The sequence below is a fragment of the Lactuca sativa genome, chromosome 5 (assembly GCF_002870075.4).
Source record: "Lactuca sativa cultivar Salinas chromosome 5, Lsat_Salinas_v11, whole genome shotgun sequence".
NCBI lineage: Eukaryota > Viridiplantae > Streptophyta > Magnoliopsida > Asterales > Asteraceae > Lactuca > Lactuca sativa.
The window spans coordinates 192,135,871-192,207,959 of record NC_056627.2 but is presented as its reverse complement, the minus strand read 5'-3'; the positions used below and the strand labels follow the sequence as shown (position 1 = coordinate 192,207,959).

Here is a 72,089-nt window from a genome sequence, read left to right as displayed (position 1 = left end):
TTAAGCAATTAAGAAATTACACATAACTAAGCGAAAAGATGAGGGTATTTCAGTTTCATCTGATCCTCTCGTTCCTAAGTGAATTCAGGTCCTCGCTTTGCGTTCCAGCGCACCTTCACTATCGGGATACGACTCTGCTTTGTTTACTTGACCTCTCGGTCCATGATCTCTACTGGTTCCTCCACGAAGTTGAGGCTCTCGTTGATCTTGATCTCGTCGAGTGGAATAACAAGAGTCTCGTCGGACAGACACTTTTTCAAGTTCGAGACGTGGAAAGTAGGATGTACGTTACTGAGTTCGTGCGGTAGATTGAGTTTGTAAGCTATAGGGCCGATTCTCGCGAGAATCTCGAAAGGCCCTATGTATCTTGGATTGAGCTTCCCACACTTTCCAAAGCATATCAAGCCCTTCCAGGGTGAGACCTTCAGTAGGACTCGGTCGCCCACCTGGAATTCCAACAGTTTCCTTCGCTTGTCAGTGTAGCTTTTCTGTCGATCTCTAGAGGCTTTCAATCGTTCACGAATTTGAATGATCTTCTCTGTCGTTTCCCAATGATCTCCGGACCCGTAAGAGTGCTTTTGGGAACTCATCCCTTAGCTAACTGGGTATCACCTACCTCAGCCCAGCACAGAGGGGATCTACACTTTCGGCCATAGAGGGCCTCGAATGGAGCTGCCTTTATGCTCGTGTGATAACTGTTGTTGTAGGAAAATTCGACAAGGGGTAAATGGGTATCCCAAGCTTTTCCAAAGTCAATCACACAGGCACGCAACATATCTTCTAAGGTTTGGATAGTTCTCTCGCTTTGCCCGTTGGTCTGTGGGTGGTAGGCTGTACTCATGTCCAGCCTAGTTCCTAGGGAACTTTGTAATGACTGCCAAAACCTCGAAGTGAATCTACTATCTCGGTCAGAGATGATAGATAAAGGAACACCATTTAGCCTTAAAATCTCCCTAATGTAAGTTCTGGTAAGTTTCTCCATCTTGTCTGTTTCTTTGATTGGTAAGAAGTGTGCACACTTGGTCAGTCTATCGATGATGACCCATATGGAATCAAGTCCACCCGTCGTCTTGGACAACTTGGTTATGAAGTCCATAGTGATCCGCTCCCACTTCCATTCTGGTATCTCTGGTTGTTGTAGAAGACCAGAGGGTTTCTGGTATTCGACGTTGACCTTTGCGCAAGTAAGGCATTTACTCACGAAGGTAGCAATATCTGCTTTCATGTTAGGCCACCAATATAACTTTTTAAGATCCAGATACATCTTATGTGAACCCGGGTGGATGGAATAACGTGTGTTTTGAGCTTCCGTCATGACCAAGTCTCTGAAGCCACCGTATTTCGGTGTCCAGATCCGATCCATGAGGTACAAGGCTCCACCACCCTTGACTTCCAAGTTCTTATCCATTCCTCTAAGGGAATCACCAGCCACGTTTTCAGGTTACAAAGCGTCGAGCTGAGCCTCCTTTATTTACGTGGACAAGTGTGAATGGATAGTTAGAGTCAAAGATTTGACCCTTCGACCAAAATATTCTTTCCGACTTCGGGCGTCGGCTACTACATTGGCTTTACCCGGATGATAATGAATATCGCACTCGTAATTACTGAGTAGCTCGACCCACCGTCGTTGTCTCATGTTAAGCTCTTTCTGGTCGAAAATGTGTTGTAGACTCTTATGATTTGTAAAGATCGTGCTTTTTGTACCATATAGGTAATGTCTCCAGATCTTCAGAGCAAACACAACTACTCCTAGTTCAAGATCGTGGGTGGTGTAGTTAACCTCATGTGTCTTTAGCTGTCTCGAGGCATAGGCTATGACATTACCTCACTGCATCAGAACACATCTGAGCCCTTGATTTGATGCATCGCAATAGACAACGAAATCCTCTATCCCTTCAGGGAGGGATAGTATTGGTGCAGTGCACGAGGCTCGTTTGAGCGTTTGGAATGCTCTTTCTTGTTTCTCTTCCCGGTCAAAGGCTACGCCCTTCTGGGTGAGGGTTGTAAGAGGTTTTGCTATGCGGGAGAAGTTCTGAATGAACCTGCGATAGTAGCCAGCTAGACCTAGAAATTGGCGAATTTTTGTAGGTGTCTTCGGTGCCGACCAGTTCTTGTTGGCCTTAATTTTGGAAGGGTCCACGTGTATTCCCTCTTCGCTAACAGCATGGCCCAAAAATTCGACTCACCGAATCCAAAATTCGCACTTGGAGAACTTCGCGTAGAGCTTCTCCGACCGCAATGTTTCTAAGACTCTACGGAGGTGTTGACTATGTTCCTCCTTACTTCGAGAGTAGATGAGTATGTCATCGATGAAGACGATGACGAACTGATCCAAGTAAGGACGACACACCCTATTCATCAGATCCATGAATATTGCGGGCGCGTTGGTCAATCCGAACGGCATCACCACAAACTCGTAGTGTCCATAACGAGTTCGGAAGGCTGTCTTGGGAACATCTTCCTCTAACACTCGTAGTTGGTGATATCCGGATCATAGATCTATCTTCGAGAAGTAGTTGGCTCCTTGAAGTTGATCAAATAAATTGTCAATGCGGGGCAAAGGATAATGATTTTTAATGGTAAGCTTGTTGAGTTCTCTATAGTCGATGCACATGCGAAACGATCCATCTTTCTTCTTGACAAACAAGACCGGTGCTCCCCATGGTGAGAAGCTTGGTCGAATGAATCCCTTCTTGAGAAGTTCGTTAAGTTGACTGGAAAGTTCCTGCATCTCGGCCGGTGCCAAACGATAATGAGATTCGGCTACTGGGGTAGCTCCTGGCACTAAGTCGATTCTGAACTCGAGTTGGCGTTGTGGTGGTAAACCGAGGAGTTCTTCTGGGAAGATGTCGGGAAATTCGCATACATCTGGGATGTCTTGAATGTTTTTCGTTTCTTGACTTGTATCAACGACATGTGCGAGAAATGCATGATACTCCTTTTGCAAGCACTTCTGAGCTTGAATGCACGAAATGATGCGAAGGTTCGTACTAGGTTTGTCGTCGTAGATAATTAAGGTTTCGTTGTTAGGAAGGTTAAGACGAACTGCTTTTTCAAAGCACATGATGTCGGCGTGAAGAAGAATCAACCAATCCATGCCGATCATAATGTCAAAACATTTAATTGGGACTGGCATGAGATCTATCTTGAAAGTATGGCCATCTAAAGTTAAAGTATAATCTATGTATATGTAGTTAGTACTCTTTGTTTTCTGGTTAGCCATTTCTACCGTGAATGAACTATCTAACGCACATGGTTTTTGTTTAAGCAGGTGTGCAAATTTGTGACTTACGAAACTTTTCTCTGCTCCACTATCGAATAGTATGCAAGCATATGAGTTATCGAGGAGAAACATACCAGTAACTATCGTAGGATCAGCTACCGCTTCCTCGTGGCCTAGGGCCATAACTCTTCCTACTCCTCCAACCATCCCCGCCTTAGGGCAGTTCCTCTTGTAGTGGCCCACTTCGCCACAACCGTAGCAAGTTTGGCCCATACCAGCGTTAGGAACCTGGGCGGCCTGAGCTGTTGGAGTCTTGCAGAAACGGACTGTGTGCCCATTTCTGTTGCGGTTAGAGCACTGCATCTCCCTGCAAGGTCCGTGGTGGTGGAAGCTGCATTTGTTGCACTTCGGAAGAGTTCCAGCATAAGTTTTTGCTGGTAAGGGGTTCGCAGGGACAATGGGAGTCACTGTGGCAGCATTAATCGCCACAAGTTGTTGTTTCTTGGAGGATCCTTGCGAAGCCCATCTTTTCCTCTTATTCCACCCCTTCCTGCTGTGGTCGAAGTCGGACTTTTGTGGTACGGGTGTAGGGATTGTTGGGTTTTGAGGTTTCTGGTGATCGATGAGAGATTGTGCCAGTTCCTTGGCGCTGTCGAAGGTAATAGGCCTAGAGGCTATCACACTTGACTGGATCTGGGGCGACAGTCCCCAGATATATCTCTCTATCTTTTTGCTCTCGAGAGCAACCATATCAGGGCATAGGTTTGCCAGATCACAAGAACCTATTTGTGTAGGTTGTGATGTCAGATCCAACCATTTGTAGACCCTAGAATTCCTGTTCGATTTTCTGTACTTCACCTCAAGGACAATACTCTTTCATCAGCATGTCCTTTAACTTTTCCCAGCTGATGGAATACGCCACCACCAAAGTTAGATAGTTAACATGGCCGTTCCACCATGTTAGTGCTCTGTCAGAGAAGGTACAAGATGCAAACTTGACCTTGTTGCCCTCCTGGCAAGCACAAATTTCAAAGACGGATTCCATCTTTTCAATCCGTTGTCTCAACACCATAACACCCCCAGTTCCATTGAAGCTGTGGGGTTTGGCGTTCGTGATGTCCTTGTAGGTGCATCCCCGAGGATGTCCATGGTTTTCTCCGTGGTTCGAGGGAGGTGCACCTGTTTCTGATCCACTAGGGGCAGGAGCGTTGATTGCTGACACAGCAGCTGCAACTGCTGCTGTGAAAGCTGCCTGGAACATATTGGCATCGAAAGGATTAGGCGGTTGAAGAGGTTCAGGTGGTGGTGGAGGTGGTGGTATCGGTGTTTCGTTGTTTGATTTACGCCTTGTATTTCTGCGTGGCGGCATCTTTAACTATACGTTTTAAAAGATGACGACATGGATAAGAATAAATGATTGATGAATGTGTCTCATGGACTAACTCACCATAGTCCAACAACAGAATGAATAGAATGACTAAATGAAGATGACAACATTTGGATAATAATTTCCATAAGATTAGATATCTTTCAATAATACTGGAATTACAGATGTAACAAGTTCTGGAAAAATGGCCTAGAAGTAGGCCTTACATCAACCAAGATGGAAAATTTTGACAGAATTATGACTAGATCAAGACCTAACTGGTATAAGATTTATAAAGACAAGAAATTAGACCAAAGTTTTACATAAACTAGGTTATATCCAAAAGATGAGTCATCGAGATTCTATCGGTGACGAGAACTGCTAGCATGAGTTCTTGATCCCAACAGTAGACGTTCCATGTCCATCATACGCCTATCATCTCTCACTTGCTGAGCTCGAAGTTCCCTAACTTCAGCTTGAGTTTCAGCAAGTTCCCTCTGCAGATTTGCATTACGGACCAGAGTCCTTTCATGAGCAGACTCCAGTTTGCGAATGTGGACAGTGTTAACGCCAGAGTTGGCTTCAATCTCCACGACCCGGTCAATAGTTACTTGACTCAGTATCGCGTTTCTGGAAATTCTACGAACTATGATGGGTAGGACCCTATCAGCAGAACCTCCTTCAGTGAGGTTGTAGAAACTTCGGTCTCCATTGTAGGGAATGGGCTGACCTTGTTCCTGACTCCATCTAGTCAAGTTAGTGGCCCACAAAGGTGTGGGTCCGTGAAATGTGGGACGGGGGTTCAGGTTTGGGTTTTGAGCAGATGGGGGTAGGTTGTTGACTTCAGGCTCCGAGCCAGAACTATCGGAAAGACCCTCATCATGGTGATCATCCAAAGGGATTGGGTGATCATCTTCTGGTTCTGCCTCTAGCCAACCAGCATTGCCTTGGTTCGGGAAGTACGGATCGCTATGGTGAAATCCAGCCATTTCAATCTACGCGAGAAGAGGGATATAAGAAATAGCTAAATAGACGAACTAACTAAGATAATTACAGTAAGACCAAATACCCCTATGGTATTTCTTTATGGTTGTGTTGGTAAGTTTTTAGACTTGTTGCCATATCACAACCATTCTTGGGCATATGCTAATCACTCCTCGGACCAACATAGTTGATCAGGCTATGCCATTCCCAAGACTGACCATATATCCCCAGGCTTACTTGTGATATTCAAGAATCGTAATACTTTTGTTCTTGTCATTATGACACTGATTTTAGTATGAATGCCGACACGTATACTTTGTTAAATATTTTATTATTTAAAAGTATAACTCTTTGACAGAGTGTTTTAATCCCATGTATTTATAGTTAGTATATCTTTTATGGGTTGATATACTATATTCACTATAAACAATGCTCTGATACCAATCTGTCACACCCCAAAACCACGAACGGTGAAAACATTCAGGAGTGGAGGACGTCATGTATAGTATCACAACAGTGTAAAATAGTAAACAAGCAACAACATCATCCATTGCATTATAAGTAAAGTTTAAATACATGTGTGTTCTTTCATTGTAATAAGACAAAAAAAATATACAATCAAAATAAAAGACGAGACTTGTCTGCTCTGTCTTCTAAAAACCTGGCCACCGTAGCTGTCTACTGATGACCTGAGAATACAAGTTATTTTGAAAGAGAGTATCAGCTTTAAAGCTGGTGAATTCATAAGTATTTAAGTGTCATTGTCTTGCTTACTAAAAGCTGTTTTAGAAGTCATGTAAGCCTTTAAATGAAAATGTTGTTATAAGTATGAAAAGCCCTAGAAAATCCCTTATTTTCTATTAGTTTGAGATGTAGTCTTCTACCAAGACCCGAATGTTTTGTTATGACAATGTAGTCTTCTACCAAGACCCGAAAGTTTTGTTATGATAATGTAGTCTTCTACCAAGACCCGAATGTTTTGTTATGATAATGTAGTCTTCTACCAAGACCCAAATGTTTTGTTAGTAAAATGATAGTTTTTCCTTCCTATTGACTAGTACTGAAGTACTTATTCTAACTCATCTTTTATGTGAACACTTCACAAAATAAAGTAAACAGGAAAAAGCATAATCATGTAAGTGTTATCCCTGGGTGACCAGGATTAACACGACATCGCCGAAGCGAAAGGTATACCCTAATCAACATCCGAAGATTGTCCACTCATCCTCTGTAGCGGCAGCAGGGTGGAGGTAGGGGTAGTCCCGTAGCCGACTCCTAATATAAGTGGTAACCTAATGATCATCCGAAGATTTTCATCTCATCCTATGTTGCAACAGCAGCATGGAGGAATGGTTAGTTCTGATATCAATCTATCTATGATAAGTGATAACCTTAGACATCCGTTGATGTTCATCACCTAGTGTTGCTAACAGCTGGGTTCCAGAATGGTTAGTCCCGTCTAGACATCCCGTCGAACAGGGATAGGCAGGAAAATTTACACAGAAGGTACGAATAAATCTTCCTCATAACTCTAGGTACAAGTATCCAAGTAAGTGAATACATGATCATGTATCTATGTAACAGTACTCATGTATGGTATTCATGTAAGCGTATTCAGATAAATGTACTCATGTATCATGTAATGTACTGGTATAGACTCATGAATGAACTGACTCTTGTGTGATTCCTTGTAATAGGAATAATGTTTGATATCTTCAAATTATCCCTATGATAATTTACTAAAAGGTAATTGGTTGTTCAAGTAGGTTTATACACTCTTACTACTCAAGGGTGTGAGAAACTAAATGAAAGATGTAAACTATAACATCAATACATATATAAGAATATAAGTATATTTGCATAGTTTAGTTCAAGAATGTAAAATGGTTTTTTAAGACATCTAAGCATTTTGAGAAAATATAAAAGTGACTTGATGTCATTTTGTTAAACAGTTCAAAAGTAATACAATTGATAACATAGTATTTTAAAGATAGAAAACCATTTCATGCATCACATTTTGTAGTATGTGAAATCTGTTGAATGAAAACACACTTATAAAATACATATAGATGATTTAATAACATGCTTTTTTCTACTTGTATTCCCCCCCCCATTAAAGCATTTAAAATCATTTAAAACATTGATTCGGGGTATGAACTCACCTGTAGATGGTGGTTTGGATGAACTAGACGGTGTAGGATTGTTAGGTGTCAAGTGAGGACTTATACACACACTACGATCCTAATGAACATATAATCACACATATATGCACTCAATTAGTCTTAAATTACTAATTGATAATGTTAAGACATCCTAGACATAATAAACAATTTATATAAGTGATTTAAGCCCAAAGGACCCCATATATGAGTTTACTCTCCATATATCCTCACACATGGAGTTTACGGTTGTAAACTCTTGAGTTTACGGCCGTAAACTCCCAAACTTGGCGGTATTTTGTGTTTTGAAGTTCTAAATGATTCCTAGAATTATTCCAACTTGGTGGTTAAATCCTTGGAAGGGTTTAAGGCATAGAAACACTCCTTTAAGGAGTTTACGGCCCTAAGGCCATTTCCTTTAGAGTTTGCGGCCGTAAACTCTTAAGGATGGGTGTTTTTGATGCTTTCAAGTCTCATACACATGTAGTATAGGTCTTAGACTTTTATCCCAAGCATATGAAGGCCTTAGGCACACTTTGGTGCCCTTCTTTGATGTTCACGGCCCAAGAACCTTATTAGGGCCGTGAAATCACTTTGAGAGGTGTTCTTGATGTGTTTAAGGCCCTTGTTTTAATGGGAACAAGTCTATGTAAATGTCCAAGGTTTTAGGTGTCTTAAAAACACCATTTGGTCCATGATTTTGGAGTTCACGGTCCAAGATCTTCTTGGGCTGTGAACACCCAAAACTTGGTGATTCTTAGTTGTTTTCTTGTCCTAAATACACTTCTATATAAGTCCAAGGTAGTAGCATATCATAAGGGAAGGTATAGGCATTGTTTCGGGAGTTTACCGCCCAAGAACACCTTGGGGAGTAAACTCCTAAATCTAGTGATTTAGCTATGTAATCTATGTTATGAGCACATTTTAATCTATATAACACTACTAGAGAGAGGTACTCATGATTTGGGATAAAAACCCGAAGATCCGTGAGAGAGAAAATGGCTTTTCTCTAGCTGGAAATGCCAATAATGAATGAATTTGGTTCAGAATTCTATTTAAAGTCTTGATATATTTTTGGCAGAAAATATTTTTATTCCCGAAGTGATTTCTCATATAATAGAGTGTTAGAATAACAGTGTTGCATTAAACCCTAGTGCATCCACTCTCCTGATATTTCCTGAAGTGTAAACCCTAAATTACTCAAACTTACACGAAAAAGTCTGAAAATTGACTGAGACTGCTATAACTTCTATTGAAGTGATATTGTTTATACAGGATGGAAATTTCGGGTTGTCATAGTTTACTAGTAATCTAACTGGTACGTATGGACATGGATGTATACCCTTGCTACCCAAGGGAATGGGATGAACTGGAAAGGCCTTTATGATTATATATGTACATATGTTATATAACTAATATTTAAACGACCTTCAGACGAGTACCCGATATCCCACCAGACCACATCTCAAGCGCGAAAAGGAAATAGGGTGGATAGACTTCCTAAGTCTTTTAAACATTTCCTATATAACTATACATATATAGGCATGCAATTTATAATATAAAAGCATAAAATAATATTTGTAAAACCTTTGAACATACATATTTTCTAAGAAAAGATCGACTTGATGTCGATCTATAAAATGGTTTTGAAGGAATGGGTTTGATAAAGCAGTTTAGTATAAAGAACATTTGTTTGAAACACAATTGTAAATAAGTTTGAAATGTAATATACAGAGTAAAATGTACAGTGTCATAAGGAGTTTTTAAACACATAAAGTGTTTATGAAAAACATTTGAAGGAAACTGTTTGGTAAAACGGCTAATGAGTAGCCAATCATTTGAATGCTGCTTATTAATCACATGTGATTGATATAATAATTAGCATAATTCTACTTTTATCCCCCCATAAAACATTTAAAAACAGTTTAAAACATTGATTAAGGGGTATGAACTCACCTGTTGTGGGTGATACGGATGAATTGAAGAGGTAGGACTGCTAGGTGTCAAGTGAAGTCTTGAACACACTTATGATCCTAGTTAACATATAATTTCACATATGTGTAACAAATTAGTCTATAAACAACTAATAAACAAGTCAAGACACCCTAGGACATGGTAAACACCTTTATCAAGTGTTATTAGCCTCTAGGATTACATCTAAGTGTTTATAGGGGAAGCTATTGTGTGTAGATCTCAAGGAAAACTCCACCATGAAGTTCACGGCTCTAATAACACTACCAAATGAGTTTACGGTCGTAAACTCATGAGTTTAGGGCCGTGAACTCATACCTATGTGTCCATTTGATGTTTAATGCTCTATAAGGCCCTAATAAGCATTTCTACTTAATGGCTTGGTCTATGGAAGAGTTTAGGGCATAATATAACTCCTTTTAGGAGTTTACGGCCCTGGGACCATATTCCCTTGGAGATTACGGCCGTAATATCCCTTGGGAGGATGTTTAAGGTGTTTTCAAGTCCCTAAATTAACTAGGAACTAAACTAGGTTTTTGTACTTGGCTTTAGAGGAGTTTATGGCACCAATTGGCACCATTTTATGGAGTTCACGGCCCTGGAACATCTTGGGCCGTGAACACCCTTTTCTTGGTGTTTTAATGGTGTTTTCTTGCCCCAAACACACTAGGGTACTTGTCCTAATTTGTCTCTTGGCTAAAGGAGGGTTTTTAAGGCATTTTGGAACATAAAAATGCAGTTCACGCCCCAAGAACCTCCTTGGCCGTGAACTCTCTTTTACCCTTTAATCTTATTTTTTTTGGTGGTCTAAACATGTAATGGTAGTCCCTATGTTGAGTTCTAAGGCTTTGAGGGGCATTGGGACTCTTTTGGCCCTTAAAATGGAGATTACTCCCCAAGTGTTCTTGGGCGGTAAACTCCCAAATCTTGGGGTTTTGGCATGATTTTGATGTTTCTAAACACAATCTAAGCTATATAATATAACTAGATCGAAGTAGTCATAATTTGGGATAAAAACCCGAAGATCTGTGAGAGAGAATTTTGACTTTTCTCTAAATGGAATGTAACTAATGAACCAATTTGGTTCACAATTCTATTTATAGTCCTGAGATATTTTTGGCAGAAAATATTATTATTCTCGGAATGAACTTTAATATCCTAGAGTATTGGAATAACAGTGTTGCACAAAACCCTAGTGCATCCACTCTCCTGATATCTCCTTAAGTGTAAATCCTGAAAAACTGCCAAACTTATACTCGAAGTCTGAATTTTCACTGTAACTGTTCTACTTCTATTGGCTTGATATGCTTTGTTCAGAATGGAAATTTCGGGTTGTCACAAAAAATCACCCTTTTAAGCTGCTATATCATAAGTATTACTTCCCTATACTCGATATCTAGTTGAATCACATGCTAAACACTTTGAAATCGTCCATTCCCAATAACAAGAGGTGTTTACGGCCAAGAGCGTCTGCCTTGGCCGTAAACCCTAGTTAGAGGTGCATATGAGTCTTATTCTCTTCCTAAGGCTTGGACTTGAGGCTAGAAACCTTCCTTGTGGTTTGGAATACCTTAAGACACCCCTATTGACACTTTTCATCATGAGTTTACGGCTATAAACTCATTGGCCGTAAACACTTGTGGCCGTGAACTCCAAGTGTGGCTGTAAACTCACCTTATGAACAATCCTTTACGATTTTTACCTTTCCATTCAAGGGTACCCTAGTTCCTAAGGTGTTTTCATTACTTGATTAGTTGTATAAGCACTAATTTTGTACATATATGTGTCATTATATACTAAATAGGATCCTTGTGGGTGCTCAAGACTTCTCCTGACACTTAGCATCCTATACCACTCTTTCATCCGAACCACTCACTACATGTGAGTTCATACCCCTTAATCTACCTTTTAAATGATTGTAAATGATTTTATGGGGGGGGGGGGGGGGGAATACAAGTTGAAACATTGTAGTTATTATATCAATCACAGGTGATTAATAACTAGAACAATCAGATAGATTTCTTATACTTTCAAACTGTGTTATCAAAAATCTATTTCAAAACATCTTTATCAAATTCTTTTCATACTAAAACTGTTTATTCAAACTCCTTTTAAACTTATAAATAGATATATTTATATAAGTAAGGTTGAAAGGACTTAGGACTGATAACTCGCTTTATTTCATGTTCCTTGTTTGGTTGTGGGCTTAGAGTATTCGGTTGTTTGTTCGAGTGTCGTTTGAACCTTAGTTATATATTATGTATATGTATATGTATATAGATATAAAAGCTTTTATTTCATTTCAATACACACTCAGTCATTCAAACAACATTACTAGTAAACTATAATAGGTATAGTTTAAAAGATTACTACTCACTATTTCTAGTACAATGAAACATACAAGAGTTAGTTCATTTATGAGTCAATACAAACATACTATAATCAGAAACTAAGAGAACATACACTATACTACACAAGAGAACATACTATACTCTAGTACAGAGATTACATTCAATACACTATAACATACTATACAAACCCTAGAATACGATAACTACAATGTGAAATACTACTTCATGATACAACAATACATAGTTGTATCACTTTTTAACCAAAGTCTCCTGGAGGGAGCGCGGGCATCATGTGTATAGATCTATATAGGACAGACACTCCCACACCCCGACTGCTAGCTATAGTCCCATCCGGTAAGGCCAAGGGGTGACAAAATGTCACCTCACTATTTTATGACGCCAGAAGGTCGTCAGGTATTCAACCATAAATCAGCATGGTTACAAACTAATTCACATCTAAAACTTTAATTAACCAAATAGGAATTAAATGCAATAAGACTCACCAAGGAGTATGGTACATTTAATACGACCTTGAGTCTTCATTTTTATCATTTCGTAGTCAGTAGTGTCACTGCTGAGATAGAACATTCTATTTTCCTAATAGATGATAGCGATAAATAGGAGAAAACATACTTTTACACAGTAACGAAGTACTACCATATTTTCCCTACTATTACGAGTACACATGTAAACATTACATTTTTATAAAAAAACAAACATGTAAAACAGTCGAGCCTCGGGTAGAAGGCTACATTAATTATAAGTAGGAAATATAGGATGTTCTGGGTAAACTTTACAAACTTTTCAAGGTTTCAAATACAAACATTTTGAGTTTTTTTTTTTAACTACTAATTGACGCTAAATACTTATGAACTCACCAACATTTTATGCTGACAAAGTCTTTCAAAATAACTTGTATTCTCAGGGAACCAGTAAGACAGGTACACCCATGGAACTTTTGAAGGACGGAGGGGATCCAGGACTCATCTTTATTTTGATTGTACATTTTTGGCGTCATTTAAACCTTACAAAAGAACACATATGTATTTAACTATTCTATTAATTCAATGGATGTTGTTGCTTGTTTTTACTATTATGCATTGTTATGATACTGTACATGACGTCCTCCGCCCCAGAACGTTTCCACCGTTCAGGTTTTGGGGTGTGACACAAGACATTAGGATTTAGCATCAGACGTGGCTCACGACGTGACACAGGGATTGTCACGAAGAGAAAGCGGTTTTTATGTGATTTTGTTGACTGACTGAGCTCATGATGTGACCAAGGAAGGTTCACATCGTGAGGTCTGCTGAGTGGGTCATCAAGGACCGAGTAGACTGAGTTGAAGCGAGATTAGTTGGAATCAGGCCAAGCGCCTTCACACGAAATAACCAAGGACTGGTCATGATGTGAGCGACAACTGATGGAAATGTTGACTGTTTACTTTGAATTTGACTGTTGACTTTGAGTGATGACTTTTAGTGGGGTTGCATTTTGGTCAGATTGCTAGATTAAGAAGGTGGACTAAGGGTTAAACTTGTATGGTTTGTTAGGAGGTGTATGGCATCCATTTACCGGGCGAGGCCCGATGCCGGATGGGGCCTAACGATGCCGGAAGGGGCCTGATGCCAACCAGGGCCTGATGACTGACATATCTGTTCTGAGCGGGGCTTGATGTCAAGCGGGGCCTACTATATGTTTGATATGTATTATATGTGGTATTTTGGGGAACTCACTAAGATTTATGCTTACGTTTTTCAGTTTATGTTTCAGATACTTCTTGTTCGAATGGGAGGAGCCCAGGATGATTACAGTGCACACACCACACCATTCCGCGTTTTAAATTACTCTGATGTATTTGGATGTAATGATACACTTTGATTTTTATGGTTTTGATGATGCTGTTTTGGATAATGGTTTTATTAATTAAAAAATCAAAATTTTTAATCTTAAATTTTGGGACTTTATAGTAACACAATAAGCTTCTAGACCCTACATCTACTAAGTACATATTTGTAGGATATCGTAAAGATTGTTTAGGCTATTACTTCTATAATCCCACCAATATAAGATCTTTCTTTCTCTAAGAGCCCATTTCTTATAAAACAAGATTCTAATGGACAAATTGAGTGGGAGGCATATGCACCTTCAAGTAGATAAAGACCCATAACCTAATGTAGCAAAACTTTGCACTAGTTTTGAACAAGAAATTGTTGAACCTAAATAATAGTCATCACAATTTGTTTGCAATCTAGTAGATTTTTACAAACCCGTAAGAATGTTATGTTATATTCTGAATCCGAAAAATTATTTCAAGCCATGAACAATGAGATGTAATTCATGTATGATAATTAAGTATGTGCTTGATTATCTTCCTCTTTATAGTAAGACTATTAGGATTAAGTAAGTTTTCAAGGTGAAAATAGACATGGATAGAAACCTATGCACATTTAAAGCAAGACTTATTGCTAAAGTTTCCACTCATGGTATTGACCATGGAGAATTACTTTTTTCTCAAGTTTCTATGATTATATCAAATACGTTTCTTTTTCCCATACCCCCACTTTATGACTATGAGATACGTTAGATGGATGTCAAAACCCATTTCCTTAAGTGAACACTTACTTGAAAATGCCTATATGTTTAGGAAGAAAAGTTTTGTCAATCCATGACATATTAATAAAATGTGTAATATTTAGAGATCTGTTTATTGATTTAAGGAAAACACCTAGAAATAGGAATCTTTGTGTTTCATAAGATAATCACAAAAATTGATTTAATTAAAAATAAAGATGACTCTAGTTTATAAGAAAACCAGTGGGAGCATTGTGGTATTCCTAATCTTGTATTTATCTAACATACTTAATTATGAGATATTATTGTGCGGATATTGTGACAACCCGAAAATTTCTAGCTTGCATTCTTCATTTCTTATCAATAATAGACTCGTTTTGCTATCTTGTAGTACCATTTAGGGTCTATTGGAGCGTTGTAAATGTGTTATAATCAAGTTTGGAGTGTGGAAATGGGTTAACTCAAAGTGTAGGAATCAAAAAGGGGCCAAACACTCCAACACAAGGAGTGTGTGGCCACACACTTGAGTGTGCGGCCACACACATGTGTTTGCGGCCTCACACCCTTCTCAACTGCACACTCCTCCTATATATACCACACTTAGTCATTTTTGAACACTTCTTTCACTTCTTCAAGCATAGAACTCGAAAATCCTCTCAAGTATCATCCATTCTCCTTGAAGATCTTCATAAAAGGTACCAAGAACACCAAGAGCACCAAGAACACCATCTGGCCGCACACATGGCAGCACACACCATCTGGCAGCACACATGGCCGCACACAGGGCCGCACACATGTGCTGGCAGCACACTAGGCCGCACACCTGGCCGCACACACACATATAGTGTGTATTTTGGCCATACACTCCTTTGTAAAGCCTTATACCCCCTTCATACAATCATATATGGTTGTAACACTTCAATATAAGTGTTTACTAGTCCCTAAGGTGGTCCCAATTCATTAATTAGTTGTTCATAACACTAATTATATTCATATATGTGTCCATATATGCTATATAGGATTCGCGTGTGTACTCAAGTCACCACTTGATACTTAGCAACTGATTCAACATTTTCATCAGAACCACTCACTACAGGTGAGTTCATACCCCTTAAATAATGTTTTAAACTACTTTTAAATGTTTTATGGGGGGGGGATACAAGTAGAATAATGCTAGTTATTATATCAATCACATGTGATTAATAAGCATAATTCAAATGTTTGGCTACTCATTAGCCGTTTTACTAAACAGTTTCCTTCAAATGTCTTTCATAAACACTTTATGTGTTTAAAATTCCTTATTTCTCTGTACATTTTACTCCGTATATTACTTTTCAAACTTGTTTACAATTGTGTTTCAAACAAATGTTTCTTTATACTAAACCGTTTTATCAAACCCATGCCATCAAACCGTTTTATAGATTGACATCAAGTCGGTCTTTTCTTAGAAAATATTTATGTTCAAAGGTTTTACAAATCTTATTTTATGCTTTTAAATTATAAATTGCATGCCTCTATATGTATAGTTATATAAGAAATGTTTAAAAGACTTAGGAAGGCTATCCACCCTATTTCCCTTTCGTGCTTGAGATGTGGTATGGTGGGATATCGGGTATTCGTCCGAAGGTCGTTTAAACATTAGTTATATATCACATGTACATATATAGTCATAAAGGTCCTTCTAGTTCATCCCATGCCCTTGGGTAGCAAGGGTATACATCCATGTCCATACGTACCGGTAAGATTACTAGTAAACTACCATGTGGGTAGTTTAGGAAGATACTAGAACTATTACTAGAACACAATATCATACTATGAGTCAGTTCATTCATAAGTCAATACTTACTACTATGTGAACATATACAACTATACTAGAGAATAACATATACAACTATACTAGAGAAGAACAAATACAACTATACTAGAAAGAGAACATATACAACGATACTAGAACGAATACATTACTATACTTGCTAGATAGAGAGCACGTACAATACTAGCTAGAACATTACAGTACATTACCATACAACTACATAGATATGGTCACATGATCATATTTACATGAGTACACTTACAAGAATTACTAGTACATTTTATTTGTGTAGATTCTGTTATATAATCCTCATTCTCATTTTTACCTTGTGATTCTATCACATAATCGACGAGATAGAATGGAATTAATATCCTAGTACCGAAGGATACATTGCGGGACTGACCATTCCTAAAATCTCTGCTAGCTACAGAGGTAAAAGCACATCCATGGATGTCAACGGTTGATACCATTACAGGTATACTTTTGGGGACTGCCTATTCCTATACCCAGCTGTTAGCAACAGAGGTAAATGTACATCTACGGATGTCTTCCGTTAACATTATTAGTTGCGCTTGTTCCAAAGGGTAATACTAATACAGTTAGGTCTTGGAAGAAGACTACTTTCAGAACAATTAGGTCTTGGTAGAAGACTACATGTAGAGCAGTTAGGTCTTGGTAGAAGACTTCATTGAGAACAGTTAAGTCTTGGTAGAAGAATCCTTTTGTTACTAATAGGAATCATAGGGATTTCTAGGGCTTTTCAAACGTTTACAGTTGTTTTACAAACATTTTCATACCTACAGTTCATTTACATTTTCAATACTTACAATTCGTATACATACAAATACTTACATTTCAAATTCATACAAGTATTTTCATACAAATTAAGACACTAAAATACTTATGATCTCACCAGCTTCAAAGCTGATACTCGCTTTCAAAATTACTTGTATCCTCAGGTCATCATAGACAGGTACAGATGCAAGGATTTGGGAAGATGGAGCTCGTTGAAGACTCATCTTTCATTTTGATTTATGCTTTAATGTTTATCAAAATTTTACACAACACATTTGTATAATAATTATATTATTAATGCAATGGATGATGTTGTTGCTTGTTGACTACTTTACATTGTTGTGATACTGTACATGACGTCCTCCGCCGCAAAACTTTTCCGCCGTTCTTGGTTTTGGGGTGTGACAGATTGGTATCAGAGCATCGTTTATAGTGAATTAAGTATATCAACCCATAAAAGATATACTAACTATAAATACATAAGCGATTAAAAATACTCCGACCAAGAGTTTATACTTTAAATACTAAAATATTTAATTAAGTATACTAGGCTGCATTCATACTAAAATCAGTGTCACTAGGACAGTACAAAAGAATTACGATTGTTGGGCAACACAAGTGGACTTAGAGACATATGGTCGAAACTGGGAAGATATAGCCTGATCACCTATATTATCCGAGGATTGACTAGCATGTGCCTAAGTTTAATTGTGTGGTTGCAACAATTCTAAAATCTTACCAACCCTACCACAATGAGAACAATAGAACATAACATTAAAATTTAAAATACTATAGGAGTATTTGGTGTTACTATAAGTACTTTATACTTGAGAACTAAAATGGGATCTTCATTACTAAGTTGATAGTTGCTAAGTGGATACACTAAGGCTATATGTAATTAGGATGTTATAGACCTAGAATCTGTGAAGTCTTACTTCACCCCAATTCTGTGTGAATTTGGAGTTAAGATCACTTATTCGAAGGCCTATCCTGTTTCGATTACATATAACTGGTATGCACTTCACAAATAGCGATGTAACTAATGAAGATTTTCTAAAATAATTATCTAGATAGTTCGTCTAATAATTATTTCTTACCCCAATTCTCGCATAGATAACATGGTTGGACTCCATCCCCACGACAACCAGTATCTTCCGAACGAAGTCATTCCTGGTTGGTTTGGAGAAGATCCAAAGATTGATCATCATATCCCTTTGAATGATCACCATGATGAAGACCTTTCGGACGATGCTAATTCCAAACCCGAGGTTGAGAACCTACCCTAAGCAGCTCCCTTTCCAATTCCTAACCCTCGTCCGACTTTTCATGGCCCGACGCCTGAGTGGGTGGAATGTTTAGAAACATGGAGCTAAGGACAAGATCAGCCCATGCCATTTAATGGCGACCGAAGCTATTACGACCTGAGCAATGAGGGCTCAGCAGATAGAAGCTTGCCAATCTTGGTAAGCAGAGTGGCCTGAAATGAGATTCAAGGCAGGACAGCCCTACATCAGATCACTAAGGTTGACGCTAATGCGAGAATGCATACCCTCCACACCATTCGTCTAGAAGATGCTTGCGAGAGATCTGAGAGAAATCATGAAACCCTGCTGCAAACACTGGCTGAATCACGAGCCGAAGTCATATAGCTCCGAGTATGCCAGAGGGTGTACGAAAGACACCTACTTGATGTGGAACGTCAACTGGTTGAACTGAGAGTTCACCAGAGGGATGACTGTCGCTGGTAGTAGACACTTTACTTTATTTTTCCTTGTTAACAGGAATCGTTTTCTGTCTATGCCCGATGTGGCATTTTCTATGAAATTATCTTGTACTGTAAGTACTTTTGGTTAAGTCGTTATGCTCTCAAGAACTATCTTCTACAGATATGATGTAAGACCTTTACAAGGTCATTTTCCCGAATCTTTACGTCATGAATATCAAAGATATTGACAGTCGGCTAACTTTTGTGTCATTCTTCATTCAAGTACTTTTATCATACTTTCATTGGAGTCTATCTGAAACATGTTTTAGTCAATTCATTGAACTACAGTAATTTGGCTCCGGAGACATTCCAAGTCTCTTTTAGTGGTTGGATCTTGTTATTCACCAACCCACGATACCTCGACTTGAACGACAAACGTCTTGAGACCATTATACAAACTCATTTCCATTCCGTACTAGGACTGTATCATAGGGATGTAGGTCAAACCTCCGTGAACATACTTCAATTCCGTACTAGGACTGCATTATAGGGATATAGGTCAAACTTTCGAGAACATAGTCTTACTCTTTACTTGAACAATCGAAGTACCCCTAGGGTCAACCAGAATCGCTCACAAAATCCTTATCTTTCGTGTTACAGAATCATGTCGTCATCCGGAAGCAATCAGTCGAACAGCGAAACCTCCGCTTTTACTATGGACGCCGCTACCTTTCAAACAGCAGTTACAGCTGCCGTGGTGGCTGCCGTAACCGCGGTCCTTGCGAACCGTAGCGCTATCAGCACAGTCCAAGCTGCTGATGGGAATGGAGTTTCAAATCGTGGTATCCATCCAGGAAGTCGCCAAACAGTAACGGTTACAGGCTCGCAAAGCCGAAAAGCAAAGAACAAGAAACGAAAGCGTCAAGCCCAGAAAGAACGCAAGAGATCCCAACGGCTGGCTATACAACATCAGCAAGTGGAAACCCCTACCGTTCCCGTACCGAGCAGGCCATACGAGGGAAAACTCCCGAAGTGTGATAAGTGTAGATTCCATCATCATGAGGCTTGCCATGAGATGCAATGTTGCAATTGCCTAAACATAGGGCACCATGCTCATAACCGTGGAGCAACGGCACGACCCATCACTCAAGTCCCTTTCATCGGGACTAACCCTACACACAAGAGTAGTTATAACGCCGAACGCTTTAAGAAGCAATTTTCAAAGTGGAGTAACGAGGAAGGCACTCGTGTCCACATAACACTGGCTAAACACCGCAATCTTGTCACCAAAGCTAGTACTAGCCAGTCATGCCACCAATGCGGGGAGATAGGGCACTTCAAGAAGGATTGCCCTATAGAAAAGAACTCTAGCGCAGATGGGAGGATTCTCAGGATCACAGCTGTGGGAGAACCTACTCTGGAACCTTCGTTAATGTAATTTAGGCGTTTCGTAGTATCAGACTTATAAACTATCCAGAACTAGTGCAACTAGGGTCTTACCTTTTGCGAGATTCTGTCTTTATAGGGATGCTTGTGCTGCGTATACTTGTCTTTTGTAGTATATCTTATTCACAACAATGGCCTTGTTGTAAATCTAAAGTACTGTAACTCTGTTCATGGTTGCACGGTTGTGTTTTGTCTGTAAACATATTATGTTCAAATCTAATGTCTTTAAGTTTCAGTATGATTTCGACATTATCATACGACTCGATTCAATTTGATCCTCACAAAAACAGCTTCATACGTACATCTTTTTCTTCTAGATCACTTTTCCAGCAAAGCCGTCATATCAGAACACCGAAGTACTCATGCCAGGAGTAACTCTTAGATATTTTCTTTCCGAAGAAATCCCCGAAGTACCACTCGTGCAGTACGTCAAGTTCAATCCAAGGATTCATACGATTGATCTATCACTGAGGAATGTATACATAAGAGTGATATATAATCAAGGTTCTACAAGTTTAGAATTGATGATTCCACTTTAACTTCTTTTTCCCCGATAGGATGTGAGCTTAAAGAAGAATCAGTTATTCGACTACCTTTTCAATCTTAATTATATACGACTCGTATACACGAGATTGTGATTGTGAAAACATGTATGAGTTCTAATATGAACTTCAGGACAGAGAACTGCCTAAGCCTATGAGTAACCGCATCGTCATGTGAACAAACTTAGAACCCAGTACGAATCTTGCAAACAGGTCGGCCTATAGTCTAAACACCTACAGAAATACCAGAACAGTACAGACAACTTAACGAACTGCACAGCGATAGAATAAGAAGACTAGGCTTCTCACCCTGGAGAACCCCTAGTCTTATTCTCCCAGAGATCGACGGATTGCATCGTATGTGCCTCGGATATCGAGGACTCCGTCAAGATTTTTCATTAGAAATCGTTATCTCTGCCTCGCATAGATGAAATGGTTGAGCAAACGTAAGGAAAGAATTACTTTCAGAAATGGATCAGAGATCCGAATATCACTAGTTCGATGTGTTAGGGAAGGATGTCCGGAAGACTATCTTCCGAACTCGATGCGGACACTTCAAGTCCGTAGTGATACCCTTTAAATAGGACCAACACACCCATAGCTTTCACGAGCTAAATGAGTAGGGCACGTCTTTCTTACTTGGATCAGTTCGTCATTTCTCCATGTAATGACTTACTTATCGGCCCTCGTGGTAAGAATGAACCTCTAGAAACATTACCTTCAGAGATACTTTTCGCAAAGTTCTTTGAACTCGAGTTTTAGAGTTGAAGAGTCAAAATTTCCTAAAGACACACTATTAGTGATGTGGAAATTCTTGAGTACTCTAGCAATTATCCAAAATCATTGAGAGTTTGTCGACACCGGAGACACTGACAGACATTCGCTAAATTCTAGATCTAACAGACCTACTGTCATAGTTCATCCAGAACTCCTCGTAAATCACAGAAACCCTTTCGACTCTGACCCATCAAGGAGTGGCCCTTGACTGGGAAGTTAAAAAAGAAAAAGAAATCTTGGAGATTCCAAGTGAATTACCAAGTCCTTTAGGAGAACTCACTCTGGGAATGGCTAAATACGCTTCGTATCGCGTGGAAAGATAAATCCAATATAGTTAGGACCTCCGAGATTCTTATTAGAATCGGTCCTGTGCCTCGCATAAACCAGACCTACTCCGTGAACTCAGTAGCGTACATTCTACTCTTCGCGTCTCGATCGTGAAACCGTATCTTTCCGTTAGGACTCTTGTAAATCCACTCGTCGAGATCCACGCCTTTGTATTTGAACCGTGATGACCCTCAACCGAGAGGTCAAGCGGACGAAGCATCGCCACCGCCCATTAGTGCAGGTTCGTTGGGATACCAACCGAGAACCCGATTTCACTTAGGAGCGCTAGAACCAATCAATTAGAAAGTTTCCTCCTCATGACTCGATCATTCGTACCTACTTCCTTGTCTAAATTCTAATTTCGGGACGAAATTCCCTTTAACGGGGGGATGATGTGACGACTCGAAATTTTTTAGCTTGCATTCTTCATTTCTTATCAATAATAGACTCGTTTTGCTATCTTTTAGTAGCATTTAGGGTCTATTGGAGCGTTCTAAATGTTTTATAATCAAGGTTGGAGTGTGGAAATGGGTTAACTCAAAGTGTAGGAATCAAAAAGGGGCCAAACACTCCAACACATGGAGTGTGCGGCCACACACTTGAGTGTGCGGCCACACACATGTGTTTGCGGCCTCACACCCTTCCCAACCGCACACTCCACCTATATATACCACACTTAGTCATTTTTGAACACTTCTTTGTCTTCTTCAAGCATAGAACTCGAAAATCCTCTCAAGTATCATCCATTCTCCATGAAGATCTTCATAAAAGGTACAAAGAACACCAAGAGCACCAAGAACACCATCTGGCCGCACACATGGCAGCACACACCATCTGGCAGCAAACATGGCCGCACACAAGGCCGCACACATGTGCTGGCAGCACACTAGGCCGCACACCTGGCCGCACACACACATATAGTGTGTATTTTGGCCATACACTCCTTTGTAAAGCCTTATACCCCCTTCATACAATCATATATGGTTGTAACACTTCAATATAAGTGTTTACTAGTCCCTAAGGTGGTCCCAATTCATTATATAGTTGTTCATAACACTAATTATATTCATATATGTGTCCATATATGCTATATAGGATTCGCGTGTGTACTCAAGTCACCACTTGATACTTAGCAACTGATTCAACATTTTCATCAGAACCACTCACTACAGGTGAGTTCATACCCCTTAAATAATGTTTTAAACTACATTTAAATGTTTTATGGGGGGGGGGGGGATACAAGTAGAATAATGCTAGTTATTATATCAATCACATGTGATTAATAAGCATAATTCAAATGTTTGGCTACTCATTAGCCGTTTTACTAAACAGTTTCCTTCAAATGTCTTTCATAAACACTTTATGTGTTTAAAATTCCTTATTTCTCTGTACATTTTACTCCGTATATTACTTTTCAAACTTGTTTACAATTGTGTTTCAAACAAATGTTTCTTTATACTAAACCGTTTTATCAAACCCATGCCTTCAAACCGTTTTATAGATTGACATCAAGTCGGTCTTTTCTTAGAAAATATTTATGTTCAAAGGTTTTACAAATCTTATTTTATGCTTTTAAATTATAAATTGCATGCCTCTATATGTATAGTTATATAAGAAATGTTTAAAAGACTTAGGAAGGCTATCCACCCTATTTCCTTTTCGCGCTTGAGATGTGGTATGGTGGGATATCGGGTATTCGTCCGAAGGTCGTTTAAACATTAGTTATATATCACATGTACATATATAGTCATAAAGGTCCTTCTAGTTCATCCCATGCCCTTGGGTAGCAAGGGTATACATCCATGTCCATACGTACCGGTTAGATTACTAGTAAACTACCATGTGGGTAGTTTAGGAAGATACTAGAACTATTACTAGAACACAATATCATACTATGAGTCAGTTCATTCATAAGTCAATACTTACTACTATGTGAACATATACAACTATACTAGAGAATAACATATACAACTATACTAGAGAAGAACAAATACAACTATACTAGAAAGAGAACATATACAACGATACTAGAACGAATACATTACTATACTTGCTAGATAGAGAGCACGTACAATACTAGCTAGAACATTACAGTACATTACCATACTACTACATAGATATGGTCACATGAACATATTTACATGAGTACACTTACAAGAATTACTAGTACATTTTATTTGTATAGATTCTGTTATGTAATCCTCATTCTTATTTTTACCTGGTGATTCAATCACATAATCGACGAGATAGAATGGACTTAATATCCTAGTACCCAAGGATACATTGTGGGGACTGACCATTCCTAAAATCTCTGCTAGCTACAGAGGTAAAAGCACATCCACGGATGTCAACGGTTGATACCATTACAGGTATACTTTTGGGGACTGACTATTTCTATACCCAGCTGTTAGCAACAGAGGTAAATGTACATCTACGGATGTCTTCAGTTAACATTGTTAGTTGCCCTTGTTCCAAAGGGTAATACTAATACAGTTAGGTCTTGGTAGAAGACTACATTTAGAACAGTTAGGTCTTGGTAGAAGACTACATGCAGAGCAGTTAGGTCTTGGTAGAAGACTTCATTGAGAACAGTTAAGTCTTGGTAGAAGACTCCTTTTGTTACTAATAGGAATCATAGGGATTTCTAGGGCTTTTCAAACGTTTACAGTTGTTTTACAAACATTTTCATACCTACAGTTCATTTACATTTTCAATACTTACAATTCGTATACATACAAATACTTACATTTCAAATTTGTACAAGTATTTTCATACAAATTAAGACACTAAAATACTTATGATCTCACCAGCTTCAAAGCTGATACTCGATTTCAAAATTACTTGTATCCTCAGGTCATCATAGACAGGTACAGATGCAAGGATTTGGGAAGATGGAGCTCGTTGAAGACTCATCTATCGTTTTGATTTATGCTTTAATGTTTATCAAAATTTGAAAAAACACATTCGTATAGTAATTATATTATTAATGCAATGGATGATGTTGTTGCTTGTTTACTACTTTACATTGTTGTGATACTGTACATGACGTCCTCCGCCCCAGAACGTTTCTGCCGTTCTTGGTTTTGGGATGTGACAGATATGTAATATGTTTTCACTATGACTCGGGAAGTATTTCTAAGTGAAAGATTTAGGAAAGGCAAGCTACATTATTGGAATAAGTATCTATGGATATAGGTCATGCCGAATGTTAAGTTTAAGTCTTAATTTATAAGACGGCAAGATTTTGAAAGAGATTAGGATGCATGACTCCTAGTGAGGATTATTGTAAATGTTACATGGTACTATTTTGAACTCATCTCAAAAGGCCTAGCACAATGGTTGAGCTAGATAAGATGAATGGTATTCCATTTGCTTCGACAAAAGAATCCATCATACATATACCATGTTATGCACAAGACTAGATGCATGATAATGCTTTAAGTATAAGAATAAGATTCCAACTAGATACATGGGAATGTGATTGGATGACTATGAATGACATTCTAAAGTGATTATGAAGAACTAAAGAATGTTCAAGAGCTAATAAGTTTAGAAGGTGATATTAATGTAAATTGTTACACTAGATGTTGACTTGAAAAGAGTGTTGGATTAATGTCTAAGTCCATAACTATATTTGGTAAGACTTGACCCGACCCGGCATGGTCCATTTGGGTTGCATACCATCATGCACTTGGATGAGAGAAATAAGACACTTATGGTTATTAATATATTATAAGTTCTAGTATATTAATAATAAGAATAATAAGATTATTTAATTAGTATTGATCAAGAATTAATCTAGGATTAATTAAGTGATCAAAAGAAGACTAATTAAATATATGGGTTGATTGTGTAAATCATCCATACTTGTATAGTGGGCTAATGCTCCATGGATAATCAAGTTGGGCTAAAACCCATAGGATGGTCCATGGATGCTCCATGGTGTATTTGTACCCATGGATCCAAGGAAATGGAAAGTCATGACAATTAGGGTTTACCCTAATTGTAACGCTATATAAAGATCTTATTCTTGACAAAATTGGCCACTAGTATTATTCTAGAGAGGGCTAGCCGATTTCATGAGTTGTAAGAATTCTCTCAAGTTATTCTAAGTGTTTTGATGATTGTGATTCCATTTGAGGTGTCACACTTGGGGCACTAGGCACTCAAGCTTCATGAAGACATTCTACACCAAAGAGGTATGTATTCTATCTTGCTATAGTCATTGTTTTGTATGCTAGATTAGGATAATACCTTGGAAGTTCTTATTTGCATGTATAATAGAGAAAACATAGATCCAAGGTATTTAGGGTTGCATGTACACCTAGGAGTGTTAGAATGCTCAAAACCCTACAGTGGTATCAGAGCCTAGGCTTGTTTTCTTGTTATACCTGCAATAGGAGCTGAAAAAAACGAATCTGGTGCTGTCTGGCCATCAGACTCGGCGAGTCCATCAGGAGACTCGACGAGTCCATGCCTAAAAAGTGGTGAATTCGATCCAACTCGCCGAGTTGGTTCATGCACTCGACGAGTTGGACCCCCAGACAACATATTTTCGAGTTTTTTGGCTAGAAATGGACTAGGAACATTACCATAAGTTGTTTTTGAACTTATAAACTTATTTTTGATGTGGTAATGTTCATGGTAATCCATTATCAAAGATAATTGTCAATAGATTCATGTTTTGTATTAGTTTAAGTTTTAGACTAATTACATGAAAAAGTTTGATTTGAATTATCTTGTTCTTATGAGTTGCTTAGATTAATAGAAATGTTGAGTGAAATAGTTGTTTTCAATCCATTTTAATCTAAGAGTTGAGTATAAAATGTGTTTGTGTAACTTGTCCTCAAGTTACATGAAGAGTCACATTAAAGACTCATAAAACTCATAATAGTTGGCAATGGTTACAAAATGAAGAGTCTTGTGTCATTGAATGTTTTTTTATGACTCCATAACTTGTCCTCAAGTTATGGAAGTTCAAGAGTCACTTCATTAAAGAAAAATATGTAACCATAATTAAATCCATAAGTTATAAAATAAAGAAAAAGTTAGTTCTTTTATTAGTTTAAAGTCTTCCATAACTTGTCCTCAAGTTATGGAACTTAAAGAGTTTTTGGATTAAAACTACTTTAAACACATAAGTTATGGAATTAATTAGTTTTGAATAGTTTCAAAACTTGCCCTCAAGTTTTGGAATTTGAAAAGTTTTCAAGTATGAATACTTTAATTCCAAGTTAGCCCTTAGAATTTTAAAAGTTAAAATTCAACCCTTATACTTTATAATATTATAAGTTAATAATATATATTTGTATAAGAGTAAAGTCAGTCTTACCGCTAGTACGCCTCATTCACGAAGCCGGTCTATAAGGTGGGTATAAGGTTGTTGCCTATAAAATGGCAACTTAATGGGTGTCCACTCTCACCCACCGCTTGCTTGACTGGTGGAGGGTCGTTAGCCGAACGGGTTTGACAGGACTAGAATTCTCCCTTCATTAAAAGTATTAATGATAATACTAAGTAACTAAACTCTTAATAATACCCAATCTTAGTTACTTAGGAAAAATGTGAATAAGGTGCTAACCCATGAAATTACACTTTACACTTTGTCTAAGTCGTTAGTGGAGCGTGTGTGGTTAACCGGCACACTAACTTGGACTTAACAAGGTAGGTAAAGGGTGACTTAATATTTATCATAGTATCGATGGAGCGTGTGTGGTTAACCGGCACATCGATTGAGGGGTAATTTATTAAGGGTACCAAGTGATTTGCATGGTTACTTCACACCTTGTTTTGTGATCCTCGGAATCCCAGTCACAAAACCTGAAGGGCACACTCGAGATTGAAACATGCCTTTGAAAAGTTCAATGAATCTCAAAGATCTAGGAGTTTCAAAACCAATTAAAACCTAATAATTCATTTCGTTTATCTTGGTGGAAATTGGTGAATCGTCATTCACCTACCTTCAAATATTTTATAGCTTGGATTACGGCATACCTCTTCTAAGTTATAAAATAGTTTGTTGGGTCCTAGCCTTAATATTTCATATTGGGTGTCATATTAAGGACTTTAAATCAACTATCTTGAATATCTCCCAAAAGATGTCTATAATAGACACCTATGATCTTCCCAAATCTAGTGAAACAAGGTTTCCTAAATGAGGATGATGTCCTTTGGAAATCATACTTCTTTCACATCCTCCAATTATTCTCCCCAACCCACAAGTTCAAGAAAAGTTTAAGGTCACTCAAGCCCTATTGGCAAAGCAAGGTCTAGGTGTGGTCACATATTGGAGATGTACTCACATATTGACAAGCCGGGAGAGTTGGGTGTCAAAGTCTTGAGAAAGTTGGTGGTTCAATCACTTTCTAAGTCACATAGTGAGTTCCTTTGGGACACCTATGCAACAGACTATGACAAGACCCTTAATGATCTTATCTATTTGTTAAGATCAACTTCCTTAAAACTTGATGGACATTGACAATAGTGTCACAGGAAATCCAGAAAAGCTCTCTCTTCCCAATGGAAAGGGATCGGCCATAGTCAACTCGGTTGACCAAATGGTAAAGAGAAAAGCTAAGTCTGTGATAGTCCCTTGTACCATTATCAAAGGGTCCATATGTTTATATTGCCAAAGGAAGGGGCATTGGTTGCGAAGCTGCCAAATTTACCTAAGGATGTTAAAGTCAATAAGTTTGACTCTACTTCAGGTAAATTCCACTATCTAACTCTGTTAAGTTTCTATTTTGAGATTCTTGATACATGATGTGACTGGGTCACATGGTGATGTTTTAAGAATCAAAGAAAAAGTGAAGAAACTCAAAGAAAGAATATGCTGAATCTGATGGCGTAGATGGATTTCTATCGCATAGTTTGAAGATCGGATTCTTGAGCTACTTCTTAGGAGTTATGAGATATTGCTTAGGAATAGATAACAACAAGTTTTCATATGAATTGTAAGGACAAGTTTTTTTTTCGCAAAGTTTTAAAATAAAGGAAATTTTTGATTTTATTTTAAAATATCCTTACAATGGCATTTGAGGAAAAATTGTTGCTTATATGATTCCGTTAAGAGCAAGAGTGGAAATATGAAATTGATTTTTTCATTTGTGGTAATGTCTAGATTTACCAAATAAGGAAAGATTCTCATCACCCAAGTTTCAATTGGACCGGAACTTGGAATCATGCAAGTTGTATAGCATGATGAATGAGAACTTTCATGTTTTGGAAAATTAAGACTAATTACTTGTTCACATGGATGTGTGAGTCAAGTAAAGGACTAAAGGATTGAGTACACATTCTTGTACACTGATTAAGTCCACCACAAAAGTTTGATAAGACTATTCGTCATGATTTACTTAAGTTCAGTAAATATGATTATACTTACAAGCTTAAGTGTAACTCTGAGACATTGGAAAAGGTTCCAATGTAAGGCAGAGCGAATAAGAAGAATCAACTTAGGCAGAAGGATAAAAGTTTCTCATATCTGAAAAGATGGGAGAGTACTTTAGTATCAGTTTTGTGATCATCTTAATGATTAAGAAACCATAGCACAATTAGTTCTCTAAGGAAGTCTTAGTGCATTCTTATGACTAAGAAGAGGGATCTTGAATTGTTGAAATGGTTAAATCAAGAAGATGAGTCATACTTCGTTCCAATACAAGTCTTAGAGTCATACTCCAAGATTGTAACTTGAGTGACATGTCTTAAAGAAGGTTTAAAACACTTGTCAAATGTAAGAGTAAAAGTTTTCTACTCTTGTACATTTGAAATTGGTAAGTTGTGATGTTTTGGATAAAACAAAGACCAACTTAGGCCAATTGTGTGAAGTGTTTGTCTTGATTAGAATCCTCACTATCTCTTGGATATTTGACAAGGGAGTCTTATATGTCAAGAGGACAGTGGGAGTCTTAAAGGTCTTGAAAGTCTCAAGAACTAATCAAGAGTAAAGCCTGAAGTTCTTCACTAGCACACGACTTGAGGTTTATAACCTATCGTGTTGACATATTCTGTGCCCATTCCAGTTAAAGTTGGTTTTGCATATGAGTTCTTAGAGTTCTCAATTTGTTGCACAACAACTTGGAAGCAATGGTAGGCCCTTGAGCTGCCAGGTGGCAAGAAATTAAGATTGAGTTCAGTCCATATGAGTTTGGATTTGTCATTATCCTTGTCTTGTGACTATGATTTTGACAATTCACATGGACAAGAACACATACACCAGTAAATCTAAGTGTCATAAGGTTTATCTCCGATTCATGAAAATGATGGTGAGGAAACACTTTCACTAAGTAGATTTTATCTAGATAGCAATTGTGATATTTGCATTCTCAAAGTCGTTAGTGGAGCGCGTGTGGTTAACCGACACACTAATTTGGACTTGTGAGAAGTGGCAGAAAGGTCTAAACATTATGATTACGGCATCCCTCTTCATAATTGTTTAGATACACAAGTGTGCTATCTAAGGGAAGGTGTATGATTTTGATAAAGACTTATCAAAACAATCTAGTATCAGAAATCTGAACTTTGGTAAGAAAGTCAGCTGATTTCTGAGTACATGTCAAAGCTAGTGGGAGCATAAGTGTTATGCTAATAATCATCATGTTAGTGGGAGCATGATAATTATGATAAGTATTGCAAGTTAGCAATGTTAATTATAGAAAACAAAAGTTTCAATTGGGAAAGAGTTGTTTTGCTATAATTAAGGGAGAGGAAATTATACTTCATCTCAAATCTATAAGCTTAGATCATGAGGTTTTGTTCATTTAGTCAAGGATATATATATATATATGAATTTCATGTTGGAATGACTCAACATAAGGAAATTCTGTATATGAGTCCATTATTTTGCGTTCTAAAATTCGATTATGATTACGACATCCCTTTTCATAATCTGAATTATGAGAACTTGGCAAATAGAAATGGAAATGTTATAGGAAACGATTGGTTTAGTCTTTATGTGAGACATCATGAATCGTGTCCCATATGCTTCGGATATAGGATCGATTACATGTGCTATAATCATCCGTTCTAAAATTTTCCAAATGCCTGGGGCATTAAGAAGGGAAAAGGTTTAGAACTGGATATGACTAAAAGGATTAAACAATTGTCGAGGACAATCTAAGGTTTACCAAAGATTGGTTACTCAAGGACAATTGGAAGTATAGTGATAATTCTGGAAGGACCATATTGACATATTCTGTAAGGAGGCAACTCTTGGTCAGAAGTGATAGTCAAAATGGAATCTGGAAATGTTTCAAAGTTAGAATTTTCAATCTGTGTAAGATTAAGGAAACTTAATGCAAGAAGAATATTTCCAAGGAGTTGATCTCCTTTGAAATGCTCTGTAATGTTTGTTGTCAAGTCTTTATGACTTTGTGCATAATCATTACGAGAGGATCAATGCATATAAGTTTAGACTCTAACAGATTTCAGTAAATGGCATGAATTTGGAATTCTTGCATTTGCGGTAAGGATTTGGGAGTGTGAAAAGAGAATCATTGAAGTTATGTTCAATTGATCTAGTTCACAAAGTAAAGATCATAGACAAACATAGTATGCATACTTGGTGTATGGCATGACTAGTGTTTAGAAAACATAGTGTACATGCTTGGAGCATGGGACAACTATTGTTTTAAATTCAAGAATAAAGTTGATAGCTGAAACAGTATACAATGAATAATGTGTAATCATATGGTGATAGGTTTTGATACCATATTGGATTCTATTATTGTTGTGTTTCACTTTGCATGTTTTGACTTCCCGAATAAACTGGGTTATTCTTCCGGAATGACTAAGTTATTCAAACCATCCACAGTCGGTCATATTTTGGAAGTAGATATGAATTAAGACTGTCATGATGGGTTGTAGAGGTCTAAGGTGTTGGACAAGGCTACAACAATCATGAGTGCTCATAAGTTCTGAGTATTGGATTCAACCCGCGCTCATTGGAATCACTTCATGGATTTTTATCACGAGTGATCATGAGACGATAATATCTTATATTCTTCAAACCTAGAGATATGAGTTGTTACTATGAGTTGATAGTACATTGATAGCACGAAAACGCATTTGGTAACTCGGTGCTATAAAACGTGCCTTTGTGTATGATTCAACAAGTAGTAGAACAAGCCATATGAGTCGAAGTTTATCCGTTCCTTTTACCTTCGGGATAAAAGCGATATCTGTGGGCCCCTCGATGATTTGATGATGACAAATGGAAGTGCTCGGCCGGGCCAGGACTGATTTGATTTGTTCAATTAGTCAGTCATCATAAATCGGAAATCGGGAAACAACAAATGGACAGAGAGAATGATTATAATCCATGTCTCAGTCCATATGATATCTAGAATGGAGGAATATATGATCCCTTATCTAATGGACAAGTCATTGACAAAGGTCAGAGTTTATCTACAAGGTCAGAGTTCGACAGAAGCTTTTGAGAGTTACGATTGCTGGTTGGTTCCTGAAGTCATACGCAATAATAGTTTTAGACTTATCCAAGTGGGAGACTGTTGGATTAATGTCTAAGTCCATAACTATATTTGGTAAGACTTGACCCGACCCGGCATGGTCCATTTGGGTTGCATACCATCATGCACTTGGATGAGAGAAATAAGACACTTATGGTTATTAATATATTATAAGTTCTAGTATATTAATAATAAGAATAATAAGATTATTTAATTAGTATTGATCAAGAATTAATCTAGGATTAATTAAGTGATCAAAAGAAGACTAATTAAATATATGGGTTGATTGTGTAAATCATCCATACTTGTATAGTGGGCTAATGCTCCATGGATAATCAAGTTGGGCTAAAACCCATAGGATGGTCCATGGATGCTCCATGGTGTATTTGTACCCATGGATCCAAGGAAATGGAAAGTCATGACAATTAGGGTTTACCCTAATTGTAACGCTATATAAAGATCTTATTCTTGACAAAATTGGCCACTAGTATTATTCTAGAGAGGGCTAGCCGATTTCATGAGTTGTAAGAATTCTCTCAAGTTATTCTAAGTGTTTTGATGATTGTGATTCCATTTGAGGTGTCACACTTGGGGCACTAGGCACTCAAGCTTCATGAAGACATTCTACACCAAAGAGGTATGTATTCTATCTTGCTATAGTCATTGTTTTGTATGCTAGATTAGGATAATACCTTGGAAGTTCTTATTTGCATGTATAATAGAGAAAACATAGATCCAAGGTATTTAGGGTTGCATGTACACCTAGGAGTGTTAGAATGCTCAAAACCCTACAAAGAGATAGAGAAAATTATGAACAATAATCGGGTTATGACTTCTTTATGAGTCTAAAAGATGTTTTGTTTGCATGAGCTCCAAGCAAAACACAGTTACACATCTACTATAGAATAAGAATTCATTTCTGCTTTGGAAGCTATAACTTAATATGATTAAATGAATAAGTTCTTTGAAAAACTAGGTTGAGTCCTTCCATTCAAGGAGAACCTAAAAATCTTTTGTGACATCATGAGTGTATTTAGTCTAGCTAAGGACTCTAAGTCACATCAGAACACCAATCACATTCTTAAGAAATTTAACTATATTTGGAATAAAGTTAACCGAGGAGATAATTGTATTCACAGAATTCACATAGATCATAATATAGTTGGACCCATTCACAAAGACCTTCCATAATCTAAGCATGAAAGGACACATTTGAGCTATCAGAATTAGTTAATGTAGTAATGGCAGTTGATTTGCATTTAGTATTTGGATATTGGAAAATAACAACAAAAACTATTGTATTGTTTAGATATATTAGGATATGATCTTTTCAATAAGACTTGTTGTTTCTATATTAACATGTTTAATCCATGAATAATATGGTTATTCTGAAAGTCCATAGTCGGTCATAATTGTGGGAACAACTATGAGCTAAGACTAGTATGAATTGGATTGGTTGACTTCCATAAGATGAATGTAGGCAAGGCATTGTAACCAAGTTTATAGGTACTTGCCAGAGAACAAGTATTGGGCATGACACTTTTGAAGATAACTTCATGGATTACTGTATGAGTGATACTTGATAAAGCTAATATCCTTGTTTCCTTAGTACTAGAGATACATATTTAAGACTTGAGTATGGGGAATTCTATACATAGATGTGGTTAAATGTTTTTCTTTGACCAGACAGTTATAGAATCCATCATTAGGTATGTCATGCACTATATAGGAGACGTATGTAGTAAAGATGGGATTTTTTCTTCTCATGTGTTGAGTGTTAGACATCTAGGGCACCTTATGAAAAGTTGAGCACTAAATGAGATTGATTTTGATCCATATCCCATGTTCAACATGATGTCTGTGACAAAGAGATAACTAATAACTTACCTTATAAACCAATTAAAGCTTTAAGCTTTTTGGGAATTGGATGTTGTTGAATGGAACTTTTTCATGTGTTGTTTGGGGAAGTGAAATGTTACTAGACATTCACTATTTTCTATATCATTATAGAATGAGTCTTACACAAATGGGAGATTGAAAAAACTATATACTAAAGAATCATTGTATAATGAGATTTTCTAATAGCATATGATCCTAAAGGATTACACCAATAACAAGATTTCACTAAATATATTATTTATAAGAAATTGATTATTGATAAATACTTATAACTCGTGTAATTAACTAGAAATTATTTATTTTCTAAAAATAATAATTTTTAATAACAAGTATCAAAATAATATCATAAGGTGTGATATATAAATAGGGTTATGGCTATCATGGGGTTGAGTAGAAAAGAATAAGACTAGGTCAACTACACATGGTCAAATCCAGATGAACGTTGTAGATCATCGAAAAAGTCGGGTCAAGCATGGATCATGGAAGATCCCTAAAATATCATATTTTTTTCTATTACCTCTATGCATAAAATCCTAGTTGATCATCATACACGAACATACATGCACTAATCCTCTCACTTTCATTCTCTCGACACTTAAGCTCTCTTACACTCACATCACGATCAGCTAGGACTTGTAATTTTATTTTGATTAATATAAGTTCTAAAGCAGGTGATTTCATCACCTCCATTGATTTTTAGGAGATCCAAAATGATTAAGGGCTTTCCTCGTACGTCATTGTATTCTTGCACTTGCTTTTATTTATTTACAATTGTTTGATCGATTACAATAGTTTTGCATATTTACATGTTTTATTTTTATCTAATTTTATAGTAAAAACCACAAAGATATTTCATGGTATTTTGCTATCTTTTTAGAATCTAAAGATTAATTGTCTAAATTTATTCCTTTACGAGTTTTACACCATTTTGTCCCAAATACTTTAAATACACTAGTTTTCACTATAAAATGAGTTAACCCTATCAAACAACTTTTTGACTATTATTGTTTTCTTCCCACGATCTTGGGAACAACCAAAATCTTCTACATATTTCAAGATCTTAAACACTTTTATTATAAATATTTCATTTTAAACATCTTGCTACACTTACTAATTTGATTACGAAATTAGCTCATTAAATTTTGACCAAAACAATTTGGAACCATCTTTGGGACAAGTGGTGTTACTACATTTTTTTTTCTTAAGGTTATTCAAAAATATTTTTCTCATATTTTTATTCACTTACAAATTTTGTATTAAAAATGTCTTCTTTATCAGAATCCACTTCTAGCACTATTCCATCCATCCACACTGTTCAGAGCTTACCCAACTACTTTTTGTCAAATCACAAATAAGGAATGTTGAAATCTACAGGAGAGTGTCTCAACATATTTTCTTGTCCAATATTGAGGAGGTACAGCCTATGAAATACCAGTTATGATCTCAAACAACGTGATCATATACATGCTGACCAAAATGATTCGCCATATCACATAGCAAACTGAAACCAACAAGAAGATGCTTGAAAGAATGGAGAGGTTGAGTTCAGATTTTAGAAAGATTATGGCAACTACACCAACTCCATCTTAAAAATGCCAAGTTAGAGACTTCATATCAAGGCAAACACCTAGTTTCACAGATGGTGTGACTCCTAGTATGTGAGGTCCTGCCTCCTAAGATATTGGAGAATTATTCAACATCCCATCTAATACCCAAGATCAAGGGATAAGTCTAGTTCTGGTGAAGGAACTAAGACATTTGAGAGATATGATCTCAAGTTTATCATGCATCATTCAACATCCCATCTAATACCCAATATCAAGGGATAAGTCTATTGAGTTTATTGTTGATCGTTTATATGTTTGTATTTTAGTTTGAGTATGGTGGTGATCAATCATGGAGGAGGTTTCGGCTGTAGTTTGGGTTCTGGTTCTGGATTGTGCACAAAACGATTAACGAGAGATTATGCAAGTTCATTGCGACTGATATCACTATCTATATTGTGGATGCTACTCCGGTTAACTTTGCTACTAGAAAGGAGGAGATTATGGAGCTTATGGATGAGTGTCTCAGGGCCTTTGGAGGCGCGATTGCTACGAGTTAGGTAGGAGCACGAACTCCCTCAATTCGGGAGTTCAAGTCATGTGGAGCTTCACAGCTCTTCACAGCTAAGGATCGGACCCCATCGCTAGCCAACGCTGGATAGTTGACATGGAGAATGCTTAGCGGATGAGTTTTTTCCTTGAGGGGGAAAAGGTAGGGTTTGCATCCTATATGCAGAGGGATCGAGCATGTGATTGGTGGGATGAGGTTGGCTGAGCCATGTGATTATAGCGGTGGAAACCATGACTTCTTAGGAGTTTTTATGAGGTTTTAGGGAGAGTTTACACCTGCGATCGAGGTCCATCAGCTGCCGAGGGAGTTTCAGGACCTTCGCCAAAATACTAAGACGGTGGCGAAGATCACCGCCAAGTTCCGGGAGAGTGATCTTTTGTTTACATAGTATGCTGCGGACGAGTAGATGAAGAATACGAGATACCATGGCAGATTGAGGGATGAAATCAAGGAGTTTCTTAGCTTTGCAGGGTGCAAGACCTAGAATTATATGATTGAGAGGGCCCAAGAGCGGGAGATTGAGTTGGAGCTTCGGTGAAGCAGGTGCAGTTGTCGTGCGCCAGGCTAAGAGGCCCAAGACATCTGAGTCGCATTCTAGGGGCCATTAGGGTTGGGGTCGGTGCGGCAATTACGGCAAGCAGCATAGTGGGGCATGTCGATCAGTGGGTTCGGGTTGTTACAGATGTGGTCAGTCAGGTCATATGAGCAGGGATTGCCCCCTAAATGGTTGATCTATTTGACTGCAACCAGAAAGGCCATAAAAAGGTTGATTGTTTGAGTTTGTCAAGAGGGGCAGTGGTGATACCTACACCAGTCACCTTGGGGATTACTGATGGCTGCCAGGGCTAGGAAGAGACACCTATAGTGAAGAGCAGGGCTTTTTAGATGACTACCGATGAGGCTCAAGCGACACTTGATGTAGTTATCAGTATCTAATTTGATTTTTCTTATTTTTCTTTCCTTATTTTTTCTTATATTTTATCTAATCATGTATAGGGGTTTTCTTAGTTAACGAAAAGACTGCTCATGTTCTGTATGATTCGGGTGCTACCTGATCCTTTGTATCTCTTGTGCTTAGCAAAAAGTTTTGTGCTGCTCCTAGGATTCTGGAGTAGCCGTTAGAGGTCCAGATTGCTAATGATCATTATGTGAGTGCTTCAAGATTTCATCGTAGGTGTGTCCTGAACCTGTTCAGCGAGAAGTACTCTATTGATTTGGTGTTGATTCCGTTGTGGGGATCGAAGGTTATCATCAGAATGGACTGGTTGGGTCCTAATGGAGCCTTGATTTATTGTAGGCACCAACTAGTGAAAGGTTAAACCCCAAGTGTGGGAGAACTGGTTATTCTTGGGGAGGGAGCATCGCATGGGTTTGGTCTGATCGAGGACCATTTGGCCTCATGAGTCGTTGGACCCTCTGGTCCAGTCTATATAACACATAGCATACATATAACACAATGCACATAAATCTACAACATACACATACACATAGGACCCTCCAGTCTGCACATAGATACCACTCTAGGTAATGTATAGTGAGGAGACTCACCTCGGGTAACCTTGGAAAGTCTCAAACTCGAAATATTGATCTAGCCTCCGCCTAATGAAATAAAGTAATTTACCTCTAATTAACAACGGTTCTCAAAGGCTAGACTAATCCCTTCCTATAATCTCTCAGAAGGGGAAAAGACCATTTTACCCTTCTAATGGTCCAAATGTCCAAATCTTGACCAAACCCTAAAAGTCAACGAACGTCAACTCCAGTCAACGGACCAACCTTGACCAGACTCATCGAGTGCACTCGGGTGACTCGACGAGTCCATGCGTGTCCTCTGAATCCTCCTAATACCTCACTCGACTCGTCGAGTTAACCTTTCACCCGATGGATTACCATTGACCACGAATCGCGAAGCAACACGATCCGACTCGTCGATTCCTCTCACAGACTCGGCGAGTTTCCTCCACGACAATGCTCAAACGACCTTCTGAGGTAAGATCTATTTCTCGAACTTATAGATCTGGCCTTCTAACACCCAAAAGTCACGTAAAGGTCTCATCTTTACGTGCATGCATCGCACATATGTCTCCATTTGATGAAATAATTCATAAATTGGTAACCTAGATTCAAAACTCTCATGAGACTGCATAAAGTTGGACGATTGGGACTCTCTGGACCTCTCAAGGTTCAGATCTAAAGTCTATTCCTCAATGGGACTCCATATGCCCAATATTCCAACTAAAGAATGGGTAAAGGAACCCTAGATTCATGAGATCTACTATATACATGAAAATAGGCATGAATTCATACCTCAAACAGTAACCTTTGATGAACTGATAGCAGATCTGAGCTCCTCAATCCGTCTAGCTTTGAATCCCCTCCTTCCTTCTTGCAAGAATGCACTAATGGTGATGCAATTAGCTCCTTCTCTCACTCTCTATGCTCTCTGGTCGTTAGGGTTTTTCAAGTGGGTGTGCAGCCGCAAATGAAGGCCATAAGGTCCTTTAAATAGGGCACTGGCCCAAAGAATTAGGGTTTTTGTCCGCAGCGCGGACTCGACGAGTCGACTCTCCGACTCGTCGAGTCCATTCATTAATCCGAGTCATCAGTCGCGATCCTACTCAACGATTTTAGGCGTCAACTCTTTGAGTCCGTCTTCTCATCTTAAAACAAATATTAAAATTATGATACCTGGAAATCCGAATGCTACATTTTCCAAGATTTTTTTTTATCAGGATACCATTAGATGAGGGTTAGAAACGAGGACGTGTAGAAGACAACCTTCAGGACTCGTTATGGCCACTATGAGTTTGTGTTGCTGCCATTTGGGATCACCAAGGCACCAACGTCATTCATGGATCTCATGAACCGGGTATGGAGGCCAATACTGGATCGGTCGGTGATAGCAGATCTGAGCTCCTCAATCCGTCTAGCTTTGAATCCCCTCCTTCCTTCTTGCAAGAATGCACTAATGGTGATGCAATTAGCTCCTTCTCTCACTCTCTATGCTCTCTGGTCGTTAGGATTTTTCAAGTGGGTGTGCAGCCGCAAATGAAGGCCATAAGGTCCTTTAAATAGGGCACTGGCCCAAAGAATTAGGGTTTTTGTCCGCAGCGCGGACTCGACGAGTCGACTCTCCGACTCGTCGAGTCCATTCATTAATCCGAGTCATCAGTCGCGATCCTACTCAACGATTTTAGGCGTCAACTCTTTGAGTCCGTCTTCTCATCTTAAAACAAATATTAAAATTATGATACCTAGAAATCCGAATTGTAACAACTCAAATTTTTCAAACAAATTTTTCATTTTTAAAACATAATATTTTTCATTAAAAACAAGGCATATATATAGTTTAATTATTCGGTCAATACAATTATTCAAACTCCCAAGATCCTAAAACAATCTTCAGTGTGTATCGATCATGCCGGCGCCTTCCCACGGTCCTCGCTAGTACCTGAAATACATACATACACAACAACTGTAAGCATAAATTCTTAGTGAGTTCCCCAATATACACTTACACACATACGCCTTTCCAGGCCCTGACCTTCTGGTCCTCAATACAACGCCTTCCGACCCATAACATAATCGCCTTCCGGCCCATAACATATTGCCTTCCGGCCCACATATCATACATAGCACATATAACACTTAACTTACCACATATAGCATACATATCCTTATAACACTTAACTTACCACATATAACATACATACCACATAACATATTCGACCTTCCGGTCACACAGTCAAACCCTTCCGGGTACAGTATAGTGAGAAAACTCACCTCGTAAGTGCTGAAAGCTAGCAACTCCTGAAATCACTTGCGCACAAACCAACGAGCTACAACCCTCCTATAACATTACATAACTCATTAACACTCATATCATCTAAGTGTGACTATCCCTAAGAAGTCAGACTTAGGTCAACTCTGGTCAACGGTCAACGGTCAACTCGACTGGACTCGGCGAGTACCATGGCGACTCGGCGAGTCTAGTCGTCCTCACAGATTCCTGAATATTCCCTTTCTACTCGTCGAGTATACCTCTTGACTCGACGAGGTCCTCGTGGAAGAATCGCGGGGCCACCCCGACTCCACTCGCCGAGTCTGATGAACAACTCGGCGAGTCCCAGCACATCTTCAAGCTACTCGCCGAGTCTGAAGAACAACTCGGCGAGTCCATGCCATGCAGACGAGTAACTGCTTCCTGAGATAGGTCTCGTCCCGAAGTACACATGCATGGGACCTTGTGGACCTCTAAAGGTCCTAATACAAGACTATAATCGTGGGGTAACAAGGCATTTCTTCATCAAATCACTAAATGGGTTCTATAAACCCTAATTTCATAAATACATCAAAATAACAGATTTGGTCCGAGTATTACCTGAAAACGCACTCTCTGTGTCCCCCAAATCTCAGGACTCAATCCTCCTTGATATTCCTTTAGCCAAATCCCTCTTCTTCTTGCCTAACCAATTCTTCCAAGTTCCAAAGCTTTCTCCCTTGCTCTAGGCGTCCACAGCGATTAGGGTTCCTCTCAATTGACCAAAAGACTGAAAATGACGGCCTAAGAGGCGTTAAATACGATCCAAACTGAACGGTTAGGGTTTCTGCTGAACAGCGTCGACTCGCCGAGTCCATATCTGGACTCGTCGAGTCCAGTCGCGGACCCGCGACCAAGTCCGCGATCCTACTCGGCGAGTCTAGGCTCCAACTCGCCGAGTCCCCTCTTAAATCTCCCCAAAAACATAATTTTAATAATACCTGAGATTCCGGGCTGTTACAATTCTCCCCCACTTGGATTAGACTTCGCCCTCGAAGTCTCATTCTGCAAATAGTTCCGGATGCTGCTCCCGCATTTCGCGCTCCGGTTCCCAAGTCATTTCTGATCCCTTACGGTGTTGCCATTGAACCAACACCAGAGGTACTTCCTTGTTCCTCAGAACCTTGATCTTCCGATCCCTGATAGCCACTGGTCTCTCCGCGTAATTCAGGCTCGCATCCACCTGAATATCCTCCAATGGAACCACTGCCGACTCATCGGCTATGCACTTCCTCAACTGCGACACATGAAAAGTGTCATGGATCTGACCCAACTCCGCTGGCAACTCCAACCGATAGGCTACCCGGCCTACCCTTGCAACCACACGAAATGGCCCAATATACCGGGGCCCCAATTTGCCCCTCTTCCTGAATCGAATCACTCCTTTCCAAGGAGAGACCTTCAGGAGAACATAGTCGCCGACTTGAAATTCAAGCTCGGATCGGCGCCTGTCTGCATAACTCTTCTGTCGGCTCTGGGCAGTCAATAATCTTTGTCTCACTTGTTGAATCTGCTCTGTCGTCTGGAGTATGATCTCCGTGCTGCCCATCACTCTCTGTCCCACCTCTCCCCAGCAAATGGGGGTCCGACACCTCCTACCATACAACAGCTCGAAAGGTGGCATACCAATGCTCGAATGATGGCTGTTGTTGTAGGAGAACTCTGCCAATGGTAAGTACGCATCCCAACTACCCCCGAAGTCTAACACACACGCTCGGAGCATGTCTTCCAGCGTCTGAATTGTCCGCTCGCTCTGACCGTCTGTCTGGGGATGGTATGCGGTACTAAAATGCAATTTAGTACCCAGCTCCTCATGGAATTTCTTCCAGAATCTGGAAGTAAAGCGCACATCACGGTCTGACACAATCGAGATCGGCACCCCGTGCCGAGACACCACCTCTCTCACGTATATCTCCGCCAATTTCTCCGCCGAAGAACTCTCACTGATGGCAAGGAAGTGTGCACTCTTTGTCAACCTATCCACGATCACCCAAATTGCGTCAACTCCCCTAGCAGTCCTCGGCAATTTGGTGATAAAATCCATAGTAATCTGTTCCCACTTCCACTCGGGGATCTCCAATGGCTGTAACTTACCATGCGGTCTCTGGTGCTCAGCCTTAACCCTACGGCAGGTCAAGCACCTCTCAACGAACCATGCCACGTCCCTCTTCATACAGGGCCACCAATATTCCTTCCTTAAATCCAAATACATCTTCGTAGCACCGGGATGAATCGAGAATTTCGATTTATGAGCCTCTTCCATCAACGTAATACGCGTACCGCCCACAAACGGCACCCAAATCCGACCCTGAAAGGTCATAAGGCCTCGACTATCCTTGACAAACTCTGAGATTAACCCCACAACCCGCTCTTTCTTCTGCATTTCTGGTCGCACAGCCTCAGCCTGTGCCCTACGAATATCATCCAATACAGAAGTCATCACGGTCAGTCTCAAGCACACATCTCGCAATGGAGTGCTCTCCGCCCTGCGGCTCAATGCATCGGCTACCACATTAGCCTTGCCTGGGTGGTACAGGATCTCACAATCATAATCCTTGACCACATCCAACCACCTCCTCTGACGCATATTTAGGTTGGGTTGATCCATCAAATACTTCAAACTCTTATGGTCCGTGTATATCGTACATCGAACCCCATACAAGTAGTGACGCCAAATCTTGAGAGCGAACACTACTGCTCCCAGCTCTAAATCATGCGTGGGATATCTCGCCTCATGAGGCTTCAGCTGCCTCGATGCATAAGCTATCACATGACCCCTCTGCATCAACACTGCACCCAATCCCGAAATCGATGCGTCGCAATATACCACGAAATCTTCCATCCCTTCTGGGAGAGCTAATACCGGGGCTTCGCACAATCTCTGGCGAAGTGTCTCAAAGGAGGTCTGCTGCTCGGGCCCCCATGAGAATGTAACACCCTTCCGGGTCAATCTGGTGAGTGGCACTGCGATCTTGGAGAAATCCTTGATAAATCTCCGATAATACCCTGCCAACCCTAGGAAACTTCTGATCTCAGAGGGTGACTTCGGCACCTCCCAACTCATCACCGCCTCAACCTTGGCCGGGTCGACCAATATCCCTTTCTGATTAACCACATGTCCTAGAAACTGGACCTCCCGCAACCAGAATTCACATTTGGAGAACTTTGCATAAAGCTTCTCCGACCTCAATACCTCAAGGACCTCCCTCAAATGCTCCTCATGCTGCTCTCTCGATCTCGAATACACCAGAATGTCGTCGATAAATACGATCACCGACCGATCCAACATCGGCCTGCATACCCTGTTCATGAGATCCATGAACACAGCCGGGGCATTGGTGAGTCCAAAAGGCATCACCACAAACTCATAATGCCCATATCGCGTCCTAAACGCTGTCTTCTGGACATCTTCATCCCGTACTCTCACCTGATGGTAACCCGACCTCAGATCGATCTTGGAAAACCAAGATGCTCCCTGCAACTGATCGAATAAATCATCGATCCTCGGCAACGGGTAACGGTTCTTGACCGTTAGCTTGTTCAACTCCCGGTAATCAATGCACATCCGGTGTGAACCATCCTTCTTCTTGACGAACAAAATAGGTGCTCCCCATGGCGAGCTGCTCGGCCGAATAAATCCCTTTCCCAGCAACTCCTGGAGTTGCGAAGACAACTCTTGCATCTCTGGAGGTGCAAGACGATAGGGCACTTTAGCAATAGGCGCTGCCCCCGGAACCAGATCAATACTAAACTCTACTTGCCTCACAGGCGGTACTCCCGGCAACTCCTCGGGAAAGACATCTGAAAATTCGCGCACCACTGGAACTTCCTCAACTGACTTCGGTTTCTCGGAAACCTCCCGCGTATCCATCACATACGCCACAAAACCTTTACAGCCCTGCCGTAGACACTGCCTCGCCCTAGCGGCCGAACAAAAAGCTGATCCCGAACGGGTACCCTCGCCGTACACCGAAAGAACTCCCCCTCTAGGGTCTCGTATAGTCACCAACTGACGCTCACAGTCGATGACAGCGCCGAACCGGCTTAGCCAGTCCATGCCCACGATGACACAGACATCCCCCATCGCGATAGGAATCAGATCAATTGGGAATCCAATCCCGAAAATCTCTAGTACACATCCCCGAAGAACCTCCGTAGCGCAAATCACCTTCTCGTCAGCTATAGAGACTCTCAAAGGTCGACTCAACGACTCACGACTAACGCCAATATGCTGACTAAAAGCCAAGGACACAAAGGACCTACTCGCACCCGAGTCAAATAACACTAAGGCAGGCACAGAGTTCACAAGGAAAGTACCTACGCGCATAATAACATAAGCATAACATATCGACATTAAAATAAATACATGAATTACAACATACCTGCCACAACATCGGGCGCAGCGCGGACCTCCTCCGCAGTCAGCTGAAAGGCTCTCCCACGAGCCCTCGGGGCCTCGACCTTCACCGGTCGAGTCTCAGTAGTCCTGGCAACAGGTGCAGATCCCTGACGAAGCTGAGGGCACTCGGCCTTCCGATGGCCGGTCTGGTTGCAATGAAAGCAAACCATAAATCCCTTGGGACACTCTCTAGCAATGTGTCCCTCCTTGCCACACTTGTAGCAAGCACCGGCTCGACACGCCCCATCATGACCCTTACCGCACTTTACGCAAGTGCGGTTCTTCGAACCTCCCGTCCTCGAATCGGCGGACTTAATCCGCTTGGCTGCCGGCTGAGACTGAGCCGGTCGCCGGTCTGCCTGCTGAGACTCGGCCTCCTCCCTGGCCTGAGTCTCTAACTCGATCTCACGCTTCCTGGCATTCGCCTGAAGCTCAGTAAAAGTATGGTAAGTGGAGTTTGACACAAACTCCCGGATCTCCCTCCTCAGAACACCCAAGTACCGGCTCATCCGAGCCTGCTCTGTGGCCACTAGCTCGGGGCAAAACATCGCCCTCTCGTGGAACTTCCGCGTGATCGCCGCCACCGAATCAGTACCCTGCTTGAGGGTTAAGAACTCCTGAACCAATCGTTCCCGCTCCACCGGGGGGACGTACTCATCCCTGAACATGGTAGTGAACCCCTCCCATGTCACTGCCGCAGTCTCTGCTAAAGTGAAGTTCGCCGTCACGAACTTCCACCAGTCCTTGGCTCCCAGGCGGAGCTGGTTCAAAGCGAACCGTACCCTCAGGTGCTCCGGGCATGAACAAGTGTAGAAGCACCCCTCTATATCTGCGATCCACCTCATCGCAGCAATCGGATCCTGCGTCCCATCGAACTCTGGTGGCTTCGTGTTGCTGAACTCTCGGAACAGCAATGAGTCACCCCCCTGTGGCCTAGCAGCGGCCACAGCTGCGGTAGCTGCAGCGGTTGCAGCCTCAGTCAATGCGGCGTACCGCTCGTCGAACGTCTCCATCAGAGTGGTCTTGATAGACCCAAACATCTCCGGGATCTCAGCCCGGATCGCCGCCGCCACCTCCTCGTGGATCATCTGACGAATATCCTCGTCACTCACACCGCTCGTACTCGCCCCGTGCCGCGGTCTAACCATGATATCTCTGAAATACAACATAAAACTATCAGAGATTCTACCGAGTATAATCGTACTCGACACGCAACCCTACTCAGTCCCAGATATCCAGGGATTCTTACTTGGGCCTCCCACTGACCCGGTGTCCTCGGTAGTACGGGCCCAATACTACCGACCACACCGCATCAATGTTCATCCCAAGTCCTCCTCCCCAAACTCCAGATAGTGAGTACTCTACTTCTGATACGCTCAAGCTACCCGCATACTAGCAAAGCATCACATATAGGCAACTTCCCTAGACTAAGGCATCACAAATCAGGCCACTCTAGTCCTATCATGAATACCTAGTCTTCTAGCATGCATAACAATTCATATCATATAATATTGTAAGGTATTTTGGGGATCTTATACCGTTCGGGCGCTGACTGATCGTACACACTGCTTCTTTCTTGCTTACCACAAAACCATTTACAAAAGTTTATGCCTTTATTTGAAAAGTTTCCTCGAATCCTCGGTTTGAGTTCAGTTACCCCCGAAGGTGCACCCGAATCCCTCAAACCAAGGCTCTGATACCAATTGTAACAACTCAAATTTTTCAAACAAATTTTTCATTTTTAAAACATAATATTTTTCATTAAAAACAAGGCATATATATAGTTTAATTATTCGGTCAATACAATTATTCAAACTCCCAAGATCCTAAAACAATCTTCAGTGTGTATCGATCATGCCGGCGCCTTCCCACGGTCCTCGCTAGTACCTGAAATACATACATACACAACAACTGTAAGCATAAATGCTTAGTGAGTTCCCCAATATACACTTACACACATACTCCTTTCCAGGCCCTGACCTTCTGGTCCTCAATACAACGCCTTCCGACCCATAACATAATCGCCTTCCGGCCCATAACATATTGCCTTCCGGCCCACATATCATACATAGCACATATAACACTTAACTTACCACATATAGCATACATATCCTTATAACGCTTAACTTACCACATATAACATACATACCACATAACATATTCGACCTTCCGGTCACACAGTCAAACCCTTCCGGGTACAGTATAGTGAGAAAACTCACCTCGTAAGTGCTGAAAGCTAGCAACTCCTGAAATCACTTGCGCACAAACCAACGAGCTACAACCCTCCTATAACATTACATAACTCATTAACACTCATATCATCTAAGTGTGACTATCCCTAAGAAGTCAGACTTAGGTCAACTCTGGTCAACGGTCAACGGTCAACTCGACTGGACTCGGCGAGTACCATGGCGACTCGGCGAGTCTAGTCGTCCTCACAGATTCCTGAATATTCCCTTTCTACTCGTCGAGTATACCTCTTGACTCGACGAGGTCCTCGTAGAAGAATCGCGGGGCCACCCCGACTCCACTCGCCGAGTCTGATGAACAACTCGGCGAGTCCCAGCACATCTTCAAGCTACTCGCCGAGTCTGAAGAACAACTCGGCGAGTCCATGCCATGCAGACGAGTAACTGCTTCCTGAGATAGGTCTCGTCCCGAAGTACACATGCATGGGACCTTCTGGACCTCTAAAGGTCCTAATACAAGACTATAATCGTGGGGTAACAAGGCATTTCTTCATCAAATCACTAAATGGGTTCTATAAACCCTAATTTCATAAATACATCAAAATAATAGATTTGGTCCGAGTATTACCTGAAAACGCACTCTCTGTGTCCCCCAAATCTCAGGACTCAATCCTCCTTGATATTCCTTTAGCCAAATCCCTCTTCTTCTTGCCTAACCAATTCTTCCAAGTTCCAAAGCTTTCTCCCTTGCTCTAGGCGTCCACAGCGATTAGGGTTCCTCTCAATTGACCAAAAGACTGAAAATGACGGCCTAAGAGGCGTTAAATACGATCCAAACTGAACGGTTAGGGTTTCTGCTGAACAGCGTCGACTCGCCGAGTCCATATCTGGACTCGTCGAGTCCAGTCGCGGACCCGCGACCAAGTCCGCGATCCTACTCGGCGAGTCTAGGCTCCAACTCGCCGAGTCCCCTCTTAAATCTCCCCAAAAACATAATTTTAATAATACCTGAGATTCCGGGCTGTTACACGAATGCTACATTTTCCAAGATTTTTTTTATCAGGATACCATTAGATGAGGGTTAGAAACGAGGACGTGTAGAAGACAACCTTCAGGACTCGTTATGGCCACTATGAGTTTGTGTTGCTGCCATTTGGGATCACCAAGGCACCAACGTCATTCATGGATCTCATGAACCAGGTATGGAGGCCAATACTGGATCGGTCGGTGATTGTGTTTATTGATGATATTCTGCTCTACTCCAAGACCAAGGATCATCATGAGGATCATTTTCGGGATGTATTAGAGACTTCGAGGAGGGAGAAGATGTATTCCATGTTCACCAAATGCGAGTTTTGGTTGCGAGAGGTGCCGTTCTTGGTGCATATCGTTAACCACATGGATATATTGGTCGATCTACCCAAGTTGGAGGTATTGATGTGATGGGAGGTTCCGAGAACCCCATATGAGATTCGAAGTTTCATGGGTCTTGCGGGATATTACTAGAGATTTATACAGGATTTCTCCAAGATTGTTGTGAACTTGACCCACTTGACAAAGAAGAATGTTACCTTTCGGTGGGGACCCGATTAATAGTTGGCTTTTGAGACACTGAGGTAGAGGTTGTGCTAGGCCCCGATTCTTATGATTCCCAATGGCAAGGATAACTTTGTGGTTCATATTGATGCCTCTATATCGAGTTTGGGAGTTATTCTTATCTAGAGGGGTCGTGTGATTGCTTACACTTCGAGGTAGCTGAAGCCTCATGAGGCGAATTACCCTATGCATGATTTGGATTTGGGGGTTATTGTGTTTTTCCTGATGATTTGGAGGCACTATTTGTATGGGGTTAGTTGTACTATCTATACTGACCACAAGAGCTTGGGATGTCTGATGGATCAGTGACAACGAAGGTGGTTGGATGCGGTAGAGGATTATGCTTGTGAGATTCTGTACCACCTTGAGAAGGACAATGTGGTGGCCGATGCCCTTATTCGTAAGGATATGAGTGCACCTATCGAGGATATGTGTTGGAGGATGGTTATCATTTCTACTTTGTTAGATTTGATTAAGGAGGCTCAGGTGGAGGAATTGAGAAAGGAGAATTGGAAAGTAGAGAGAATCAGGGTGCACATTCCTTTATTCGTCATAGATAGTCCGGATTTGTTGACCCTCAGTGTGGTAGAGTTTGGGCTTCGACTGTTATTGAGGTGAGGCCGACAGTTCTAGAAAAGGCTCACAAGTCAATGTTTTCCATCCATCTAGGGGCCATGAAGATGTATAGGGATTTGAAGTTGCACTATTAGTATCCATGTTTGAAAAGGGAGGTAGCATGGTTTGTGGAGCGGTGTTTGACTTATCGGAAAGTCAAGGCCAACATCAGAAACCCGACGACAAGATGCCACAATTGCCTATTTCCATGTAGAAATTGGAGGAAATCACCATGGACTTTATCACAAAGCTGCCAAGGACGACACGAGGAGTTGACTCTATCTGTATCATTGTTGATAGATTGACTAAGAGTGCACACTTCATACTAATTTTCAAGAGTATATCTACCAAGAAGCTAGCTGACATTTACATTCGGGAGGTGGTGGTTCGGAACGAAGTGCCATTTTTGGTTGTTTCGGATTGTGAAATTCCCTTCACCTCCATGTTTTGGTCCGAAGACCTTTATCTTTGGAGTATGGAATACTCCAGAGCTTTTAAGTTGTCCTTTCAAACGTTTTAGGGTATGTTAGGTCATAAAAATGCAAGCTTGGACCTTGGTCTTCTTCCATGCAAGAGTAATGGGGTATTAGATGGCTAAACGATTTAAGGTTTGTGTGTTGGGCTCATTGTTTCCATGAAAAAGCATAAAGGATGCAAATTTATGGCTTAAATGTCTTATTAGACTTTGATCTGGAATTTGAACATTAAATCTTAAGGCATCCAGTCATCAAAAAAGGGTTTGGATTTCATGTCTGTATACAACGTGTACTCTGGCGTACACTGAGTGTAGTGAGATGAGACCCTGTAAACCACCTTTGCAAGGTCGCACAGTATGCTGGGCGTAAGATGGAAATGCCTGGCCTACTCCCTGAAACCCGTTGTGATGTTCTTGAGCCTTGGGCCATTAAATGTTTTTGGCTTTGGTTAGATGGGTGATGTATGGAAGGCAAAATGGTTTTTTCCATTGACATGTTAAAGGATGATTAGACCACTGATTTTGGATTAAAACCCTGATTATTAATTAGGATTGTAATTGGGTTACATTTAGTGTTAGGAGTCGTGTTAGCAGCTTCTCGAGTGTGTGATTCTTTTATCTTCGGTTAGAGTTGAGTCTTCTTACCACACTTATGGGTCGAAGGCACCAATTCATGGCCGACCCACTGACATATATGTGTAGGATGTGTACCATTATGTGATTATTGCTTATGTGATTGTGTGATATATGCATGGAGCTAATTTGGGCTTGGAATAATTATGGACATGGGGTTGATACGGACCCAGGGGTTGATACGGATCAAAAACATCATTCACTGTTACATAGGGTTGAGACGGACCCAGGAGTTGTTATGGACCTGACAAAACCATGTACTATTATATATATGTGTATTGTGTATGTGGTATTTTGGGGAAACTCACTAAACATTATGCTTATAGATATGTTTTTAGTTTCAGGTATTTATGGTACAAATTGGAAAAGCCTTTCTTGATGGCACAACATCCTCCCCCTCATGATTTCCGCATATTTGTGATAAGTTGTATTTTGGATACTTTAGAGACATGTGTTGTTTGGATTTATGAACTGAAAAATGATTTTTTTTTTTACTTATGGTTAATGGGTCGTTACACTTGGGATTAGTGATAGGTCAAGCCTACATTACCAGATTCCCATAGAATCGAATAAGCATTAGTAATATAAGTTAATCATCATTTGAGTGTTGCTCGTCAATCGGATTGTCAAGTTAACTATTTATCCCTTGCGAAACTGTCCATGTGAGTTCTTATCACTATATTTTATACTCCAATATGTATCATCTGCATGTTAGGATTTAGTTACACTATAATATGTGGATTGTTACTATATGTATGTTGGTATATATATATATATATATATATATATATATATATATATATATATATATATATATATTTGTATATATGCAGTTGAGGGTGGACTAGCGCTATGCTGAAGGCCAATAGACTCGGGCAAACTAACTCTATGCTAAAGGCCAAGAGAAATCCGACCAGTCACATGTTGAAGGCTATATAGGGCAGAAAAGCTATATGTTGAAGGCCAAGATATGGCTTACTATAAGTTAAAGGCCATTATGTCTATGCATTGTATATGTGTTATAGTATGGGTTATTTTGAGGTAATTCACTAAGCTTTGATTTACATTTATTGAAGAAATTCTATGCAGGTTGTTCATTTAACCGTAGAAATGGTATCAGAAAGGAAAGTGATTCCCATAATATCCATATTGTTTTATATGATCTGTTAGAAATGCATGCTAGTGTAAAGCTAAGGATCTGTTTAGGAATTAATAGTTAGAATTGTCTGATAATTAGGTTGCCCTATAGCCTTAGGGATTGCTTTTATGTCTACTTGAAGCATGTACTCATATTGTACAACTACTAAGTGTATGCTTTAGAGTTGCACATAACTAGGATTCCATAGCCTTAGACTGTATAGTTCATCCTTACTTCCCATTCCTTGTTTGGTTGTGGGCTTAGGGTAATCATTTATTCAATTGACTATCCAATCCTGGATTACGTGCGACTTTCATACGTACGAAGACTATCGATATTAAGAATGACTTCCTACATTAAAAATAACTCGGATAGTAGGAACCCTAGAAGAAGAATATAGGAAAATTAGTGATTTGGTCCTTGTTGTTGGATTAGGTGTCTAAGCCCATAACTATTATTGGTATGTACTTGACCCGAGAGTAGCATGGTCCATTTGGGTTGCATGGCACTAGAACAATCTGAAGGATAGATAATTGAGAAGAGGTTATTTATGGTTTATTAATATATTATAAGTTCTAATATATAAATATGAAATCATATTATTTAATTAGTATTAATCAAGAATTAATTTGGAATTAATTTTGTGATAAAAAAGACTAATTAAATACAAGGGGTTGATTTGGTAAATCATTCATTCTTATAAAGTGGGTTTATGATCCGTAGTTCTTCATGTTGGGCTAAACCCATGTGGTAACCCATGGATACTCCATGGAGGTTGTAACCCATGGATCATGAGGGACATGGAAAGTGATTAGGGTTTACATGGTGTAACCCTAGTCAGCCACACTATATAAGAGCCCCTCTAGCTCATGAAAATTGCACCTGAGTGTGACTACGTGGAGACACAAGAGGGCAAGCTGATTTTATGAGTGCAAGTGACATCTTCTCAAGTCTCTCCATTTGATGGTGGTGTTTTGTGATTCCATTTGAGGTGCAACACTTGGGGCACTAAGTTCTTAAAGGACCAAGGCTTCAACTACACTAAAAGGTATGTCATCTACCTTGTATTTCATGATGTTTATACTCCATTGTATTCTAGGTAGGATGATGCTTTGGAATATTGAATGTATGCATGTATAATAGAGAAAACATAGATCCAAAGCATCTAGGGTTGCACGTACACCATACGAGTGTTAGAATGCTCAAAACCCTTTAGTGGTATCAGAGCCTAGGGTTGTTTTCAATTATACTTGATACTTCTTGTTGTTTAAGCTTGAAAAAATTGTTTTTCTGCTGTTCTGGACAGTGTACTCACCGAGTCCAAGCACAATTCTGACCAACTCCCCAAGCTTGTTCTTGCACTCGACAAGTTGATTCTCCAGAATGCAATTTTCGAGGTTTTTGGCTCGAATTGGACTAGGATCATTGCCCTAAATTGTTTTTGGACTTATAAACCTGTTTTTGACGTGGTAATGATCATGCGTATAAATTTATAAGATAATTGTCAAAGTTTCATGTTTTGTATTAGTTTATATGATTATGCTAATTACATGAAATTTGTTTAATATGAATTATCTTGTTCATATGAGTTTAATCTAGATCATGGACATTATTTGACATGTTACTTTATTTGATGATCTTTATGGTGTTTAATTTACTCCATAGATTGTCCTCAAGTTATGGAAAATGAAAAGTTTTCTTTTAAAAAGACTTCATTAAACTCATAGGTTATGGCCTTGAATAATTTTTTCCATAAATATTTTTTTTATGAACTCCATGACTTGTCCTCAAGTTATGGATTTTCAAGAGTTTTTTCATTAAAGCCTATATTAAACTCTTATGTTATGGAATGTCAAAAGTTTTGACAATTTTCAAAACTTGCCCTGAAGTTCTGGAATTTGTAAATGTAGAGTCTTCTTTTGACACATTTAGTTCCAAACCCTAGAATTTTAAAAGTTTAAAATTCAACCCTTATAATACTATAATATTATAGGTTTAATATATATGTGTGTGTGTGTATATATATATATATATATATATATATATATATATATATATATATATATATACGTTAATACAATATTTTTCCTTTTACACACTTTTTACAACTCCTTATTTCAGTAAACATCACATAAGGGGAAACTGTTGGGAAATATTTTGATGTGATTGTCACTTGAAATAAGTTGAGTATTGATTTAAATTTACTAACAAACATTATCAGAATGTTTCAGGTTGGAAAGATCCTGAAGATTCAACAAGTGTTTGAAGAATCATATGTTGGAGCACTTGAAGTGAACTTGGAGCAGTTGATGTACACATGGAGCACTTGCTTTTGACATGGATCAGTTGAAGAAAGCTAATTGGATTGTCATGATCTCAGATGGCACATCTAGATCATATGTGGAGCATCAAGACATTGATGAATCATTTGTAATATTGATGGCTCATCAGAAATATTGTTGACTCATTCACAACTCTATGGCTCAAGAAGAGTTGATGGCTCAACAAAAACACTTGGTGGCTCAACTCACGTTAATGGATCAACATGATCACATTGATGGCTCAACAAGACTGCACATGGAACGTCATGTATGCTAAAGGCACGTCCAAATGCTTAAGGGAACATGTATTTCGTCCATGGTCCATCATGAACATATGGTGGTACATCTTCAAGTTCAGGACACAGTCCAACATTCAAGAAACTACTCAACATGATCAACAACACTTCTGGAAGTTGATGACATCTAAAAAGACAATTGAGGAACATGATGCTCATGTTGATCATCACTTTTTCAATGTTGATCAAGAAGGTTCAAGAATTATGAAGACTTATAACCTGGATGGAACCCTAAAAGAATACTAACGTGTCACACCCCAAAACCAAGAACGGCGGAAACGTTCTGGGGCGGAGGACGTCATGTAAGGTAATCACAACACAGTAAATGTAAATAGGCAAACAACATCATCCATTGCATTAAATATATAAATTTAATACATGCGTGTTCTGTTACAGTTTTAGACACCAAAAATATAACGTAAATCAAAATAATAAAATGATGAGTCTTAGAACACTCCATCTTCTCAAAAGCTGGCATCGGTACCTGTCTACTGATGACCTGAGAATACAAATTATTTTGAAAGAGTTTATCAGCATTAAGCTGGTGAGTTCATAAGTATTTTTGTGTCAATGTTCGTTGTCAAAAACGTTTGAACCTGTCTCAATGTATAAGTTTGTAAAAGTTTGAATCTCTCAGAAAATCCCATATTTTCTATAAAAGTAGCCTTCTACCAAGGCTTAACTGTTTTGTAAACTCGTCTGTTGTAAAAGTGTATAATTACCCAAGTATAACTATCATTTGTCAAAATATAGTTTGTACATAAATGCTTAAGTGAGATTATCACCAAAATATGTAATGGGTAAATCATTGTAGTACTGTAGTTTTGTAATATAAGAACTACTGTTGTACTAGTTACTACTACCTTAAACCGGATTTATATTAAGGTATAATGTGATAATTGCACCATACTATCGACTGATAACAACGACATAAAGAACGGTCGTAATAACGGAATGACGTTTGGCACCTGCAGACCTGCAGGTCCGGCTGTAGCTAGCAGCAAGGTGTAGGATAGTCAATCCAGTATAGATCTATACGCAAACTCAACGCTCTCCCTCCAAGAGAATTCTGGCTACAACTCGGGCCATGACATTTAAGGCATGCTCCGATACAGTGGATCACATTTGTTATCGTATTCTTGCATATGTGATGAAATGTTTCTTGTTCTAGTATAGTTGTATATATTCTCATAGTATAGTTGTATATATTCTCTTCCTAGTATAGACTCATGAATGAACTGACTCATTGATCTAGCAGTTGTAATAGTATGATTCTGTGTTACCCCGATGGTAACTTGTTAACAGTGCGTTTAGTACATATGATTATGGAAGTACTTTTATGTCTATATATGTATATTTGATATATAATTAATACGGAAACGACCTTCGGATGGTCACCCAAAATCCTATCAGACCACATCCAAATCGAGGAAAAGGAAACAAGGTGGATAGCCTTCCTAAGCCCTTTAAACATTATTTATACGTCTATACATATATGGGCATGCAATTTGTAATATAAAAGCATAAATAAGTATTTATAAGGCATTTGAAACATAAGTATTATTCTTAAAGAAAGATTGACTTGATGTCAATCTATAAAACCATTTGAAGGTGTAGATTTGATTAAAACAGTTTGAGTAAAAGGAACATTTGCTTAAATCACAGTTGCAGTGTAAATTCGAAAAGTAAATGGATTTGGAAAACATTTAGAAGTAAAACAGTTTGGTAGATAGTTTGAATAGTGATTAAAACCACTGATTTCCCTAGTTATTAATCACATGTGATTAGTACAATCACTTGTGGTTGAAACAATAACTATAAGTATTTAACTTGTATCCCCCCCCCCCCTTTTGAAAGCATATAAAAGCATTTAGAATATTTAACAGGTTGATTAAGGGGTATGAAACTCACTTGATTGATTGAAGAAAGCGAGATGGAAAACCGGGCAGAGTTTCGTCTCAGAAAACGGATTTTTCTCGGGATTCTCGGGAATCTCGGGAGTAAAATCGACCCTCGGGACTTGAGCAAAAAGACCAGAGCTTCGGGTTATAACGGGCACGGAAAACGAGACAAAGATGTGAGAGAGAGGAGAGAAATGAGCAACATTTTCGGAAAGCCTCGCATTCTATTTATAGGAAGCCTGAACCGCCTCCGAACACGGGGCGTACGCTCGTACGCAGCGCGTACGCGTACGTCATGCATGACCGAAGCCTCGACTGCCTCGGTTCGGATGGGACGGGTTGCTGGGTACGCGGGTCGGATGGGACGGCGGGTCGGATGGGACGTCGGGTCGGACGGGTCGGAGCTTCGGACGGGTCGGACGGGTTAGATTCTTCGGATAGCGCGACGTGGACGATCCGAGACCCTCGATTCTCAGTACGCGGGGCGTACGAAGGTACGCAGGGCGTACTTCGGTCCAATCCGATGACTCCCCTTCGGATATTACCGGGAATTTATAATTAAATTCTTATTTATTTTAAATAAACTTCAAAAATTCATATCTCTCTCATACGAACTCCGTTTTTGACGTTCTTTATATCCTCGCGAAGGTGAGACCATGATCTACGACTTTCGTTTAGATTCCGTTGGCTAATTCCGAAATTATTTTTATTATTTATTTATTAAAATGACGTGATTAAGGAATTTCTTCGAAATTTCATAACTTCCTCATCCGGAGTCAGATTTGGACGTTCTTTTTATGTACGCAAACCTTGATATAATTTCTATCACTTTAATTAATCCGAATAAGATTTTGGGAAGGTTACATTTTGACCTAAATTTGATCGGTTTTACATTACATTGACTCGAAATATCGGGTTGTCACATAACGGAATTGGAATATTCCATCAATTCTCCGTTAACTAGGGCAAAGGTGTCAAATGATGACTTAGTCATAATGATGTGTCAACACCTGATTGGTCAAGCCATGTCATGGGCTTTTCAAAAGCCTATAAAGAGGCCCCTTGGGATTCATTATAAAGTTGCTATTCCTTTCTCATTTCAGATCATTCTGCACAATTGTTGTTTAGATTAGTCTTCAGAGAGCCATTTGAGTGTTTTAGATTGTCTAGCATTCAAACACTCGTAACTGAATCTTGATGAATATGATAAACTTTTGAATCATTGATCTTGAATATATAAAAAAAAGTTTTTATCATTAAATTGGTGATTCACAACTTTTTATTTTCCACATTACTTTCCACTTGACGATTCTGAAACTCTGTTTCCGTATTTTCAACACTTGGACTACTCTAGTCTAGGTTTACTGAATTTTTCTCATTCCTTCAGTTGGTATCAGAGCTCGATTGATTGACTTTGAGACTTATAAAACTTTTCACAATTTTTTTGAAGTTTCAAACTAGTATCACCTGTTCTCATTGGCAAGTGTGAATCAAAACCAAAATGTTCTCTATTCAGTTTCAGTTGCAAACAGTCTTGGAGCAGGAAATCGTGCACCTATCCTTGTGCCTAGTGAATACACTTCTTGGGCAGATCGTATCAAGTACTACATGGAAGGTCATGACTCTAATGCATATTCTAGGTACAACATTGTTGTCAACAGGGTGAAGAAACTCAAAGGAGAAAGATCGCAAGAGGATTTCAATCTGAAATTCTTGAATAGTTTATCACCAAAATGGGATACAATGCATATGATCATACTGCAAACTATAATCAATCTAGACACCATGTCTCTGTTTGATCTGTATGCTAAACGGCAACAACATGAGCCAAAGGTCAACAAGCTAGATCAAGCAACTCCTTTTGATAATCAAGGACTTGCCCTGGGAAATTCAACACCCATCGCAAATCATTCTCAAAACTTGATTGCACATCACAATCCAATCCCAAACCAGTTTGCTGATCAGTTTGCCAACAAAGGATATGGAGCATATCCTTATCAAAGTTTGAGTATGGCTCAACAGTACAACCAGAATCCGTACATGTCAACTCAACAACCTCTTCAGATCGCAAATGGGTACATGGCTAATCATCAAGCTTTCATTGGAGCTACAATGGAATCTCCTCAAATCAATGAGGAAAAGGAGTATGAAGAATGCTTGGCACTCCTAACCAAGTTCAATCCAAACTTCAAGCAGTTTGTGAACAAGACAACTTGGAACTTTAGAGCACAAAGTTATCAGCAACCCCAACAATATTATCAGAACTCTGGAAACTTCCAAAGAGGAAGCAACAATCAACAAAGCTTTAACTCACAGAATTCAAATTCTGAAAGTTATAACTCTCAAAGGATGAACACAAGGGTTCAGGACAACAAGTTGAAGTCTCATGAAGATAACGAAGTAATCAGGTGCCACAACTGTCAAGGTGAAAATCATTTTGCCAAGGATTACAAAATGAAAAACCAAGAAGGTCAAAGACGAAGCATACTACCTTCGAAAAACAGAGTAGATCAAGAAGCAATCAAAAGACAAATCTTTCATGGTCATGGAAACTCCAAACGTGGAAGTCTGGGAAACAGATGATGAAGTAGATCAAGCAGAAGAAACTGAAGCCTACAAGAACTAGTTTTGCTTCATGGCTGATGATAACAAAGAGCCTTCTCCTCTCCATCAACAAGTTATTGAAAAGGTACGCTTTATGCTTCGTGATAATCATTTAACTATTGAGCCTTTTAATGATGACATTGACCATATTTCTGAAATGATCAAAGAATATGTCACCAATGCTAAATATTGTATCAGTTACTACAAAGATGAACTGACCGACACTCAGTTCAGACTTGAAGAACTGAGATGTCGTATAGCTAAGTTAGAAAATGACCTTGCAATCAAAACTGAGGCACATCTTACATCAGTTGAACAATACGAAATTGTATTGAATCAATGTGACATTATTGCCAAAGACAATCGTGAGATGTACACCCAAATCAATAGTTATAAGGCATCCAAAACCCTTCTCGAACAGAACTCACATGCTATTCTTAAGGGACCAAAACCATCATGCATCAAATATGGTCTTGGTTATGATGAAATGATCAAGGAAATCATGGGTCTCAATGCTCAACAAAAGTTCTTAGCATGTGATCCAAGTCTCTTCACTAGAGACAATGAGGATCACGAAGAGGAGGTAACTTGTAGTCCTGATGTAATTGCCACTTCATCCTCAAGCATCCCATTGGAAGTTACATCATCCCATGATCTTCCAGACTCGGACACTGGTTCTGACTCTCTAGTAGAATTTTCTCTTGAATGTCCCACCATGGAAAGTTTCAATTCAGAAGATGCCACTTCTGAAAAAACAAATATCCCTGACTCTAAATCTATTGATAAAAAACCAAAATCAAATGAGCCAATAGGATATTCCAAGAATGAACCCATTGAATTCCTCAGTCAAGAAGCATTTCCATCTCTTAACGCTTTTGTCTCTGGGACAAAGGACTTAGGGTGTAAATAGTCTAAGAAACAACAGACAGGGAAGTCTCCAATTCCAGTCAACAAAGATGAAATGTTGAAGAGTGTGAGTAATGAGAAAATTGTTGTTGAAATACTCAAGAGACCTTTTGTTCCAATCAAAATGTCTTCATCCAGTCCTAAACAACAGAAGACAATTGTAAAGCCAACTAATGTTTCTAAAGATAAGGGAAAAGAGAAAATTAATGTCTCTAAAGAACAAAGTCCAGCTGTAGTCCATCCTTCGAAACCCAAAGTGGATAAGAATACAAATAATGATAAGGATAGGAAAACCAAGAGAATACCTAAGGCTATGCCAAGCCAAGGGAAGACCATACATACCAGTCCTCCCAAAACTCCAAGGACTCAAAGAACCTCTCCTTCCAATCATGGTTTCTCAAATTTTGGATTTCCAAACCAAATTGGAATTCACTATAATAATAATTTAAGACCTAAAAATCTTCCAGATTTGTCTGAAATGATGAGACCAATGCCTGTTCAAACCAACGCTTTCATGTATCAGAATAGTAATTGCCCTATGAGTTCTATTCTTGGTCCATATTGTGGTTTTTCTCCGTCCATAGGAGGGAATCACATGTTTAGGGGAAATTCTGGCTTACCAATGATCAATCAATTCCAGGGAAATACTCAGTTTCCCATGTTTGATCAATTTGGAATGCCTGTGAAGTATGGATTTCCCTCTCTAGGAATTCCTACTGAGTTCACCAACTCTCCATTCTTCCCACAAACCAAACCTCAAAAGAAGACCCCTAGGAAAACAAAAACTAAGGTCAATAAAAACCAAGAAAAACCCAAAGAGGTTATTGCAAAACAAGAAAAGACTATCCCAACTCCCCCAAGTCCGAAGGAAGCTAACACTCAAGGACCCAAATCTACATGGGTACCTAAACCTTTTGTCTAATTGCATGCTTTTTGTTCCAGGGCACCACACGACGATACATGGTACATTGTCAGTGGTTGCTCCAAGCACGTGACCGGGCACAAAGGATATCTAAGAGATTTCAAGATCACAATCCTAGGTCAGTATGTTACTTTTGGAAACAACATGAAATGAGAAGTTATGGGACATGGAAACATATCAAATGGGAACTTTACCATTAAGCATGTAGCATATCTACATGCTCTTAAACATAACCTTATCAGTGTTGCACAACTATTTGACAATGATCATGAGGTTTTGTTCACCAAAACGAAGAGTTTAATTATGGATACCAACAAGAGCATCATTGTTGATTCCCCATGAAATGGGAACATGTATCCTCTTGATATTGAACTAATTGAGGGAACTCTTGATATTTTTCTTCTTTCCAAAGCTACCTCTGACATTAGTTGGTTGTGGCATAGAAGACTCTCTCACCTCAACTTTGGTTATATCAACGAAATCATTGGAAAGGATCTTGTGAGAGGACTACCATTGCTAAAACTTTACAATGATATACTTTGTGCTACATGTGAAGAAGGCAAAATCTCTAAATCCCTGCACAAAAGTATAACAAAACATAGTGTATCTGAACCTATTCAACTTATACATATTCATATGTGTGGTCCCACTACATTTCCTAGCTTAAGTGGTAAAAAATAAATTCTCGTGATCGTGGACGACCATACCAAATTCACTTGGGTGTACTTTCTGCGAAACAAATCTGAAACCACCAATGAGCTAATCAACTTCATCCGCTACATAGAAGTTAGGGTAGGCAAGCCACTTAGAAGATTGAGAAGTGACAATGGTGGTGAATTATAGAAAAACGCCTTAGATAGCTTTCTTGTATTTAAGGCATCGAGAACCATTTTCTGCAGCCAACACTCGGCAACAGAATGGTGTAGTTGAACGAAAGAACCGGACATTATGTGAAGCTACTCGATCAATGTTGATCTTCGCAAACCTACCACAATACTTATGGGCTAAAGCCATAGTAGCCGCCCGTTTCACTCAAAACAGATCCCTAATCAAGAACAGGCTTGATGTTACTCCCTATGAAGCAATGAACAAGAGGAAGCCCAACGTCAAATTCTTTCACATCTTTGGCTGTCGTTGCTACATCAAGAATAATAGGGATCAACTAGGGAAATTTGCACCCAAGGTTGATGAAGGTATATTTCTTAGATATTGCCTTCATGTTGCATCCTTTAGAGTTCTGAACAAAAGAACCAGGGTGATAGAGGAAAGAAATGATGTCACTTTCGATGAAAGTTATGTAAGGGTTCTAGATCCAAACCACTTTGGTCCTCAAATGGTAGTATCAATTGATAAAAAGAACCATCCATCACCTACTAATGCTTCTGCTCCAGTCCATGCTATTCAAGTATATTTTGATTTCCTCTTTCCAACTCAACCTTCTGCCCTTGAATCAGAAAAGCTTACAAAAACAGTTTCTCTTGATATCTCTCAACCACATCAACCATCAAAAGTCTCAACTTCCCCCAAAGCTCACGTTGAGGGCGAACCATCTTCGAATGACTCTATTCCTAAAAGTCATTTAGAATCTTCTGAACCTTCTTCCCCAACCTCCCATCAATCTGGACCAGTCATAACACCAGTCACTACGTCTTTTGAGGGGGAACCACCTTTACATGGTTCCATTCTTAAAGGTACTCTACAATCCTCCCAACCATCCAGTCCATGGTTTCAGCAGGGAACCCCACTTGACTGGTTCCAGTTCCTCAAGTTCTTTTACATCCACTTGGTCTGTTGAATTCAAGCATGCCACAGTTGAGGTGGAACCATCTGTTTCAGGTAGTTCTGGACTTTTCCAAGACGATATTTTTGAAGGAACATTCACTTCTGACTACCTTTCTGGTCCAAGTGAACAACATGAGGTATTTTGTACTCCTCAAATCCATAAGGAAGCTCACCTCACAAAATGGACAAAGGATTATCCAGTCGATCAAATCATAGATGATCTAGATTCTGGAATAGTGACTCGTTCAACAACCAAGAATGAATGTATGTATGCCAACGTTCTATCCATGATAAAGCCTAAAGGAATAAAAGATTCTCTACAAGATGCATATTGGGTAAAAGCAATGCAAGAAGAGTTAGCTGAATTTGAATGCAACAATGTGTGGGACATAGTGCCAATACCAGAAGGAGTATCAGTTGTTGGTTCACCATGGGTCTACAGAAACAAAAGTGATGATGATGGAGTCATCATCAGGAACAAAGCCAGATTGGTTGTCAAAGGCTACTCGCAACGAGAAGTCATAGACTATGATGAAACCTTTGCACCTGTTGCAAGCACAGAAGCCATTAGGATTTGCTTGCATTTGCTGCACATAAGAATTTTAAGGTCTACCAAATGGACGTGCAATATGCATTCTTGATCGGAGAAATCGATAGAGATGTCTATGTTCAACAACCCCCTAGATTTGAAGATCCAAAGTTCCCCAAGCATTGCTACAAGCTTCAAAAGGCTGTCTATGGATTGAAGCAAGCCCCAAGAGCATGGTATGGAACATTGTCCAAGTTCTTAGAAGACACCAATGTCTACTTCCTACAAGCTTGATTCAGACCTTGATGGAAAATCTGTAGATTAGAAGCACTACAGAGGAATGATTGGCTCATTATTGTATCTTACAGCTAGTCGACCAGACATCATTTTTTCAACATGTCTGTGTGCACTCTTTCAAGCCAATCCAAAGGAATCACACCACATAGCACTCAAAATAATTTTTAAATATCTGAAAGGAACTGCTTCTCTGGGTCTATTCTATCATGCTAAGGGCAACTTCTATCTCCAAGACTTTCCTATCTTGAAAAAACAAATTTTGACTAGATTTCGCAAACTTAAACATATAATTTTATTCAATTAAAAAATTCAATTTTCATTCTGACAGTTCAAATTTTCATTAACCAAATTTTCAAGTCCGAGGAACAAGTTCTCTCGAAAAAATTTTAAAGTTTTTTTTGTGTATCTGCTTCAACAGAAAATTCCATTGAAGCAGAGGGGGAAAAGTTAGATCAATATTTTTTCCTTTTACACACTTTTACAACTCCTTATTTTAGTAACCATCACATAGGGGGAAACTGTTGGAAAATATTTTGATGTGATTGTCACTTGAAATAAGTTGAGTATTGATTTAAATTTTCTAACAAACATTATCAGAATGTTTCAGGTTGGAAAGATCCTGAAGATTCAACAAGTGTTTGAAGAATCATATGTTGGAGCACTTGAAGTGAACTTGGAGCAGTTGATGTACACATGGATCACTTGCTGTTGACATGGATCAATTGAAGAAAGCTAATTGGATTGTCATGATCTCAGATGGCACATCTAGATCATATGTGGAGCATCAAGACATTGATGAATCATTTGGAATATTGATGGCTCATCAAAAACATTGTTGACTCATTCATAACTCTATGGCTCAACAAGAGATGATGGTTAGACAAGAGCACTTGGTGGCTCAACTCAAGTCAATGGATCAACATGATCACATTGATGGCTCAACAAGACTGCACATGGCACGTCATGTACGGTGAAGGCACTTACAATTGCTCAAAGGAACATGAATTTCGTCCATGGTCCATCATGAACATGTGGTGGTACATCTTCAAGTTCATGACACAGTCCTGTTGGGTTTTCAGCATTGTAACACTCCTAAGTGTGCATGAAATCCTAAATACCTTGGATCTATGTTTTCTCTATTATACATGCAAATATGAATATTCCAAGGTATTACCCTATCTAGCATACAATCTATGATACTTGGGTAAAAAAACAAGTTAGAATACATACCTTGTTGATGTATCTTGTCTTAATGAATCTTGAGTGCCTAGTGCCCCAAGTGTGACACCTCAAATGGTTCACATAACACCATGAATACTTGGAATAACCTTGAGAATAAAGATACTTGGTTCTCTCTAGTGAAATCAGCTAGCCCTCTTAGTCGACCCACACTAGTGCCAATTTCACCAACCAAGAACATCTTTATATAGTTTGGAGACTAGGGTTAAACCCATGACCTTTCATTTCATATGATCCATGGGTCAAACACTCCATGGACTATCCATGAAGCTTAGCCCAAACTAAATGAACTTGGCCCACCACACATATATATCTAAGAGTCCATAATTAATTAGTTCCTTTTGATCACTTAATCAATTATAAATTAATTCTTGATCAATACTAATTAAATAATATGATTATATATTAATATATTTGAACTTATAATATATTAATATAAATCACTAGTATCCTTTTTGCTCATCTTGTCAATCCAATTGTCCCGATGCCATGCAACCCAAATGGACCATGCCGGGTCGTGTCAAGTCTTACCAATTATAGTAATGGACTTAGACACTAAACCAACAAGTCGAACATTCAAGAAACTACTAAACATGATCAACAACACTTCTGGAAGTTGAAAACATCTAAGAAGAGAATTGAGCAACATGATGATCATGTTGATCATCACTTTTTCAATTTTGATTAAGAAGGTTCAATAAATATGAAGACTTATAACCTGGATGGAACCCTAATAGAATACTAACGGAATTGGAATATTCCATCCATTCTCCATTAAGTAGGGTAGAGGTGTCAAATGTTGACTTAGTCATGAAGACATGTCAACACCTGATTGGTCAAGCCATGTCATGGGCTTTTCCAAAGCCTATAAATAGGCCCCTTGGGATCCATTATAAAGTTGCTCTTCCTTGCTCATTTCAGATCATTTTGCACAATTTCTGTTTAGATTAGTCTTCAGAGAGCCATTTGAGTGTTTTAGCTTGTCTATCATTCCAACACTTGTAACTAAATCTTGATGAATATGAGACACTTTGGAATCATTGATGTTGAACATATAAAAAAGTTTTTATCATTAACTTGGTGATTCACAACTCTTTATTTTCCGCATTACTTGCCACTTGACGATTCTGAAACTCTGTTTCAGTATTTTCAACACTTGGACTAATCTAGTCTAGGTTTATTGAAATTTTTACATTTCTTATGTGTATATATATATATATATATATATATATATATATATATATATATATATATATATACGTATAAGAGTAAAGTCAGTCTTATGGTTAGTATGCCTCATTCACGAAGCTGGTCTATAAGTGGGTATGAGGTTACTGCCTATAAAATGACAGTTTAATGGGTGTCTACTCTCACTCACCACTTCCTTGATTAATGGAGGGTCGTTAGCCGAATATGTAGGATAGGACTCTAGTTCCCCCTTCTTTAAAAGTATAATGATAAATATAAAGTAACTAAACTCTTATAAATTGCCAAATATTAGTTACTTAGGAAAATGTGAATATGGAGCTAACCCATGAAATTGCACTTTGCACCTTGTTAAGTCGTTAGTAGAGTGTGTGTGGTTAGCTGACACACTAATCTAGACTGACAGTGTGTGGAAAATCATATCTTGATGTTAATCATATATCAATTAAGCGTGTGTGGTTAACCGGCAAATTGATTAGCTGGTTGTAACATTGGGTGTACCAAGCTAATTTGCATGGTTATTCACACCTTGTTTGTGATCCTCGGCATCCCAGTCGCAAACTTGAAGAGCACACTTGAGATTTAAACATGCCATTGAATAGTTCAATGAATCTCAAAGGATCTAGTAATTTCAATTCACTTAAAACCTAAAAATTCTTTTTCGTTTACCATGGTGGAATTTAGTAAATCGTTATTTACTTACCATCAAATATTTTGCAATTTGGATTACGACATCCCTCTTCCAAATTGTAAAATATTGTGTTGGGTCCTAGCCCTAATATTTCATTTGGGTGTTGTTTTAAGGACTTAAATCAATTAACTTAAATTTCTCCCCTGTAGATGTCTAGCTCAGACAACTATGGTCTTCCCAAATCTTTTTTGAATCAAGCCTTCTTCATGAAGATGATGTCCCATGATTGGATAGTGGAGATGGAAAATCATGCTTCACTGTCTCCACCTCCTCCAATTATTCTCCCTAACCCACAAGTTTGAAGACTTGAAAAGTTCAAGGTCACTCAAGCCCTAATTGCATTGAAACATCAAGATGGAAGGCCGGTGTATACTCACGTCTTGGAGATGAAGTCACATATTAACAGGCTGAGGGTATTGGGTGTTGTTGTTTTGAGGAAGTTGGTTGTTGACTAGGTTCTTCAATCACTTCCTGAGTCATATAGTGAGTTCATTAAGGAGTACTATGTGACAGACCACGACATGACTCTTATTGATCTTACCTATTTGCTTGTTGCTGCTAAATCAACAATGATTTGGTGCACTGGAAAAGCAATTTTGATTGGAAGATCTACTTCTCAAACTTCCATGGGCATTGACAATGGAGACATTGGAAGTCCAAAAAAGATTTCTCTTCCCAATGGAAAGGGATCGGCTATGGTCAACCTGTTTGACAAAAAGGTAAAGAGAAAGGCTAAGTCTGAGATAGTCCCATGTACCATTCCCAAAGAGTCTATATGTTTCTATTGCCAAGAGAAGGAGCATTGGTTGTAAAGCTGCCCTGACTACCTGAAAGATCTGATAAAAAGGTAGAATCAAAAAGTTTGAGTCTGCTTCAGGTAAGTCCATTATCTAACTCTATTAAGTTCGTAATTGTTGATTATTAATACATGATGTGACAAGGTTGCATTTTGATGTTTTCTAGGATCATGCAAAAGGAAGGAAGCTTAAAGTAAGAGCATGCTGAATCTGATCGCGAAGATGGATTTCAATCAAATGGTTCGAAGATCAGATTTTTGAGCTGCTGCTTAGGAGTTATGATAGAATACTAGGAAATATGTAATAGCAACGTTTTCATTTTTAATTGCATTGTAAGGAAAATTTTTCTGCATTTTATAAATAAATAAAATTTTGTTTTTTATTTTGTTATATCTCCTTACAATGGCATTTATAAAAAAAATTGATGTTTGTATGTTTATATGTTAGAAATATGAATTTGATTCTTTCGTTTATGGTAGTGTCGAGAATTTTCCAAACAAGGAAAGATTCTCATCACCCAAGTTTCAGTTGGACAGAAACTTGGAATCATACAACTCGGATTGTGTGATGAATGAGAACCATTGTCTTTTAAAAATTAAGACTAATTCCTTGTTCTTATGTATATGTTAGTCAAGTGAAGGACTAAGGGATCAGGTACACTGGGTGTGCGCTACTCAAGATCCACCACAAAGAACGATAAGACTATTCGTCATGATTTACTAATGTTTAGTAAATATGGTTATACTCACAAGTTTAAGTATAATTCTGAAACATTGGAAAAGTTTTAATGTATGGCAGCATGAATGGGAAGAATCAAATTAGGCAGAAAGATAAAAGTTTCTCCAATATGAAAAGATGGGAGAGTACTTTAGTATCGTGTTTATGATCATCTTAATGATTATGGAAAACCATATCACAATTGATTCTCTAAGGACATCATAGTGCACCTGTGTGGCTAAGAAGAGGAATCGGGGATTTTTGAAATGGTTAAGTCAAGAAGATGAGTCATACTTTGTTCCAAAATGAAGTCTTAGAGTCATACCCCAAGATGGTAACTTGAGTGACATAATCTTAATAAATGTTTATAACACTCATCAAATGTAGAGTAAAATATTTACTTACTCTTGTACATTTGAAGTTGGTAAGTTGTGATGTCTTGGTAAGGACAAAGACCAACTAAGACCAATTGTGTGAAGTGTTTATCTTGACAAGAATCTGCACTGACTCTTGAATATTTGTTTGTTAAGGAATGATTATTGACAAGATAATCTTAAATGTCAAGAGGTCAGTGGGAGTCTTAAAGATCTTGATAAGTTTCAAGAACTAATGAAGAATAAAACCTACTGTTTATCACTAGCACACGACTTGAGGTTTGTAACCTATCGTGTTGACATACTCTTATTTTTGTGCCCATTCCAGTTAAAGTTGACTATCTATGTGAGTTCTATGAGTTCTCAATTGTACGCGTAACAAAATGGAAGCAATTGTAGGCCCTTGTGCTGCCAGGTGGCAAGAAATTAAGATTGACCAAGTTCAGTCCGTATGAGTTTGAATCTCTCACTAACTTTGCTTGTGATTATGGTTTTGACAAATTCACATGGATATGAACACATACACCATAAGATCTAAGTGACATAAGGTTTCTCTCCGCTTCATGAAAATGATTATGAGGAAACGCTTTGACTAAGTAGATTGTAAGATAGAAATTTTAATATTTGCATTCTCAAATTCAATTATGATTACGACATCCCTTTTCATAATTCGAATTGTTAGGAATGGAAAAAAGTCTAGACATTTGAGACTTATTGTTGTAATTTCTTAAATTTTTTAGACACACATGTGAGCTATCTAAGGAAAGGTGTGTGAGTTTGACAAGCCTAGATAAAGTCTTATCGAAGCATCTCGTATTAAAAATTTGAAATTTTGTAATGAAAGTGAATAAGTATTGATTTCTAGAAGTCCATCTGATTTCTGAATACATGTCAAAGCTAGTGGGAGCATAATCAATTATGGTAAATGTTGCAAGTTAGCAATGTTAATTATAGAAAACAAAAGTTTCAATAATTAAGGGAGAGGAAATTATACTTCATTGCACTTCTAAAAGCTTGGATTGAGATTTGAATCACATTTACTCAAATATATATGAATGTTATGTTGGAATGGTTCAACATAAGGAAATTTTGTATATGGAAATGTTAATTGCATTCTCAAAATCTGATTATAATTATGACATCCCTCTTCATAATCAAATTTATGAAAACATGGCAAATAGAAATATAATAGCAAAAGACTGATCAAGTATCATGCCTTTATGTTAGACATTATGAATCGTGTCCTATATACTTCGGGTATAGGATCGATTGCATATGCTATAATATTCTCATGTTCTAAATTTTTCCAACTGCTTAAGGCATGAAGAGGGAAAAAGGAATAGAACCGGACATGACTAAAGTGGTTAAAAGACTGTTAAGGACAATTTAAGGTTTGCCAAGGATTGGTTGCTTAAGGATAGTTGGAAGTATAGTACTGGATGGACCATATTGACATCATTATGAATAGACAAGAGTCTATTAATAATGAATTCTCGTATGGAAAATATTGAATGTTTCCATACTAGGAGTTGAAAAATAGATGAGAAAGTTAGAAACTTTTATGCAAGAAGGATGTTCAAAGGAATGTACTTTGAATTTGAGACTTCATTTCCATGGAATTGTCCTATAACAATCTCCAAAGGAATATTTTGTAATATCATTGGTCAAGTCTCTGTGACATTTGGTAGATAGAAATTACAATAGAATGATTGCATGATGGTTTAGAATCTAACACTTTCTAACAGTGACAAGAATTAGGAATTCTTACACTTGCAATAAGGATTTGGAATTGCGAAGTGAGCATCATTGAAATGTTTTTCAATTGATCTAGTTCACAAAGTAAGGACCATAGACAAACATCGTGTGCATACTTGGAGTATGGAATAACTATTGTTTAGACAAACATAGTGTGCATGCTTGGAGCATGGCATAACTATTGTTTTAATTCAAGTATTAAGTTGATTATTCAAAATGTTATACAATGGATAATGAGTAATCAATATGACTCAAAAGTTTTTGGGCCATATAGGATTAATATTAATCTTGTGTTTCACTTTGCATGTTTTGACTTCCCGAATAAATAGGTTATTCAAACCATCCACAGTCGATCATACTTTGGAAGTAGGTATTGTGGCAAGACTGTCATGAATGGGTCTGTAGTTTGTCTAGGACAAAGTGGCTGCAGTGTTCATGTGTACTCCTGGAATAAGATTCGAGTATTGGATTTAACCCACACTCATCTGAATCACATCATGAATTTTATCACGAGTGATTGTGAGACGATAATATCTTGTATTCTTGGAACGGAGACATGTGAGTTGTAGTTGCGAGTCGGTTGCACATTGACATAGATTAACGCACTAGTAACTTGGATGTTATAAAACATATTGTTGTGTGTAATTTGATGAGTAAGTACAAGCAAGCATTTGCGTCGAATTTTATCCATTCCTTTTACCCCATGATAAAAGTGATACATGTGGGCCCCTCGATGATTTAGTGATGACACCCCTAAGTGCTTGGCCAAGCCTGGACTGATTTGATTTGTTCAATTAGTTGGTAGTCATAAATCGGGAATTGGGAAACAACAAATGGATAGAGAGAATGATTATAATCCATGTCTCAGTCCATATGATATCTAGAATGGAGGAATATATGATCCCTTTATCTAATGGACGCGCCATTGACTAGGTCAGAGTTTGATAACAGATTTTAAGAGCTACGATTGCTACTCGGGTTGGAGTCATGATTGCAATAATAGTTATTAGACTTATCCAAGTGGGAGACTGCTGGATTAGGTGTCTAAGCCCATAACTATTGTTGGTATGTACTTGACACGAGAGTAGCATGGTCCATTTGGGTTGCATGGCACCGAAACAATCTGAAGGGTGGATAACTGAGAAGAAGTTATTTATGGTGTGTTAATATATTATAAGTTCTAATATATTAATATGAAATCATATTATTTAATTAGTATTGATCAAGAATTAATTTGAAATTAATTTTCTGATCAAAAGAGACTAATTAAATATAAGGGGTTGATTTGGTAAATCATTCATTCTTAAAAAGTGGGCTTATGATCCATAATTCTTCATGTTGGGCTAAACCCATGTGGTAACCCATGGATAATCCATGATGTTTTTAACCAATAGAGCATGAGGGATATGGAATGTCATTAGGGTTTACATTGTGTAACCCTAGTTTGCCACAATATATAAGAACCCCTCTAGCTCATGAAATTTGCACTAGAGTGTTACTAAGTGGAAACACAAGAGGGCAAGTCGATTTTATGAGCGAAAGTGACATCTTCTCAAGTTACTCCATTTGTTGGTGGTGTTGTGTGACACCCTTGAACCGTCAGAAAACAACGACGGAAACGTCCGGGGGGCGGGTGACGTCATGCGTAGTATCACAACAATCATACCATCACAATCAAAGTAAACACAACCATTACATTACAATATGATTATTTACATTTGTTTGAAAACATAGTTTGTATACATCAGTATATAACAAAAGTAAAAGAAGAGACTCCAAAATGCACCGTCTTCTCTAAAATTTGGCAAGAGTACATGTCTATTGTAACCCTGAGAATACAAGCAGTTTGAAAGAGTATCAGCATAATGCTGGTGAGTTCATAAGTATTTAGTTTTGGTGAAAATTTTTTCTTTGATCCTTTGAAAAGTGTCTCCCAAGAAAATCCTATATTTTCTTAAAGAAAGTATGTTTGAACATCCGTTAGTTACTTGTTGATCAATCTGTTTTTGAAAGGTCGAGTTATCCTTGGAAAATCCCATATTTTCCCTAAAGTTGATGGTTGGTTATCTGTTCTAGTCAAAGGTGTACAAGTATCTACCATACTTATCTCGTTAGACTTAGTTTTCTTGAAAAACCCTATTTGCTCCCTATGAGATGTATTAGCCTTATTACATAACTAAAAGTTATAAATACGTGGTGAACTAAATCCTAAGGGTATTATTAATACCCTCTAGTAATAAAATCAATTATTACTTTGAGTTTAGTTCACTTTCATTATTACAAAAGTAAATTAATGTTATCTAGGTTGCGAGTGTCATAACCGTACGTAGACTTGATATGGCACGTAACGGGGCCAATATCTTTTTTATGACTT

At 38.8% G+C, this 72,089-nt stretch overlaps 2 long non-coding RNA genes across 2 annotated transcripts; both read right to left on the bottom strand.

Moving 5' to 3' along the window:
- Positions 1 to 39,875: 39,875 nt before the first annotated feature.
- LOC128126253 (uncharacterized) lies at positions 39,876 to 41,367 on the bottom strand. The gene is made up of 3 exons (XR_008224041.1): positions 40,895 to 41,367; positions 40,297 to 40,363; positions 39,876 to 39,964 (listed from the first exon to the last, which is right to left on the bottom strand). It is a non-coding gene; the product is annotated as an uncharacterized LOC128126253 (long non-coding RNA).
- A 5,163-nt stretch (positions 41,368 to 46,530) lies between these two features.
- Positions 46,531 to 47,935, bottom strand: LOC128126254 (uncharacterized). Its single transcript, XR_008224042.1, has 3 exons — positions 47,550 to 47,935; positions 46,952 to 47,018; positions 46,531 to 46,619 (listed from the first exon to the last, which is right to left on the bottom strand). It is a non-coding gene; the product is annotated as an uncharacterized LOC128126254 (long non-coding RNA).
- Positions 47,936 to 72,089: the final 24,154 nt, after the last annotated feature.